The sequence below is a fragment of the Canis lupus genome, chromosome X (genome assembly GCF_003254725.2).
Source record: "Canis lupus dingo isolate Sandy chromosome X, ASM325472v2, whole genome shotgun sequence".
In the NCBI taxonomy this organism is placed as follows: domain Eukaryota; kingdom Metazoa; phylum Chordata; class Mammalia; order Carnivora; family Canidae; genus Canis; species Canis lupus.
Window position 1 is genome coordinate 111,826,422 of NC_064281.1, and position 72,089 is coordinate 111,898,510.

Sequence of the window (72,089 nt, forward strand, 5' to 3'; positions counted from 1 at the left end):
AAAAAAAAATCTCATGGGTTTTATCTCCTTAATGGTGGTTCATCACTCCCTTCCATTATCATGTTGTTTTAGAAAAGACTTAAGATTCTTACTCAGTTAATATCTTCAAACAAGGTCATCTCTATCTTCATTTTTATTTAATTCAGCACATCATTACTTCTCAACTTGATATTTGCAGTATTATCTTTCCTGGTTTTCTTGCCTTCCTCATATAAGCCATAGTCCACATTTGTGCGATGTAATTCATCATTCTAAAATGCCTAAAATTACACTGGGGATTATATTCAATTTGAAGAGAAGAGCCTTGGATAGAGCCATGAAAACGGAGGAAGAAATCATTTCTTCCTTATGTCTGTGTAAGATCAGTTGTGTTTGTTTTGTTTAGGCCATTTGTTTCTCTTGCACTTCCTCATATTATTGTTCCCAGACAGGATAAGTTATTTTGCTTAGAATTGCAACAGTACAGAGCACAGGAAGGTGGATGGTCTTCGCATCTGGCAGCCATGTGAGCACATCTCTAGTTCTTGTTCTTACTTACTACAAGTCATTGCAGCGCAAGTGGGAGATTACTTTTCACACTCCCTGATAAGAAACTATTAATAGGCAGCTGTTGGTGCCTACTTGGAAGGAAAATTGCATTTGGTAACCTTCTGGGAACTTTTTACTCTAGTTGGGGAAGGCCAATGAAGAAACAATGATTATTCATTTGTTATTTCAAACTACAAGCAAATGCAAAGAAACACCTACCCCAACTGATTCCGAGGTTCTAGTGTTCTATGTTTGAATTGTTCATTTGGCATTATAGGATGAAGACTAGACTTGAAATTCTAAATTCCAAGGATGAATTCAATTTTGAATCCTCATTGCAGGTATGGCCTCCAAATAAGCTACATACCCAGCAGATTTCAGTTTGCTCATCCAGAAAAATGAAAGTGGAAAGGAAACTAACATGAGTGGCGTATCAGGCTACACACATACATACATACATCATCTCACCTAATCTCCAGGAAAAAGCAAGGGAGTTCACAGATCTGTCTTTTCACTCTTCTATCTAAAAGCCAAAAGCAGGGGGAATCCCTGGGTGGCACAGCGGTTTGGCGCCTGCCTTTGGCCCAGGGCGCGATCCTGGAGACCCTGGGATCGAATCCCACGTCGGGCTCCCGGTGCATGGAGCCTGCTTCTCTCTCTGCCTGTGTCTCTGCCTCTCTCTCTCTCTCTCTCTCTCTCTCTCTCTCTGACTATCATAAGTAAATAAAATTAAAAAAAAAAAGCCAAAAGCATTGTGATATAGGCTGAAATATGAACTCTAGAGAACTGTGGACCTTAGTTATAATTCTTGGAGGCAGGATCCATTTCTCTCAAAGGACATCAAGAAACCTGGTTTCCAGTAACTATTTTGCTACTGATAAGCTGTGTGACTCTGGGCAAACCATGTACTCCCTCTAGGCCTCAGTTTTTTTCCCTTCCATAAAATAAGAAGATTGGATTATTTGTACAATCCGTTCCCTTTGATAGTCTATGCCAGGAGTTGGCAATCATTTTCTGCAAAGGGCCAGATAGCAAATAGATTTTGCAGGGCACGATTTTCCTGTCACAACTACTCAACTCTGCCTTTACAGCACAAAAACAGCTGTAGACAATATGTAAATGAACAGGCATGACTGCATTCCAATAAAACTCTATTTACAAAACAGATGATGGCTTGGTTTTGGCCCCTGGGACTTAGTTTGCTGACCCCCGGTCTAGCCGCAATAAAGGATTTTGTGTCAACTCTTCCCTTTCCTGTTTGAACCAATATATCAAGAACTATATTTGATACATGCCTAGCCTAAAGATGTCTCTCTAGTGAAGCAGTTTATTTATGTGCTTCAGCTTTTAAAAAATCTGGATAAAGCTGAGAATTTGGAGAACCATCGGCCAGGTTTTGGGTACAGCTGACTAAGAACAGCACTGACTTGCATGAACTATGATAGAAACAGGGAGAATCTTAAGTGAACAAAAGTTATAGAACAATTAATATAGCCACAAAATGTTATTCTTGTCTATTCCAACTTCAATACATCTCATGTGAATCAATTATATATACACTCATACCAACCCAGCTAATTTATTGACATGCATCAAAATCTACTTTGGATTAATTTTTAAGTTATCAAAAACATTGCTATTTTGAAATGAACGACAAGACTTCTTGACTACCAGAGAGTATTTTACAAAGGATGGGACAGAGAGGGAAAGGAAGGGTTCTCATGAGTTTCTGCAGATAGTATATGGCCAACTGGCCTGTTAGATATATTTGATTAAATTCTGCAACTGAAAAGTCGGAAAACGTGAAAACTGGAAAGTGTCCTGGAAATCACTGTCAGAGTCAGCGTTTGAACTAAGATTTAACGCTAGGTCTGTGTACTGTAAGCTTTCCTTATGGATGGCTTGGCCAACTCCAGGCATGCACGCGCAGGAGCATTCCCTAGGACTTTTTTGATTTGTTTGTTTGTTTGTTGTTGTTTAATTCTAGTAGCTCTTAGTGCTGGAGATGAATCTGATACCACTGTGTCACCAAAGATATTCATCACAGCAAGAAGTTCAGAAAGCAAGAGGAAGCTCTTTGGGCATACTGACAAATTTCCCCAAAGCAAGTTTGCAGTGTGGGCTTCTAAACTAGCAAGAGTTTTGATGTTTGTGTGTTCACTTTATTTTATATTCTCATTGTTCCTTTCTGCTCAGCAATGCCTTCAACTTCACTTGTTTAAGGAGTTCAGTCATAGAAAATATTCAGAGGGCATGGGCAGATGGTGAATTCACCAGGGAGTTTATGCAATTCTCTGATTCATTCCATCAGTCAAGAATTATACAGAAACAATCCCAGTATGAGCTTAAGCATATTCTGCCTTGAAGAAAGACAGAAACAACAAAATGATTAAAAAATAAATTTGAGTAGCCCTCCGTTTTCCCCATAGAATCGTTCTAATTAGATTTTGGCTGAACTCTTCCGGTTCCTCACCCTTGATAGTTGCATTTTTCACTTCTATATTGCATTTTTATCAGTGTCATTTTTGTTATACTGACATTTCTTATGATTTTTTTTTATCTGATCAGCCTTTCATGAATTTTAGAAATAAATGTGTACTTATTGTGTGAGCTTTGGCTTTTCGGGTGCTTACTTTTGACATGATCCGCTTTGGTTATTTCACAAATCAGAAACAAAGTTTCTCATGATACAAAAAATTACATATATATATAATATATACAGATACATATAGATGTACGTATGTATGTGTATATATAGTCTTCACCCTCCCTGAAAAGAGCTGTTTCAGCTACTGTGGTTCTCAGTGAGGTGCAATTCTGATCCCTATTGCACTTTAGGCAATGTTTGAACATATTTTTCTAAAGATTTTATTTATTCATTCATGACAGACACACAGAGAGAGGCAGAGACACAGGCAGAGGGAGAAGCAGGCCCCATGCAGGAAGCCCGACACGGGACTCGATCCCGGGTCTCCAGGATCACCCCTGGGCTGAAGGCGGCACTAAACCGATGAGCCACCCGGGCTGCCCTTGAACATATTTTTGGTTGTTACAACCTGGGGTGTCAGGGGATGGGTAGGGAGAGTGGGAAGTCCTACTGGCGTTTAATTGCTAGAAGCCAGAAATGCTACTAACAATTCAACAGTGCATAGGAGAGCTTTCCCATCTCCAACAAGGAAAAGGAATCATCCAACCCAATTGGTCCATAGTGCCAAAGTTAAAAAGTTCTGGTCTAATTTAAAAGCACGTAAAGGGGCAGCCCTGATGGCTCAGCGGTTTAGCGTCACCTTCAGCCCAGGGTGTGATCCTAGAGACCCAGGATCGAGTCCCATGTTGGGCTCCCTGCATGGAGCCCGCTTCTCTCTCTGCCTGTGTCTCTGCCTCCCTCTCTCTGTATGTCTCTCATGAATAAATAAATAAATTTTTTTTGAAAAAAGCACATAAAGAATGTCCACCTATCATTCAAGCAATTACATATGAACTTACAGATCTTTAACATAACAGGAATCTTTATGGTGCGCACAGGGAAGGCTCACAGGAAAGTTCTAGAAACTTTTTTCTTTTTTTTAAGATTTATTTATTTATTCATGAGAGAGACACACACACACAGAGAAGCAGAGACCCAGGCAGAGGGAGAAGCAGGCTCCATGCAGGGAGCCCGATGTGGGACTCGATCCCGGGTCTCCAGGATCACACCCTGGGCTGCAGGCGGCGCTAAACCCCTGCGCCACCAAGGCTGCCCTAGAAACTTTTTTTCTAATGCTAGAGAATGAATTCTTATACTAAGAATATTGTAAAACGGGAAACCTTGCAATGCACACAAATTAACCCATTTATCTTAGAAAATAACCAAGGAGCTTTAAGAATATATATTTATCTTTGTAGTTATCTTTATAGTTTTATCTGCCCAGGGCCTTTTTTCTATGAATTTTCTTCCCCTCCCCTGCCCTATCCCCTTTATCTCCTCTACCTGAGTAATAGGGGAGCTGTCATTTTAATTCAGTGCAAGCCCTGTTCCTGATAATTTGGGGAAAGACACTGGGAAAAAGAATCTACAGTCTCTCTCTCTCTTTCTCTCTCTCCCTGGCTGTGGTTGTTAAACCAGTAACATGCACCAGAGGTTTCTAAAGCTGTACTTCCAATTACAGGAATTGAAGCATTGAAGACCTAGAGGAAGACAGAGACAAAGAGAAGGAGAGAGTGTCTAATAAGGTTTGCTGTGCATTATGAATGCATTCTCTACTCTGGCACTTCTCAAGAATAGGAAGCAAAGAGTAAAGTTGCTTTTCAAATATTTCAGGAGATAGACCATTGTTTGACTGAGACACCCTATGGAAACAGGCTTTAGCGGGAGAACAAGAGGCCAAGACTTTTCAAGTCTTATATTTGTATATGTGTACATGTAAGCACACACATCTGCATACACTTTTGCACAAATAAGGCCGTACCATGCATGCTGTCTCGTGTCTTGCTTTTTTTCACTCACCAGTGTATTGTGGATCCCCTTCCATGCCCATTCACATCCCCATTTTCATGGCTGCTGAGCATTCTCTTTCATGGCTTTATAGCTCAAAAACAGTGCTGCAGAGATCATGCTTGGGCACGCACCTTTATGCACTTTTTTTGAAAGATTTTATTTATTTATTCATGAGAGACACAGAGAGAGAGAGAGGCAGAGACACAGGCAGAGGGAGAAGCAGGCCCCATGCAGGGAGCCCAACGTGGGACTCGATCCCGGGATTCCGGGATCACGCCCTGTGCCGAAGGCAGACGCTCAACCACTGAGCCACCCAGGCTTCCCCTTTATGCACTTTTTGACCATCATCTTAGGAAATATTAATAGAAGATATACTGAGCCAAAGAATATTTAACTAAAATAAATGTTAGGCACACAATTAATTGTACTTCCAAAAAAGACTGGAATAAATTGCTCTCACACCATCAGTGCCCTAATACACCCATATCCTACACCTTTCCAAACAGGGGATTTCCTCATGTTCTTTCATCTTTGTTAATATTTTTTTCTCATTACCAATCTGAAGGAGGAAAATATTTTCATTTACATTTTTGATAACTAGTGAAGGTGAGCTTGTTATTTTTAATAAACCTTTTTTGTTCTTATTTTTCTACTGGCTTTTCATGTTCCTTGCCCATTTTTAAATAATGTCGCTCATCTTTTTAGTTTTGATTTATACAAGCTCTGTGAATATTAAGGAAATTAGTCTGTCAAATGTATTACAAATGCTTCCTCCCAGATTGTCTTTTAACTTTCATCATAGTATTTTTAGCTAAAAAGAAGCTTTACATTTTTATATGATCGTATTTATCAAAATTTTGTGGCTTTTACATATACCAGTGCGGCTTAGAAAGCCATTTCCTGCATCAGGAACACAAAAAGCATTTATAAATATATTTTTCTACTGTGGTTTGATTTTTAACATTTAGATGTTTATCTACCTGGAATTTATTTGAGGGCTTTGGAGTGAGGTAGTAATCAAGCTAGTAATCAGCTAGTGCTTAGACTCTAAGATAAGAAAGACTTGTGTCTGGCCTCTACCACCTGGTAGCTGAGTGACCTTGAGAGAAATCACTTAACCTCTTGGAATCTGTTTCTTCATCTGTAAAAAAGGGAGTGATCATACTCACTGACTCATCAGCTTGTGATGAAAATGAAGGAATCCATCCAAAGAATTCGGAACAAAACTTGGTACATAGTAAGTATATGATTGATATTATCTTGAATTAGTCTTATTACTATTGCTATTTTCAGTAGATAATCTGTTTCCCCCAAATAATTTATTGATTAGTCCATTTGTGGAGGCCGAGAAAAATTAAGGCCATCCCACCTAAAGTTTAGCATTAGCACAAGTACAGCCATCTCAGGCCCCTGTGAATAAGAGCTGAACTTTATGGGAAAAACTGCAGAATGTCCTCAATGTCCTCGGCAGGGAATCCCATATCAGAGAGACAACAGAGCCCACGCCCTGGTAGAAAGTCCCATATTAGAATGAGAGCAGAGCTCAATGCCCTTAAGCCCCACATCAGAATGTAGACAGAACTTGAGAAATTCCTCCACCCCTTCTGAAAATCCCCTAGACCAGCCTATAAAAAACCCAGCTGTAACCCACCTTGGGGTCCAAGTCCCTGCTCCGCTGTGTCGGGTATACTTGGACCCAAGCTCGAGCTTGCTAATAAACCCTCATGCGCTTGCATCGGTGTTGGCTCCTTGGTGGTTTCTTGGATTCGCAATCTTGGGCACAACACATTTCCCCCCTCGAAGATTTAGAATGCTACTTGTATTATATTCCCAATTACAGTATATGATTATATATATGTCTACACTCTCTAGTTTACTGCATTGTTCTATCCGTACTTTTCCATAACATAAGTACCTCATACTTTCAAGATAATTTTATAATAATAAGCATTCTTCTCCTGTTCCTGGCATTAATTTTGATGTTGAAAATTTTTTATGATTAAACACGGGGCTTTTAATTTGAGTCACACATCTAATTTGTTAAGAAAGCACAATGCTAATTGCCTTTCCAAAAAGCTGGAACAATTTGAGTTTTCAATATTATTCATGAATGTGCCCACTCCCACACCTTCCCTAACAACAGGTTTCTTCATATTCATCCCTCTTTGCTAATATATTTTTTTTTGTTATGAATCCAAAGGGTGAAAAATATCTCATTTTAATCAGCGTTTTATGACACATGGAGAATTGACATTTCTAAAATACTGCCTTTTCTACATTGCTCTACTTTTATTCAGGTCTTTTTCTTTTAATTTCCCTCAGTAAAGTTTTATATGGTAGTTTTCTTCGTTTAGTATGTATGCATTGCTTGTGAAATTTATTCCTTGGTATTTAATTTTCATTTTATTTTTGACTGCTTATGTAAATGGGCTTTTTCCATTACACTTTAATTTGTTTTGTTGGTATAAATGGAAGATATTAATCATTGGATATTAATTTTGCATTTATCTTCATATCAAATATGTAATATCTGAGTTTTTTTTCTCTTATCTAAATACATTATCTAGCGCTTTTAAAACAACTTTAAATAATAGTGGTGAAAGCAGCATCTTAATTTTGTTCCTGGAATTAAATTCAGTCTTTTCATTTATTCTTTTTACAATAAAATATAAGGCTTTTAATTTGAGTCATATATTATAGTTTTTCAGGAAGTATTTGTATTTTAATGGTTTAATTTTATAAATTCCTTTATTGGCATCTACCAGGATGTCCATATTTTTTCCTCTTTTGACTTATTAACATGGTAAACTATATTTAGGCAATTCTTATGGGATTCCTGTTATTGAACTCTGCATTCCTAGAATGCCTCCCACTTCATCATTATATATTATTCTGTTGCTCTGCTGTTGGATTATATTAGCAAATGTTTCTTTTGCGATTTTTGCATCAATACTTGAAAATACATACTTTTCAGTATTTTCTTCTCATTTGCTATCTTCATCAGGTTTGGGTTGGGTAAGACTATTATGCTGCCTTAAAAAAATAATTGGAGAAGCTTCCCTGTCATTCACTGTTCAAAAATAGTTTAAAATGCATGGACGTTATAGGGTGTTAAAAATCGAAGTTCAACTGAGTAAATTTGAATCTCTAATTGGTTTTATCAAATGATTCTTGAATTGGGCAGCATCCCATCTAACAAGTAGAAAATGGAAGGTTTTTAAATAGAAGAAGGGGTGAGGGCAGGGCAGGAAAGTTATTAGCGAAAGAAAAGGATTGTTCTAGGCAGGGTTGCTTTCCCTTAGGGACAAGAGTAGAGGGCTGTATTGCGAAGATTACTTCATCTTCCTTTAGGTGATGGAGGGGGCTAAGGTGGCAGAACAAGGCGCCCATCAGAAAATTCCTGACTGTGTAGACTACATCCCTGAGGAAAGTTGAAACTGCAATTAGATTATGTAGTAAGCCCCAGTTCTGGGACTTAGCCTAAGTGAAGCCATTTTGGGCGTGTGGTTTTCTTTTATCAGAGGATATGAATTCTAAAGGAATGATCTCTGTAGCCCAAGAAATGGATTTAAAATCTGGCCCTGCTACTTTTCTTTTGTTTTGAAATTTATAAAATGGGTATAATAAAATTAATCAAATAGGTCTCTTCAGAAGACATCATAAAATAATAAATGTAGAACACTTCGCATATGCCTTCCAAAGACATTAAATAAATGAAAATTGTATTATCAACTTCTTAAAAATATGAAAGATTTTGTCTGTGAAACCATCTACTTCTGACAATTTGAGGAAGGAGGAAATGTAGTTCTTTGATATCTTTATCAATTTATATCATAAATGGATTAATGATTATTAGTCCATTTCTGCTTTTTGTCTATTAGAGTCATTCGGAGAATTTATTTTTCTAGGAAACACCCATTCCAGCCAGGTTTCATAAAACAATAGAACTGTACAATGTATCCTCTTATAATTATTTTAATGATCTCTATGCTAGAGGTTTGTTTGCCTTTTTTTCCCTAATATATTCTCTTTCTTCTTAAGTATGATAACCAGCTGTTAATTTTTTTTATTTTCTTCTCATATGTTCAGTCTTATTTAGTAGTTCCATTACATAAATAATTATGTAAAATGATAAACACGTACCTATGTACTTAGGTACCATTCACTTTATTTTTTTATTATTTTTTATTTTTTTATTTTTTTGTAAATTTATTTTTTATTGGTGTTCAATTTGCCAACATATAGAATAACACCCAGTGCTCATCCCGTCAAGTGCCCCCCATCAGTGCCCGCCACCCAGTCACCCCCACCCCCCGCCCTCCTCCCCTTCCACCCCCTCTAGTTCGTTTCCCAGAGTTAGGAGTCTTTCTTTCATGTTCCCTTTCTGATATTTCCCACTCATTTTCTCTCCTTTCCCCTTTATTCCCTTTCACTATTTTTTATATTCCCCAAATGAATGAGACCATATAATATTTGTCCTTCTCCGACTGACTTATTTCACTCAGCATAACACCCTCCAGTTCCATCCACGTTGAAGCAAATGGTGGGTATTTGTCTTTTCTAATGGCTGAGGAATATTCCATTGTATACATAGACCACAGCTTCTTTATCCATTCATCTTTCGATGGACACCGAGGCTCCTTCCACAGTGTGGCTATTGTGGACATTGCTGCTAGAAACATCGGGGTGCAGGTATCCTGGTGTTTCATTGCATCTGTATCTTTGGGGTAAATCCCCAGCAGTGCAATTGCAGGGTCGTAAAAAAAAATTAATTTAAATTTAATTTGCCAACATATAGTGTAACACCCAGTGCTCATCACTCAGTTGCCCCATCCCTCCACCACCTCCCCTTCCACAACCCTTTGTTTGTTTCCCAGAGTTAGGAGTCTTTTATGCTTTGTCTTCCTCTCTAATTTTTCCCACTCAGTTCCTCTCCTTTCCCTTATAATCCCTTTCACTATTTCTTATATTCCACGTATGAGTGAAACCATATGATGATGTCCTTCTCCGATTGACTTACTTCACTCAGCATAGTACCCTCCAGGTCCATCCACATCGAAGCAAATGGTGGGTATTAGTCGTTTCTAATGGCTGAGGAATATTCCATTGTATGTATAAATATATATAGACCATATCTTCTTTATCCATTCATCTGTTGAAGTGTACCATTCACTTTTGAAAAACCTCAATATTTTGCTACATTTCATTCAGGCTTCCCTTTACTTTTTCAAAAAGTAAAACATTAGGGCAACCTGGGTGGCTCAGGGGTTTACCACCGCCTTCAGCCCAGGGCGTGATCCTGGAGACCCAGGATCGAGTCCCACGTTGGGTTCCCTGCATGGAGCCTGCTTCTCCCTCTGCCTGTGTCTCTGCCTCTCTCTCTCTCTCTCTCTCTCTCTCTCTCTCTCTCTGTCTCTCATGAATAAATAAACAAAATCTGTAAAAAAAAAGTAAAACATTAAAGATAGAATGAATCTCTGTTTGTATCCATCCTTTATTCACTTCTTGTTCCATGTTGCCTAGTAGGATCCTGAATTCTTTGTCAACACATGCCAAACTTTGTAGTTGATTCTATTCACTGAATGTTTTCAGCTCCTAGTACCCTGAGCAAATAAGAGGATGACACTTCCCACCCCCTTTGTGGTTGAAGGGGACCAACCCACCAATCCCCTAGAAGTAGGGGATTACTTCTAGCCAATAAGCAATGATTTGAGTTCACATGTTATTTTGAGGCCAGATCATTTAATTGTTCATCTGAGACCCTCAAATACTCTATCTTTCATGACAGCGAACAGTTTTCCAGATAGTGGGTGTTTTATCTGCCTGAGTCCCAGAATAAGGATGATGTGAAGGAGAACCCTTTAGCAACCGCCAATTGATATGTGACACGAGTGAGAAATAAATCTTTGGTGCTTGAGACTTCTGAGATTATTTTGTCACCTTGGTTGTTTTTATCACAGTACAGCCCAGACGGTCCTAATACATCCATAAACAACACGTGGTATGTTTTATATGTTTTAAATCTTTACATCTAGGCTGTTAAGCTTTTTAAGCCCTCTCACAACTTGCCTGTTTTTCATCTAATGTTATGTTCTTGAGATTAATTCATGTGATACGTGCACCTAGAGTTCTTTCAGCTTAAAGGCTGTTTATTATTCTGCTGCCTGAATGAACCATGATGCACTTACCCATTCTTCTATTAATGAGTTGTTTCCAATTTTACATTGTTAATAACAATGCCAGATTATTGCACATTTCATACAATACTAGGACAATTTTTTTTTCATACAATACTAGGACAATCCCAGGAATGGGATTATTAGGTTATTGAGTGCATGCATCTTCAATATTAGATCTTGTCAAAAATTTCTCCTCTCTGATTATAGACGTTTATACTCCTACCAGCACTACATGAGAACTCCTGCTTCTACATCCTGCCAACACTAGGTATTGTCAGACACTCTCATTTTTGTCAGTCTTATGGTGTTAATTGCACTTTCCTGATGTCCGGTGTAATAAAACACCACTTCGTATGCCTATTTTTCGTACAGAAATGAAATTTACATATACTTTGCCTTTTTTCCTCGTGTTTTCATTGAAATTTGGGAGTACTATTGTTATTTATATGCACTGTAAATACCTTCTCTGAGTCTGTTGCTTGTCCTTTCACTTTGTTTATATTTTGTTTTTTTCTACACAACTTTTTAAATTGCAGTTCCTGTCAAGGACTGTGTCTCAACCTATTCATTTATCATTTGACCTTATATTTTTACTGCTTTTAGATAAAATTCACACACCATATGATTCACCCATTTAACATGTAAAATTCAGTGGTTTTCAGTATATTCATACTTGTGTGCAACCATCACGGCAGTCCCTTTTGGAACATTTTTAGTACCTTAAAAAAGACCTCCAAACAGATCCTCCAAATGCTCATCCCTCCAGCCAGAAGCAATCAACTCTCTATCTCTATAGATTTCCCTGTTCACGCATTGCATATGAATGGAATCATATCTGTCATATTTTGTGACTGGTTTCCTTCAGTATGCATGGTATTTTCAGGGTCCACCCTCATCGTAGCATGGTTTGAACTTTTGTATGCCTCTTTAAAGAGGTCCTTCCCTAACCTGAGCCCATAATGCCCATCTCATCTTGTTTGTTTACTTCATTAAATTACATAATTTGATTTTTACATGTAAGTTTTCAATTTGTTTAGACTTGACATTTGTGTATGATTTGAGGTAGGGAATTATTTTTTTCCATGTAAACAACCAGTGGTACTAGCACCATTTATTAAAATTCTCCATCATTTCCCCTCAGATTTATAATACTACATCTATTACATATCAAGGGTCCATACAGTATAAGTTTGTTTCTAATCTCCATAATAGAATCCTTTTGTCCATTTGTCTGTAATTCCATGTACCATCCTGTCTTAGGTGCTATAGCTTTAGTTTTATCATAATTCTTGCTCTCCAATACAGGAAGCCCCTTACAATACTTTAATTGCTTTACTTATTCTGAGCACTTTACAAGTCCATTTAATTTTTAGGATCAACTTCTCAAGTTCCATGAAAAATTTCTTATTGTAATTTTGTTTAGGATTGCACTGAATTTGTACATTCATGGAAAACCGGTATATTTATTATTCATATTATTTCCAGACAAATGCATGCCATATATTTCTTTTATCTAGATTTATTTTATTATTTCATATAACATTTTATAGTTTTCTCCACAAAGAACTTGCATACTTTCTATTAATATTTTCCTCGGTATCTTATAGTTAGTTTTAAACCATATGCAAATAGCAGTCTTCATAAAAATACATTGTCTAATCATTAGGGTTGTGTAACAATGTGATTTATATTTTCTTGTCTCTCATTTTTTCAGTAGAATTTCCTTATTTGTTCTAATGGTTTTATAGCATAGGTTTTTTTGGCCTTTAATATAAACAAGCATATTACTTGGGAATACTGAACTTCTGTCTGTCTGTCTGTCTCTCTTTTTTCTTACTTTACAAGTTCTTACATATTTTTTTCACCTTACAATTCTGGCTATGACCTACTGTGCAGCGTTGAATATAAAAATGACAGCACATGCCCTTTCCTTATTCTTGACTTTAAATATTTCATCATTAAGTATGATGTTTGCTGAAGGTTTTTCAAAGTTACACTTCATCATATTAAAAAGATTGCCTTCGGGCAGCCCCAGTGGCACAGCGGTTTAGCGCTGCCTGCATCCTAGGGCATGATCCTGGAGACCCTGGATGGAGTCCCACATCAGGCTCTCTGCATGGTGCCTGCTTCTCCCTCTGCCTGTGTCTCTGCCTCTCTCTCTCTGTGTCTCTATGAATAAATAAATAAATAATCTTAAAAAAACAAAAATAAAAAATAAAAAGATTGCCTTCTATTCCTAGTTTTCTCAGCATTTTAAAAAATCAAGAATAGCTGAAATTTACAAAATGCTTTATCACTACTTACTGAGATGATTTTGTGATTACCTTCCTTTAACATATTAACATGATGAGTTACGTTAAATAGTTGACTCAATTTAAACCATTGTTACATTCCTGAGTAAAGCCTTCTAGTGGTATAATATAAGTACACACATGGACACACACACACAAACTCACATATAAATTTTACATATACACATTATTTTTGTATGCACATATATCTTACTGTATTTATTTTTTAATATTTTATTTATTCATGAAAGACACAGAAAGAGAGAGAAGCAGAAACATAGGCAGAGGGAGAAGTAGGCTCCATGCAGGGAACTCAGTGTGGGACTCCATCCCGGGACTTTGGGATCATGCCCTGAGCCAAAGGTAAATGCTCTCAACCGCTGAACCACCCAGGCATCCCTATTTTATTGAATTTATTTATTTATTTACTTACTTTTGAAATATTATTTATTTATTCATGAGAGACACAGAGAGAGGCAGAGACATAGACAGAGAGAGAAGCAGGCTCTATGCAGGGAGCCTAATGCAGGACTCGATCCTAGGACTCCAGGATCACACCCTGGGCTGAAGGCAGATGCTCAACTGCTGAGCCACCTAGGTGTCCCTATTTTACTGAATTTAGTTGGGTTTTAATATATTCAGCATTTTTCTGACTATAATCAAATGAGATTGACCTAAAGTTCTAATTTTCTTATATTACTTTTATCTTACCAAGGTCTCAATACAAACTTGGTAAGCATTCTATCATTTAAGATTTTCTAGACTAGTTTGTAAAAGATGGAAAGAAAGATTATTTGGTCCTTGAATATTTTGAAATGTAAACTTTTAAAATTCTAAATGCTTTTGTTTGGAGAAGAAGATAGTTGTTTTCTAACTACTGATTCAATTCCTGTTGTCCTCTCTCCTTCAAAGTTCTTCTAGGTGGACTAAGAATGAAATTGATACAAGACAAATTAGCAGGAGAAAATCAGATTTAATAGAGTACATATGGAGAACCCACACAGACGTGGAGATTCCAAACACAGTTAAACAAAATGAGGTATATATGTCATTCTGAACCAAGGAGAAGGGGTTGGGGTATGGGACTTTAAGGGGAAAGAATGCACTTCACAGGAAGATGAAAAAGAGTAAATGTTTGGTAAACAGATGTTTGCTGGGCCACTAGGAAACAATGAGACACAGAGGACTTGGATCAAACAGGTCTTATTAGGTTCCTCATTGTCTACCATATTAGTTTATGTCATAACATACCTACCTATAGTGCTAGCTCTCTTCCTGGAGCAAGTTCTCTACATAAATTATCTTTAGGCAACTGAAGGGGGAGGTAAAGAGCCTTTATTGAATCTCCTGAGTTTTGATTGCTTTTTAGCTAAAAATAATCTTCATGCCAAAGTGACCCATCTCGCAGCAGCCTGCTCTCTGCCCTTATGCTGTTATAAATTTTAGCCTATTCAGGTTTTTAAACTTTTCTACATTTTAAATTCAGTTTTGAAACTTCTTTATTCCCCAAATAATCATTACAGATATTGTTATTTCAAATAATTGATTCTTGTTCTGAATTACCAATGCATATTTGAATGGCTTTGTTCACAATTACTTCTGGCTTCTCATTCCCTCTATCTCAGTTAACCTTCCCTCTTTCTGAATTACATCTTTTATTATTTCCTTTAGTAAAGATGTGTTCATTGTAATGTTTCTCAGGACTTTCGTGGTCCCAAATCCTTATTTTGCCTCCTCTTTTGAATGATAATCTACCTAGGTATAGAATTTTAGGTTTACAGTTTTTTTCTCTCAAAATTTGGTAATTTTCATCCTATAATATCCTCGTTTCAATCTTGCTGTGAAATAGTATATTGTCAATTTACTTGCTATTAAGTAGTCTATGTCAAATTTTAGGTAATTGTGTTTTTTCTTTGTTTTCATCATCTTCAGTGTTATGAAGTTTCCCTGGGATATCTCTGGATATAATTTATGAATAAAATCTTTTCTGGCAACCTTTCCTTTTCCCTACTATTCAATACTTTTAGAGTTTATATTCAATAGTCTGTATTAACAATGACTGCCATTTGTAATAGGTGTTTTTAAAACTACACATTCTTCCCAACCATTCACTTCTGGATATTCCAATAATTTCCCTATGGGCTCTAACTGAGAATTGATTTCATTGATGGTAATTGCATTTTATTTCATCAAGTCCATTGGAGTGGATGAGTTTGCTCAGAGCGCTGTGAGAAGTGGCCATGGGTCAGAAGACTGAGAAATAGGAAAATATTGTCAGTGAGCTTATGAGGGTGATTTCAAAAGATGGGTAGGAACAGAATGCTAATTATAGAAGAGTGATTTGTAGGGAAGGCAGATAACAGATATAGGGTAGTGACTGGTGGGAAATGGAGGGGGCAAACGTTAAGATGGAAATGTCAAATTTAAATGTGGGTGTGACAAGTCAATGATGTAACTGGAGATAACACAAAACGGTTATTTTAAAAGTTAATTCCCTTACGAGATGGAAGGGGAAAGGATTGAAAACACACTTTAGAGCATCAGATACTCCATTATAACCAGAAGAAATGTGGAATTTGTCCCTACTTTAGAGAGAAAAGAGACAGAAGGACTGAGAGGTGGACAACTGCCCAGAGTTATAAAGTTACTTACTCAGGTTTAGAAGCCAAGCTCCATAGCTCTTTAACTCATAGCTTTAACAATTATGACTGTGTGTGACCTCATGTGATCCACAGCAGCAGTGTGAAGTAAGCCAGACTTATTATCTAGATTCTCCAGAAGAGGAACCTAAAATTCAGAGAGGTGAGGGACTTGTGTGAAAAAATAGCAAAAATGACAAAGTTGGGAATAAAACTCCATTCTCCTTAAAAGCTCATAGTTCTTCACATTTAATTATACTGCCTATGCCTATGTCCTGCCTTTTCATACATCTAAAGATTAGTGTTCTGTGACGGAAAGTTGTTCTCCAAGTGGGGATATTGCAGATACATTATACCAGTACTTCCCTCATAGGCTCATTGTGAGTCTTAAATTAGATAATAACTATAGATGCCTCCCATAATCCCTTACATCGAACAAGTACTCCATAAATGGAGTACAGTTCCTTCAACATTCTTTTACTGACTGCTTATCTTCTTTTCCTGATTCTCAGGTCTTTCTTCTACTTTTCTTTACCTCAGAGCAACTAGCATCTTTTTTGACCTTCTTTCCTTTGGTCTCAGTCCTTGATCATGGCTGCTTTCCTTAGCTTTCTCTCTTCATTGACTGCTGAGCTCAATCTCCTTCATGAAGCCTGCCAGGCTTTGGAGAAAAAAGGCTGGAATAAAACAGTGATAAAGAGACAAAGCTTAGAAGCCTGGAGGAAATAGGACATCAGTGACAGGAAGTATGAGGAAGTCTTGCGAGTAACAGTGAGCAGAGTTCAGAGACGAGGTGAATGCTAAGCAGGCATCTAACATTTGTGTGATAAATGGTACAATAAGACTAAAATGATCGTCTTCTCAAAAGTAATACATTCTACAAAGCACCCACACAGTAAAGACAGCAATTCCACTTTTCAGGTTTAAGCCTGAAGCTTAGACGGGGCCTATGTCTTTTTAATTTATTTGCAGATAACTTTATCATCAGGAACTGTAATTGCAGATTGAGTGTACCATCCGTGTATATATAATATCAATTACAAATACATTTACTCCAAGCCTGCTCCTACATACATTATCTCATTTAAACTTCATAACAGCCCAGTGAAGCAGCAAAGCTATTTTAATCTCCATTTCAACACAGGGAATAACCAAGGTTCAGAGAGTTCAGATAAATAGCTCCGGGTCAGACAGAGTAAGTGGAGGTACAGGATTTGCATACACTCATCAGACTCCGGATTCCTTCTTTTCCCCTTTTCTCACTCTGCTTCACTAAAGAAAACCCATGAAGGCTTGTTGATGAGTAAATTAACAAATAGTTGATAACAGGAAAACTCAAGGGTGTTTGCTTTCTGTGTTAATGACTTTTGTTTGATGTTCCTCTGATTTGTATGATGCAAGATTCAGGCTGGCGCCACCCTAATGATTTGTCCTGGCATTAAAAGTCTGCTTGCCCCTCTTAAAAAAAAAAAAAAAAAAAAACCTAGGTGGCTCTGGTTGAACATCTGGTTTTGGCTCAAATTGTGATCCCGGGATCCCCGGAGGGAGCCTGCTTCTCCCTCTGCCTATGTCTCTGCCTCTCCCTGTATGTCTCTCATAAATAAATAAATAAATAAATAAATAAATAAATAAATAAATAATTTTAAAAGTTTGCTTGCCCCTGCATCTGCACTATACTCAGCACAGGGTCTAGCAAGCTTGTGGTTTGTTGTGGTTGCTCTTTAGAGCAGCCTTGCAGATAGTCAGATAGGTAGCTTGAAAAAGGCTACCAATGTAAAAACATTGCTCTTGTTGCCTTTTCAACTTTATGTACATTGTCCTCTAACCCTTTCAAAAAGGATACTTCTAGGGTGCCTGGGTGGCTCAGTGAGTTAGGCATCTGCCTTCGGCTCAGGTCATGATCCCAGGGTGCCGGGATTGAGCTCCATGTTGGGCTCCCTGCTCAGCAGGGAGTCTGCTCCCTCTGCCTCCCCTGCTTGTACTCTCTCTCTCTCTCTCAAATACATAAATAAAATCTTTAAAAAAAGAAGATACTTCTAAATGGGTCTGTTGGTTTTTTTCTGGCCAACTCTGTCAATCTGCTGGAAAATGCACCTTTATAGGATTTTCAGGGTGTTAGGCAGATTATGGGACTGTACAAGTAGAAAGTATATTCACTATTTAATTTCTCTAAAGGAAACAGCAAGGATTTGAATGCATTATTTTGTACCAAATTGCTTTTTTGATGTGGTTCTTGTTTTCCTTCAACACGATGTAGAGAAGGAAGGACAGTAACTCAAAGAAAAGTATTTTCTTGGTCTAGAATAATGGTGGAAGCAGGTTACTCTTGATCTGCATGTCTGGATGTGTGTGCCTAGCGGTAGATACATTTATATCACAGGGCTCCTTCCCATTTAGCCACTGAGAGTCCTCTTGTGGAGGGGAGCTAGATAAAACCTCAATTCTCTCATTAGAGTCATGTGCTAGCTTGAAAAAGGGTGTCCGATTCTCTCTCAACCCCTATGCAGACCTCTTTTCAGGAAGTGTGAGCACCTCAAGGGCATGGCCTATGCCTCATCGTATTCCTGGTGTCCTGGTATTTAACAGAGTGGATCCTCAATAAGTATATCTAAAATAAATGAATGAATGGGTACATGTAAAGAATGAAGGGATAGGTGGATAAGTGGATGAAGAAATTAATGAATTATTCATTAAGAATACGAGCTGGGATGTCTGAGAAAGCAGTGAGGGCTAGACTGGGCAAAGCCTATAATTTATAAGGAGTCTGGGAAATGAAGCCCTTTCACCATCTTTCAGAGGATACTCAGATAATCTAATTTAGACATCTTAAAATAAGTTACACTTACTCACATGATGGATTAAATTCTCATGTTTACCATCTTTCTCTTCAGAAACAGTGCTGAAATGAGAATAAAGTGGCAAAAATGGCATAAAAATTAAGGACAAAGTAAATAAGGCAAGTTCCACTGTCAAAAAAGGAAACAATTTCAGCATTAATTCGACAAATACATATTGAATACCTGCTATGTGCCAGGCACTGTTCTTGGCACTGGGGACAAATCCGTGAGCAGAACAGGCAAAAATCCCTGCCACCCTATAGCTTATATTCTAGTGGAGGAGGTGTGTTTTCCAAAGAAACCTGGAAGTGGATGCAAGAGTGGTGATTGATTTAACAAAGTGGAGGAAGTTATAACATAAAAATGCCAACAGGGGGCAGACATAAATAGAGGCAAGGTGATTTTCCACACAAAAATCAGAATGGCTCATGTTGAAGTATCAGACACTGCAGTAAACAGGAGTGGGGAGTTGAAATGAAACCAGAAGGAAGTGTTGAAAGTCTGTGTGTAGAGCTGATGGACATCCAGATCTCCACCCTCACCCTCCACAGTAGTGACCCACTTTCTTTTCCTCCCAAATAAGAGATCAAAGGTTTTGTTTCTGAAAGCTGAACTTGGAAAGCTCCAGACTTTGGGAAACCTATCACAAAGGAGGCCAGGGGTGAGATACCGAGTTGAAAACAAAAGGATTAGGTGAAAGTGTGCACACTGAGACTCCCAGCCTTCCTTGCCTTTCCTCCTCACAGAGCAGGTTATGTCAACGTGGCATAATATTGGTAGATCATTCTCCTGGGAAACTGACTTCATAAATAAAAAAAAAAAAAAAAAAAAAAAAAAAAAACTTTGAAAGACGGATATTCCAGTGGTTCCTCAGTAAGGAGACCAGTTTACCACCTGATCCTCATGTACTTCCACCTTTGCAAAGTGACGTCTCCATCAGTGTGTACTTGGTTTTACTCTTAACTGTGAACAAGCAATGTAAAGATCATCTAATGTTTCAGAAATCCAGAGACAATGTAGGAAACATATTCAAAGAGAAAACATAAAATGGTGAATCAGGAATTATCAAAGAAATAATAATATAAGAGCTGAAGGACTCAAAACTCCAGATCTGAAAAGATTCCCCAGAGCCTCAACTCTGGAATTTCTGATTTATTGGTAAGGAATGGGGCCCCTGCTTTGGAAGCTTTATATAGCCCTAAAAATGATTGTAATGCTTACCTAGGACTGAAAACAAACAACTCTTCCAGCTATAACATGCATTTTCCTTTCTTTTTTTTTTTTTTTTTTAGTAGGTTTAGGTCATGTAGGCCAGCAAACACACTGACATATAAATATTTTTCCTGTGAAATTATAATAGTGTGTCTATCATGGTGTAACATGAAAAACCAAGGGCAGAGGGATAGGGCTTCTTTTTCCCAGTCTGGGATTCAAACAATGCCTTTTTTCCCCTCTGACTGTGTGTAAAATATATTTAAAAAAAGTAACAATAAACTTCTGTTTGACGATTAGCCAGTAAAATAGTTACAAAGCCTTTTTTTGTATAAGCTTGTATATTTCCTCTTAAAAACACTTTTATTTTTTTAAAAAACAATGCCCATATATGGGCAGCCCTGGTGGCCCAGCGGTTTAGCGCTGCCTTCAGCCCGGGGTGTGATCCTGGAGACCCCGGATCGAGTCCCACATCAGGCTTCCTGCGTGGAACCTGCTTCTCCCTCTGCCTGTGTCTCTGCCTCTCTCTCTCTCTGTGTGTGTGTCTGTCATGAATAAATAAATAAAATCTTAAAAAAAAACAATGCCCATATCTTTATGTAGATTACTTTGTAAAATGTTGGACCACCAAGGCCATGCCAAACTTGACTACAAGTAGAAAGACAGAACCCAAGGGCAAGAAGGATGAGCTTCTAGATACCTGTTCTAAAGAGCTATTTTTGTAAAATCATATAAACTGTCTAATTCCTGGAGCAAGTGGGAAAGCCTGACAAGGTAGGAAAAAGCTCTTGGTGCTGAAGGTACTCACATCATCTGACGGCTTCCTCTGCTGTCCTAAAGCTATATTTGTTCTGACCATAGCAGGTGAAAGGGAACCCCTGTCAATGCTGTTTGTTTGCCCTCTCCAATAATTTTCTGTCCTCTTAAGAACTGGATTCTCAGGGTAGATGGTAATAAAATGTTAAAGTGACCAACTTTGAAATTGGTTATGAGAATCTTTTATCCTTAAAAGCATCACCTACCAATCAAATATATAAGAACTGGGACCAAGGCAGATGTGCCAACAGAACCAAAAGGAAGTCATCCCTTGACCAGAAGTATCGATGGTTCTCTCCTTAGATATGAACTGTTCCACCTTGTCTCTGCTGAGACAATTTTCCAAAATATATTCATTCATTCACCACATTTACATTTATATTTTATTGCCAATACTTGAGGTCGGTATTCATTAGTTCAATCTGCCAACCCCCCTCCACCGAGCGCCAACTAGTTGCATAGCATGGAGCTAGGTGTTGTGAGGCTGCAAAAATGAGTTGCATGAAGGTTCTATCCTTCCTGTAGCTGAAGGTTTCATGGGTATAAATATGCGTACATTACTAAAATAAAATATAGCAGGGCACACAATTCCTCACAGGAAAAGAACATTAATTTTTGGAGTAATGTGGACTCAAGTCTACAACTTTGTGGTCTCATAATCTTGGAAGTTATTTTAACTTAATGTCTAAATTTCCCACCTCAGTAGCTGCATATTTGCATATGCATATGTAGTGTGCCGGATAAATTAAATAATATCCACATCAATCTGGCATATAGTATGACTTCAGCATATTTTTACTTAGCCACTCCCCCTCAGCCAATCATCCCAGCACCCTAAATATTTAAAGTTGCCTTGAAGTTCAGAGGAACATGAAATATTTGGTGGTGTTTTGCTTCTTTCTTGAATGATCCAATGTAAGACAGATTTACGTGGCAACCCACATATAGTTCTCTCAAAACTCAAAATAATACCTTTACTAAGACAATTTGGAGTGGTGACTTACTGTGTGGCCTTGGATCCTGCTTCAGAGACATCTGGCATATATTATCAAGAATACCATTTTATTTAAAAAGCTCGTAAAGCTTCATCCTCAGCTATTACTGATTTAGGAGTAGCAGATATATGGAAACTTTCACACTCTACTGAACGGGATTATATATTCTTCTCTTACCCACATAACTCATATTTCCAGACTGACTTCTAAGTTCCTCACTTTCTGATTAATGATGTGAATAGCATGGCTCTAGGCAGTGTTCTCTTATCTGACCATGCCACAGACTCACTTTCAGGTGACCTTCAGGAAGCATTAGGCAGCATTTCTGCAAAACTTTCTTTAGTAATGAACATTGGAAAAGAAAGTCATGATTGTGATTTTAAAATGATATAGAGAGTACAGAACACACATACACGAGGACTCTGAATTGCTTCTCTCTCTCTCTCTCTCTCCACACACACACACACACACACACATATATACATATAAAATAAAAGACAGCCAATATATATATTAGTTTATATATATATATAAAACTGATTGACATCAGTTTTTTTTTCTGGAGCAAAGTATCATTAATTACAAAAATAAACTAACTGGCAAAGTCCTCATTAAAGATAAACGCGAACTGGGAAGAACATGTGGATAAATCATTCCCTGCCTCATTCAGATAGAGAGGAAACATTTTGACTCCGGAGGGAACAGTGAGAAATGTGTATATTATAAAGTTATATGTTTTAATAACTTCACCTCATTCTATTAAGCCTCTAACCCCACTGGAATCATAAAAGGTTAATATTGAGATGAACCCTAAGAACATAAATTAGGCATTGGCCATTACATCCCCCCAAATGAGCCTTAAGCTATGTAACACTTGATCAGCAGGAATTTCCTTTTTTATTAAAGAAATGAAGATACACTGCATTGAATGATATTATTGAGAATGCCTAAATTTTCTCATTATCCTACAAGTGCTTAAAATTGCTATTACCGATTTCTGCAGGCCAAATTCCAGGTCCCAATGGACCCCTGCTGAGTTTATGGAGTACTCGCAGGGAATGTGTTTCAATAGCCCGCAAATACATACTTATACAGTCATATTGGGTATTTTCAGGAGGAAATGAGATCTTTTATTTTTATTCTATCTACAAAGAAGGGTCAATCTGAAATGGTATGCTGGAGCTACAGGCCACACATCAAAACTGAGGCATCACCAAAACTATTCTTCATTTATGAACCTTTTATGATATTGAAACACCACCAAGTTATCTATCATTTCTTGCTCCTTAGGTGGCTTCATTTTTCAACATTAGATATTACTACTTCACATTTGCTATTCAGCAATTTTAAAAGTGACACTTGTCCAATAAAAATGGTTGGATATCCTTTGCAGAGACATGGCACTTCTGGATTGCCATCTATTGCATCAACTTATAAGAAGAAATCCCCAGGTGGTAAATAAGGAAAGTGTGAGTCTATCATGGGAAAAACAATTGTATGCAATTTGAGTTTTTTTTTTTTTTTTTTTTTTTGGCTTCTTCTGTTTTCAAAACCAGTTAAATTTAATTCATAGGTCTCAAAATCCCTTTTTCTTTAGTATTTGTGATGAAAAGTTCTCAAGATTCAAAATACACACAAACATTAGCTGTTTTAGTTTGTGGCACAAATTGCTTAATAAATATCTTATTGTATATTATAATCATTAATAATAAGCATTAATTAATGACACATTAATAATCATTCATTATAGCATAATGAATGGTGTGATACATATATTTCTAAAATAGTGCCATTTATCCAATCTAAAATTGATTTTTCTTTCAAAGCTTCTTTTAGTATTTCATTAATTATCTTGAAAAGATTCTAATTTAATCGTCATATCCAAATCCAGAAACACTAGTCAGTGGTTCTCATGATTCAGATATCTCATCAAAACACTGGAAGAAAAAATAGGCAAGAATTTAATTACTGAAATGATGTACTTTGTCAAAACAAGTATATTGAATTTAAAGTAATACAGTGTTTGGGAAGTTTAATGTTCTCTTTTAGAAAATATTCACATTTTCATGCATTTGATCTTCTTAACCAGGGAGATAGACAGGCAAAGCCTCAATGTTTTTTGGCTACAAAATAAGGATAATCGCTCTTATTACATAGCACTGCTATACAAATGAATGACATAATATATATAAGTCATCTACTAAAGACACCAGCAGATAGTAGTAGCTCAAATATTTTTGAAATGAATTAAATCTTCCCATTTTATCATGTGTGAAAATTCCAATTGAATTTGTTTTAATGATATGCCCAAACTTATAGATATTAATGATAGTCATGTTACCAGAATTTATGCCTTACTGATTCTTCTGAATTATTTCTAAAGAGGAATTTTGAATGTCCAGTATAAGTTCAATTCTTCCGATACTGTTTTAATCAGTATGACTTGAACCTATTAATTTCTTTTTAGGAAATATTTTTGGTAATGTATTCCAGAGAACAAATAGATTAGAGCATGTTTCAAAATTGCTGTAACCTAACCATGCAATACGTTCAAATCACAAATTTGACCTATATCACCTAGCACCGTAGCATGGAGATAGTAGAAAGGATAGATTATTAATAGCTACAATTGATTCATCACTTATTTTGTACTAGGTACATAAGTGCTTTACACGGATCATCTCATTTAATCCTTGAAACACCTTAAAAAGTCTACTCTCATTATCATTACTTTATGAACAGGCAAAAATAAAGCACAAAAAGAGGTTAAGTAACTTTGCCCAAGGTCATAGAAGTAAGAAGTGGGAGAGGAAACTATTTTAACCCAAGCAGAATGGCTCTAGTCTAGGGTCTATACTCTTAATCTCCATGCTCCACAGCTTCTATGGATGATATGTAACTAAGAATAGATCAGTTGAAAAAAAAAAAAGAATAGCTCAGTTGAAATGCAAAACAATACAGTGTATTAGCCAAGGATATCAAAATTTGACTGTTGGAGAGACTTTAAAGAGAGGAAAATGAGGGTTTGGAAAAGCAAAAGGAATGTGAATGGATGCAGAGCAGAGGGAACAGTTATTCCAAAGCAGCTTTAAGTGAGAGTGAAAAAGCAGATGGAAATGGAATCTGTAACGTGGAGACTGCACTCCTATCTCTTATCTTTGTAAGGGACTGAAGTGTGTAGAGAGGCTAATAGGACCAGGAAAGAACATTCTGGAATGTTCTGGTGTGGTCTAATGTAGATAAAGTCATCATGTGCTATGTTAGGGAAGGTGTGCAGCCATAATCCAGTAGGCTGGGATGGGGAATTGAGACTGCATCAATGCGCAGCTATGGCATGGAGAGAACACCACTAATGCATGAATAAAGAATGGCTTTTTCAGCTCACGCGTCTAAATTGATTACATTTCTGAAACCGGATCAATAAGACTCTCAAGGCCTGAGGTAACAAGGAAGAGTTCATACAAGTGAGAATTGGAAGGAATGGGAAGGCTGCCAAAACATGATGAAACTGGGTTTGTGTGGCTCAAACACAAACTGGGTTTGTGTACCTCAAATTCACACACATACGCATATATACACAGTAATCGACAATTTCCACTCTACATTTTCCTTAAGACTGCTTTTTAAAAATATATTATTATATTTTATTCAAGGTGTTAATTATTATCTAATATTATGTGTGATTTCTTCCTTTATAAAATTTAGTTATTTTTGACAATACTTGTAAATAGCTTATATCATATAGTGTGAGGAGAATAATCTTTTGCTCCAAATGTATAGATGACATCTTAATCACCTCGGGCTGCTCTAAAAAGTACCATAGACTGAGGGGCTTAAACAACAGAATTTTATTTCTCATAGTTCTGGAGGCTGGAAGTCCAAGATCAAGGTGCCAGCAGGATTAGTTTCAGTCAGAAGCCTCTTGGCTTGGCTTGTAGGCAGCTGCCATTTCTCTTGTGTGCTCATATGGCCTCTTCTTTGCATACTTGAACAGAATGAGAGAGAGAGAGAGAGAGAGAGAGCGAGAGAGAGAGAGAGAGAGAGAGAGAGAGAGAGGAAAAGGGAGAGGAGAGGGAGAGGGAGATAAACACCTTCTGGCGTCTCTTCTCATAAGGGAACTAATCCCATCATGAGGTCTCCACCCTCATGACCTCATCTAAACCTAGTTACCTCCAAATGCCCCATTTCCAAATATCACTGTGGGGGGATTGGAGTTTCACCATATGAATTTGTGGGGGACACAATCATTCAGTCTATAACATATGAAAATTATATATATTGTAAACTTTTATGCTACATGCTGGTGAAACAAGTTTCAAACATTTGCACATAATGGTGGAACAAGAAATTACTTGTAGCGGTTTATTCCAACTTTAAATCTATAAAGACAGTCAGAAATATCTTCTTCAGATCTCAATTGCTTGCCTATATATTGCCATTATTTTTTAACTTTTCTAATACATTTTGGTCAGTCAGATTCTAATCAATGAAAATCGGATGTTCTACTAGAAAGACCTTTATTTTTTTTCTTTTTGTTTTGTTTTTATTGAAGTTCGATTTGCCAACATATAGTATAACACCTAAGTTAGAAAGATCTTTAAATTGGAGGTCAGGAATAGAGGGTGAGGGGTGTTAAACTTGGCACTGATTTGCTAGGTAAATTTGACCTGCTCTTTCTTAGCCTCACTTTCTTTCTGGAAGAAAAAATGTGGTTGAACTGAATGATGTTTTAATGTGTCACTTGAGGGACCAAATGACGCTTTTCCCCCATATCTGTGATAGTTTTAGTCCTTAAAGTCCTGCCTACCAGGAAACTTCCACCCTATCATGTGAAAAGTTCTGATTTCTCATTATTGATGGGGACAGATGGAGAAAAGCACAGGGGTTGATCTCAGGACCCTGACGTCACAACCTGAGCAGAAACCAAGAGTCAGAGGCTCAACTGCCTACACCACTCAGACGCCCCTCAAACTGTTGTTGTTGTTGCTTTATTTCTAAGATTTTTGAGGGGCATCAGTCAGTTAAATGTCTGCCTATGGCTTGGATCATGATCCCAGAGCTCTGGGATCAAGCCCTGAATTGGGTTCCCTGCTCACTGGGGAGTCTGCTTCTCTCTCTGCCCTTCCCCCTACTCATGTGCAGGCTCTCTCTCAAATAAATAAATAAATTATTTTTTTAAAAAGGAGATTTTGATTAAAACTATAAGAAACATAGAGCAAAAGATACAAATTAGACTTTGCTTATCTATATTTAGCAGATACTGCAAAGGTAAACTATGGCAAATTCCTTTCAGTTTATAAACTTTTTACGGAAGAAAATTAAAAGATCTTTTCTGGTAAATGTTCTATAGACCTTGTCCACAATCCTGCTAGAAAGGAATGTGTTTTGCTTACCTAAGGCATTGAGGCTTTCATAGTGAAAGTGTTTGGATGCTCCATCACACAGAAAACATTTGATGAGATTTTTACTTTATAGAAATCGAAGGAGATAGCCTCCTTAGAACTGTGCAGAGAAGATGGCTCTCACTGCTATTGGCCATAGGAAACATGTTAAAGTGGTGGCCTGCCATAAAATCATATTTTCAAAGTGTGGTTAAAGAAAAATGTTTTTCTGTACTTAGTAAATGCATCGAGGATGAAAATGTGGGAAAAAAATGATAGTAAAACAAAGTATATCCTGCTTCTCCAAAACTGTTTGATGATCTTCAAAGAGGCCGTAAGTTGCCTAGAAAAGGATAAACTGACCGCACTTGAGCTCTTCAGTGTAATGTATAGATTTCAACAAACACTCATACAGAAAAAGAAAAAAAAAAAAAAAACTTACTTTTTGGAAAAAAAAAAAAAAAAGACTGCTTCAAAACTCAGGGAAAAAAATGTCACCATTTAAAACCATGGGAACATTGCCAAACAAATAAATAAAAGAAACATTGTTTGAAAATAGAATTTTAAAATTTTAAAATAGCCATATTTCATGTATTTTCCACAATGTATAGCATCTCATTGCAGGGCTGTAGCACAGTTGTTTTGTCCATGAATCTTTTCGTTGGTTCCAGCTTTTCACTGGCACAAACAATGCTGCTGTGAGTATTTTTGTACATATCTCATGGTTAGGGCTGCCAGATAACATGCAAAATACCCAGTTAAATTTGAATTTCAGACAAACAACAGATTTTTTTTAGTATAAATATGTCACTAACAATACATAAGAGATATATAGAGATATATGCTATTTTTTATTATTTATCTGAAATTCAAATTTAATTGGATGCTCTGTATTATTATTTGCTAGATCTGGCAACTCTTCTTATGGTCCAAATTTTCAAGAAGTTATCTAGGATATATACCTAAGAGTATGATTGTTATGTTACAGGAAATAAACATGTGCAACTTACTTCCAAATTGGTCATATTTATTTACATATCCGCTTGAAGTTGTATGAGAACTCTCATCACCTCACATCTTCACTAATATATAATATTGCCAGACTTTTTAACTTCACCAATTTGGTGAGTGTGAAATTATGTATTACTGTGGTTTTTATTTGAATTTCTGTCATTACTAACGAATTTCAGTATCTTTTTAAATGACTGTGGACCATTTGTCTTTGTTTTTGGTTTTTCTGTGAAACGCCCATTCATGATTTGTGCCTCTTTGTTTTTTCTGTTGATTTGTTTGTCATTTTGAAGATTTTGAAAATTTCTTCATGTATTCTGGACACTAAACCATTGTTGCTTTTATATGCTGCTTCCAGTTTGAGGCTTATCTTTTCAAATTAAGGTTAGTCTTTGTTGATCATCATGTGTATAGGTTGGCTTCCAGAATCTCTGTTTAGTTCCATTGTACTTATCGTCTATCCCTGAGCTCTAAACACATTATCTTAATAACTATAGCTGTATAAAAATACTGGATTATCTGATAGGGCATGTCTCCTAATTTTTTTGAGAATTGGTTTAAGGTCTAGTACACTGTCAGCTTATATTAATATTCGGTATGTGTGTAAGAATGTACATTATCCAGTTGTTGAGTGCCATGTTCTATATATTTTCATTAGATTAAGCATGCATTTATGTTTCTCAAGTCTTCCAGATACTTAATATTTTTCTGCTTAATCCATCAACTGTTTAGAGAGGTATGTAGAAGACTTTCAATATAATGGTGGATTTGGTCATTTAGTTTTTCTTGTAGTTATGTCAAATTTTACATAATAAAATTCCAAGCTATTTTAAAAGCTATTTTTAGTAGATTCTATCAGGCTTGGAATTGCCTAATTTCTATGATGAATTGATTCTTCTATAAATTATAATAACGATTTTTGCCGACAATCTATTTTGTCTGATATTAATGTAGCTAAGCCATATTTTTTGTTTACATTTATTTTGCGTAGTTTCCTATTCTTTTACTTAAATATTTTTCTGCCTTTGTATTTGTGTGACTCTTGTAAATAATGTAAAATAAATTTTTCAAAAAAGATTTTATTTATTCATGAGAGACAGAGAGAGAGGCAGAGGGAGAAGCAGGCTCCATGCGGAGAGCCCGACATTGGACTCGATCCCGAGTCTTCAGGATCACGCTCTGGGCCGAAGGCAGGTGCTAAACCGCTGAGCCACCCAGGGATCCCTGGTTCTACTTTTCATAACACTGTTTAGAAGGTATATGCACAATCCATTTTAAATATTTTCTAGTTCATCTAAAAAATTAATATGTATGTGTAATGTAACGAATTTGGCATTTTTCTTTTCTCAAACTATACAAAACCATAGAATGCTTGATTTCCAGTTACACTGCCTCAAGTTATACACTTTTCAGCACATGTTTTTCAGTACTTTTAGTTATATCTTGATTTTCTGTGAATATGTAGTGATTCCTATTGTTAGAAAACGAAGCAAAATATTTTGTTATTTTATATTTTCCCTTACATGAGCTTAATTACCACATAGTATTCAATTATTTAGAACAATCATAATTTAACTAAATCACTTTCGTTGGGCATTCAGCTTGCTTCCAAACTTTCACTTTTACCAACAGTAGGCTTGGTTGACAGAAAATTATTTAGAGGTAAACCCAAATAGCTCATAATAATGGTTAACATTTATTTGTTGCTTATATGAAGCAGTAATTGTGGAAAGTGCTTTCTGTAAATTATTTCATTAGTCTTCACAATGACACTGATGTAGGCCCTATTATTAGTGCTATTTTGGAAATCAGGGAACTGAGACTCTGAATTTATGTTACTTGGTTAAAGTCACACGGCTAGTATATGATAAAAGTGAGCTTTGGCCTCAGGAAGTTTACTCTTTGAGATGGAGAGCAAAACAGTGACAAATTTTTAATACATATTTTTTAGATTCTATTTAAGGAATCAAAAATGGTGTCATACTACTCCAACACACGCTTTAAACTATCAATTAATGATAAAATGCATGATTGGGAGCATCCATTATTGACATATTGTTTTGACTAACTAGTTATTTTAACAAAACTGTTATCTCGACCTTTCAAGCTTCTTTTCCCTCCAAGGCAACATAAGCCATTGCTTAATTTTTTAAATTTCTGGTGTGCAGGTATGTGGGCTGTGACCTTCAGGCTTTCCTAACAAAGAGATTTCCTAAATAACAAAATAGGTACTCATTATAAAAAGATAGGTACTTTAAAAAAAATATGCCTCACTTCCTAGCTTTCATTGAAATAGGATTAAATGAACATGAATACGTTTTATACCACTATTCAGAAACATTCCTCTAATATAATGATAAGAATAGCTGTAATATAATTTAATTGTAGATGTAAGTCATGAAATAAAGGTGGTTACAATCTTGACTACTTTAATCTAACCCAAAGACCTAGAATTGATTGATTTAGTGAGCAATTATAGATTTTAATTTAAACTTACTAAGACTGACATAATCTTATTGATTTTTCTATTTCATGTCACAGACCACTCAGTATGATTTCAGACTTGCATGAATAGCCATTTAAATGTTTGAAAATACAGTATGCATTTTGCAAAATTAAATGTCATTATATTCCACTTACCTAAAATAAGAGATACTTATAGCCAGAACACCAAAAAAAGCAAGTTGCATGAGGGCAGAGATTTCTGCATATTTGTTCACTACTATTGTCTTATTTCTTTGGACATAAACTTGGTAGAGAATAGGCACTTGTTAAATAGTTGTTAGAATGAATACACAACTGAATATTTCTCAGCAGTCACCAATGGGTGCATATCAATTATATGTTATCTGGGCAAAAAAGAGACTCAGAGTGCCTTGCTTCACAGCAGCAGTTGTCAACAGGTGGCCTGGCTGCATTTAGAATATATCTGGAGCAGAAATTGTGGTTTGAAAGGGTTCCCTCGATGATTCAGAATTACACTCATTCTTTGTAACAAGGTTTCCTAGTACGGTAAGTGCCAGCTACTTAACATGTTTCTTCCTGGGTAGATTTTTTTCTATTAAGCAATGACCCTCAAAGTTATGAATATGGCCTAGCATAAGAGTATTTTCTCATTGTGAATCATCCTTTGTCCTTTGTTCAATAGAATATATGTCTGTCTTGTATACAATCAGATGGGATGAGGAGTTGGGAGGCAGTTGTATAGGGTTAGCTGGAATGAAATGAGGTAGCAGACGGAATGTTAACACATGGTGGATACAATTACCAATATCGGAAGAGCCATTTTAAATATTCCATTTGTGTGTTCACTGATTTGCAGATGTTCTGGAAAACATCCTGTGATTTCATTTTTAGCATCTGAATCAAGAGACCATTCTAATCATTTTAAAAGCTTTTTATTATAAAAAGATTTAAAGGAAGCTGTGCGTTATTAACAGCTATTGAATATACACATTCTGGAGAAAAATATTTTTGAATGATTTCTCTTGCAGTTCTCATGGAAAACTGGGCAGTATTGTGTTTTCTTTCTCAAAGAGGAATGCAGATTTAAATGAATATAAGTCTGCCCCAGTCTATGAAGGCCCAATTTATGAAACTGAATTTAAAAACTCTATTGGTTTGTTATATTTTCTGTCTAGAGGCAGTCTTCATGCTCAGAAAATCCAGCAAGATCTATTAGAGAACACAAAGATAGTAGTTTCAAATTCTTACCCTGGTTTTGCCTTCTAAGATGACTCACTCTGTCACTCCGGCTTGTAAAATAAGATCACTTAAAAAAAATTCCTCTAATACGTAAGCTTCTATACAGTAACTAACAATCAACCAAATTTTGTCCTAAATCATGATTTCCAAATGTCCAAATGCCAGGTTGACTACATAAGTATCTTGTGTAGAGCCAGTTAAAATTATAGATGCCATGGTCTCACCTCTAGGTCTTACGGAAATGTGCAGTTTTGTAAAATATTTTGTTAAGTATGCTTTCTAGGTGAATCTCATGTACTCCTCCTCCCAAATCCTGAATTTTGGAACTCCTTTTTAAAGCACTTTCTGAGATTGTTTAATCTGTCACAGGCATATATTGGTCAGATTTTAAAATACACCTTTTATTACATGTCATTTCATGTAGCTGATTTAATTATTCTTTTGTATTCCTTTATGTGAAGCACTGCAATTAAAATCTATTATGTAAATTTTTCCCGTTTTCTCTCCTTATTTCACATTTACTAGTTAGGTTCACTTTTAGTAGGTGGAATTAGTAGACCAAAGGCTATGAACATTGCCACACAGGCCAGTAGAAGTACAAGGATGAGGTGAATGAGGCCCTCATCTTGGACACCAAATTTACATATTTTAATTCAGAATTTGAGAACAACAAAATTTATTGCAAAAATTCATAGTGAACAAAATAGCATTTTAAATAAAGACAGGATGAGATTTTTTTTTTCCTTTTGCCTCAGGCTCCAATATGGCTCAGGATGACACTGCTGCCAGCATCAATTGAGAATTATTCATTTCTGAAGACATTTACAAATTTGAAAGGTGGAAGATAATAGTATAATTTATCTCATATGTATTTACTTATACACATTTTTAAGACACAATGCCACAATAAAATAAAGTGACTTCCAAATCATATCTAATTTGGCAAAGCAGTGAATTATAAGCAGATAAGAAATTATAGGAAGTGCTACTTTTTCTCCTTGTTTCTTTCTGGCTTTGTTTCATACTGTTCTAGCTGTGCTGTTTGGTCCATACATGATTGTCATGGTTGTCATCTTCTTGGTGGATTGTTCTTTTATCAGAGTGGAATCTCTGTCTTTGTTCCCATTAATATTTTCCACCTCCAATTCTGTTTTTCTGAATATTAACATTACTTTTCTCTCTTTTGTTAGTAGTTTACTTGAACACTTTATTTTAAACTTGTCTGTCATTTTGCTTGGATATGATTCTTGTAAATAGCATATAGCAGGAACTATTTTTGTTCGGGTTTAGATGGCTTTTAATAGGAATGCTTAATCTATTTCCATTTATTGAGATCATTGGTCTATTTTGTGTATTTACCATGTTTTTGCATTACTCCTTCTGTTCTCCTTTCCTGTTTCCTACTGGATTATTGAGCTTTATTCTGTTCCTGCTCTACTTGAGTACTTTATCACATTCTATTCTTTATTTTCCTTTCATTTTTACCATTTAAACAAAAGTCTGAAATTATTGGAACTACCAGATATCTACCTGCAAAAAGAATGATGTTGGACTCCTATCTCAAACCATATACAAAAATCAGTTCAAAATGGGTCAGAGACTTAAACAAAAGAGTTAAAACTATAAAACTTACTGAAGAAAACATAGTTGTAAACTTTTGTAACCTCAGATTAGGCGATAATTTCTTAAATATGATATCAAAAAGCTAAGCAACAAAAATAGGTAAATTGAACCTCATCAAAAACATTTGTACATAAAAATATTTATACTTCAAAGGACTCTATCAAGAGAGTGAAAGGAAAACCCTCAGAATGGTAGAAAGTATTTGCAAATCATATATCTGATAAGGTACTTGTACCCAGAATATATAAATAATTCTTAAAACTCAACAACAAAAAGACTGATAAGTAATTACAATATGGATAAAGGGCTTGAACATTTTCTCTATTAAGATATACAGATGGCCATGGCACCTGAGTGGCTCAGTCAGTTAAGCTTCTGACTCTTGATTTCACCTCAGGTCATGATCTCAGAGTCATGGGATTGAGCCTTACATTGGGCTCCATGCCCAGTCTGCTTGGAATTCTCTCCCTCTCTCTGCTTCTCTTTCTCTCTCTCAATTAAATAAATCTTTAAAAAGAAGGTATACATATGGCCAATAAGAATATGAAAAGATGCTCAACAGGAAAATGCCAATTAAAACCACAATGAAATGCCACTTCACCCCTACTAGAATGGTTAGAATGAAAAAGAGAGGCATTAACAAGTGTTGACAAGGATAGGGGGAAATTAAAACCTTCATAAATTGCAGGTGTGATTGTAAAGCAGTGTGGACACTTTGGAAAACAGTTTGACAGTTTCTGGAAATGTTAAACACAGAGTTAACACATGGCACAGAAATTCCACTCCCCGGTATATACCAAAGAAAAATGAAAACAAATCTCCACACGAAAACTCAATATACAAATACTCATAGCATCATTGTTTATAATAGCCAAAATTGGAAACAACTCAAATGCCTATCAACATGAACATGTCTATCTATGAACATAATGTTCATCACACAATAATCCACACAATGGGATATTACTTGTCAATAATAAGAAATAAAGTACTGATACATGCTACAGCATGAATGATCATTGAAGACATTATGCTAAGTGAAAATCAGACACATAAAGCCACAAATTATGATTGTATTTTATGAAATGACCAGATTTCAGAAATGAAACAGTAAGTAGATTAGTGATTGTCTAGGGCTAGAGGAATGGGGTAAATGGAGAATGATTGTTAATGGGTAAAGGTTTCCTTTTAAGGTGATGAAAGTGTTCTAAACGTAGTGTTGATGGTTAGGGCATGTGGGTGGCTCAGTTGGTTAAGCATCCAACTCTTGGTTTTGGCTCAGGTCATGATCTTCAGGTCATTTTGGGCTCCATGCTCATCATGGAATCTGCCTGAGATTTGCTCCCTCTGCCCTTACCTCTGCTCTGTGCACTCTCTCTCTCTCAAATAAATAAATAAATACATAAATAAATAAAATATCAAAAAAATTAAAATAAAAGTGTTGATGGTTGCATAACTCTGTAAGTATACTAAAAACACTAAGTTGTATAGTCTAAAAGTGTAAATTTTATGGTGTTTTAATGATATTTAAATAACAATTTTTATTAAATATCTAAAATCAGATGTGCCTTGGCGGCTCAGTTGGCCTAAGCAGCTGACCCTTGATATCAGCTCAGGTCATGATCTCAGGGTGGTGAGATTGAATCCATGTTGGGCTCTACACTCAGTGGTGAATCTGTCTGGGATTCTCTCTTTCCTTTTCCCTATGCCCCTCCCCCTCCCAAATAATAAATAAATCTTAAAAAAAATCTAAAATTAATGAGTATATCTTTCTAAGACAACTTCTCTGATGTCCCTGTATTCTTTTTTAATAATAAATTTATTTTTTTATTGGTGTTCAATTTGCCAACATACAGAATAACACCCAGTGCTCATCCTGTCAAGTGCTCCCCTCAGTGCCCGTCACCCATTCACCCCCACCCCCCGCCCTCCTCCCCTTCCACCACCCCTAGTTCGTTTCCCGGAGTTAGGAGTCTTCATGTTCTGTCTCCCTTTCTGATATTTCCTACCCATTTCTTCTCCCTTCCCCTCTATTCCCTTTCACTATTATTTATATTCCCCAAATGAATGAGACCATATAATGTTTGTCCTTCTCCGATTGACTTATTTCACTCAGCATAATACCCTCCAGTTCCATCCACGTCGAAGCAAATGGTGGGTATTTGTCGTTTCTAAGGGCTGAGGAATATTCCATTGTATACAGAGACCACATCTTCTTTATCCATTCATCTTTCGATGGACACCGAGGCTCCTTCCACAGTTTGGCTATTGTGGACATTGCTGCTAGAAACATCGGGGTGCAGGTGTCCCCGCGTTTCACTGCATCTGTATCTTTGGGGTAAATCCCCAGCAGTGCAATTGCTCGGTCGTAGGGCAGGTCTATTTTTAACTGTTTGAGGAACCTCCACACAGTTTTCCAGAGTGGCTGCACCAGTTCACATTCCCACCAACAGTGTAAGAGGGTTCCCCTTTCTCCGCATCCTCTCCAACATGTGTTGTTTCCTGCCTTGTTAATTTTCCCCATTCTCACTGGGGTGAGGTGGTATCTCATTGTGGTTTTGATTTGTATTTCCCTGATGGCAAGTGATGCAGAGCATTTTCTCATGTGCGTGTTGGCCATGTCTATGTCTTCCTCTGTGAGATTTCTGTTCATGTCTTTTGCTCATTTTATGATTGGATTGTTTGTTTTTTTGGTGTTGAGTTTAATAAGTTCTTTATAGATCTTGGAAACTAGCCCTTTATCTGATAGGTCATTTGCAAATATCTTCTCCCATTCTGTAGGTTGTCTTTGAGTTTTGTTGACTGTATCCTTTGCTGTGCAAAAGCTTCTTATCTTGATGAAGTCCCAATAGTTCATTTATCTAAATGTGAGACAAGATTCCATCGAAATCCTAAGGAGAACACAGGCAACACCCATTTTGAACTGGGCCACAGTAACTTCTTGCAAGATACATCCACGAAGGCAAAAGAAACAAAAGCAAAAATGGGAAGTTGTTTTAAATTATACATGTCTCTCCATGTTGGGCAACGTCATCGTTGCCTCTGACAGACAGTTTGGGGTTTCAAGACTCCAGAGAGTCTTTGTGAGCAGCTTGGAGCTCTTTATTTCAATGCCACAATTCTAGTCACCATGTCTTCAAGTGGCACAGGCTGAGTTCCCAATCTTATGGTGGCATTTAATGTCCTTTGGTAGGACAGGCAACCTTGCAGGGTACAGTTATATCTGCCCCTGAATATGGGCCGAGAGTTCTACTCTAGGCTTGGCTTCATGAGGGAAGACTAGTTTTGCTATCTAACCACGTGAGTAATCAGTTCAGTCTCTGCTATCACAGGACATTAAAATCCTGGCCCCCAGTGCTTGTTTCTGATCATGGCTTCCTATAATCTTTCAGCTTTCGCCAGTGTTCTGGCCCATGGATAGTCTACCCTTGTATTTAATGCAGTTAGGCATTCTTTAAAAAGAAAACAAGCATTTTTCTATATCTTCAGTGAAGGAGGAGGTTTAATATGTGTTCAGTCTCCCATCCTGCCTGGGAAACTAACCAAAGGTAGGAACACAGAGCTAGAATTTATCTAATATAAAATAGTTACTATAAAATAGTGCGCATGTGCTAATATTGTTTAGGTCTGGCTACTGCTAGTGAAGCTGAACGTTTTCATTTATCTTTGCTAACATTTTACACTTCATTTTAATGAGTTAGCTTTATATAAACCTTTTACTCATTCATCTATTTGCAAGTTGGTTCTTTCCTCATGAAGTCTTAGGAGCTGCACATGTGGTTCACTTTGTTTTTTTGCCATTTACTTTTTTAATTTAGTTTTTTTTTTAATGTTCAAAGTAATTTAGTTGTTATTTAATGAAATCTGTTAGTCTGCTTTGTGATTTCTCCTTTTAATATTGATTCTTTAAATACACATACACACACACACACAAGAAGAGATTAGCAAATGATTCCCATGTGTTTGGTACAGGTCAAAAAAGCAAAGAAATTTTCAAATCAGGATCATGCGCTGGGCATCACTTACAGTGTTTAACAACTTGTCCTTTGCTAGAATGAAAACTGATTAATGTTGATAATCACCCTTGTGCAGATGCACTTGTGATCAAATTTGGTATTTATTATGGTCACAGTGAAATAGGAATACATTTCCTGAGGTCTCTTAAAGTTGCTATGGACTCTTGATTTTGAATTTGACTGTCAATCATCAATTTTTTTCTCTCATCATATTTCCATTTTCATACCTCAAAGGAACTACCATGGATGCACGAAGAACGAAATTTCACTGGCATGTTGCAAAAGTTGGCATCCACACAGACTGCAACTGAGCAACAAAGAAATGGGACTTGAGCGACAGCTGAGATGTGTTCTATTAATATTTAAATTGAGTTTCTCATTGGAGACATGTCTAGACTGGTTGACTTTTTAAAGAAACAGACTAAAACTAATTTTACTTCATTGCTGAGCATTTCTTCAGCAAAGCTATATGATTTTCTTTCTCTTTCTTTTGTCAGTTTTTATTTATCTTGCTTCACTCCTCAAAATAGTCCATAGCTCCTTATTGTACAAAATAGAAGTGAGATTATTTATCATAGTATTCAGAGTCATTTGTAATTAGGCTCAAATAATTTTCCTTATATTATCCTTCTAAATAATAATAATGATGATAATAATAGCTCATTTTGGATTATTTACTTATAATATGTTGTGAATTTGTATAAGCCCATTATATAAATTATCTAATTTAATTTTCACAACAACCTTTCTATAAGCTTCCATTTTTAAGATGAGGAACTTGAGGCTCAAAAGGGATAGGCAATGTGCTCAAGATTGGATAGCCAGTTTGTCTTGTGGCCAGGCATTAACTCATATTTCTGATAGCCAGGCCACACTGGCCTATGTATCGTGACTTGAATACCTCTATTTCAGAAGTCCATATGTCTCCATGTCTTTTTTTCTCTAGCTCTTCTATGTTTTGACATTCCCTCCCTACAGATCAAAATAGTTCTCATTTTCTTTTTTTTAACTTCAGTGCTCTTTTCAGATGCTGAAAATTTCTGTACTATAACCCTCGAATCCAAATAAATATTTACTCTTATATGTGCCCTTGGAATTTTGCTTGTCTTCACACTTAGTGCATTTTCTTTCTGTTTCTTATTACTATTATTACTGCTGCTTATTGCTAAGTTCATCTCCCTTATTAGTCATTACCTTCTAAGCTCAAAAAGTGCACACATAGGAAAACCTCAGAACCACACCAGGTTAGGGCTTGAAAGAAAGGATCTTAGAGGATCATCTTTTCAACTGCCTCCCACTTCACAGATGGAGAAAATTGACACCATCAGATTATATATCTTATCAACTACAGAACTAGCGATAGAAGCCAGGTCTCCTGAAACACAGAACACATTTTTTTTTCTACATGCCAGGCCAAGTCATTTATTCTCTTAAGACATTATCGAGAGTACACAGCACCTGCATGTGAGCATCATGAAGGCTGCCGAGCTAGCAGCATGGCCTAGCCATATCAGTCTACTTCTATACCCACATGATCCGGACTTGACACATTCTGACTCCAATTTCAAATTGTTTTCCAATTCATTTGCAGTATCTTCCCATGCCGCTTACCATTCATGTCACTGTTTTTCCTCTCAAGTCAAATGAAAATGAATCCACAGGCTTGACATAGGATCTGAGTGGGACACAGGCAAGTATTAGTATCAGAGGGACCTTGTGTTGGACAATGGCTAGTCAATGACAGCTTTTCCAAACTCTTCTCTCCAGAGGAATTTGTGCTAAGAATTCTGTAGCTTCTCATTTAATTCCCGTGGCCTGTGGCCAATAGATAACTGAAAGTTGTAAGTTAAACAAAGTTTTAATATATGCCAATCTTGATGTATTTATCGCACTCAGCCCACATTTGCATTGGTCTTCTTAAGGTATAAATTAACCATGTTGCCTGAATTACCTTTTTCCAGATCTCTGAATCTAGTGATTTTCAAACATTTTGATGTGTAATTTTCGTAGGTAAATATTCCTTTTTCATTAAAACACTGCCCACCACTCCTGTAAGTGCTACCAGTTCTGGCCAACGATGATATTTCCTTTGTGTAGACAGGTTCAAAAGAGAATGATCCAGATATAGTAAATAAATCCCTCCCCCCAAAAAGGAATCCCATTATTCACAAATGATTATTAACACACTCTGAAGAGTCCAGTTATAATATTTGTATTAATCTGCTTACTAAGACCTCTAAAAAGCATTGATTAGAGATTTAATGCAAATCAAATTGCATAATGAACATAATGTCCAATTTTTCATTTTGTCATTCTTATCCTTGTTGACTTAGAATACAATATATAGGAGAATTTGGAAGTAGAGCCAATAACCTTGACAGTACTGTGTTTTTTGTAAGATAATGTCCCATTTATAGATTGAGTCACCCATGAGAAATGTTTCTAAACAATTCATAAAAATATAGTAACAAGAAAAAAAAAAAGCCCTCAAACTAGGCCAAATACAATAGTCATCTTTACCTATGTATGTCTCTCTTTACAAAACAAGACAGATGTACACAGATATACATACAAGGTAGAAAATATTTAATCTAAAATCTTCTGAGAAATTCTTGGCCTTTTATTCACAAAATAATAGAACAATCTGTAGGGAAATATTTAGACAATATACGACTGTGTATAATTAACTTATTGAACATTTCTGTGGATCAGTCTCCTATAATTTTGTAGCAAATATTTTTTTTCTTAAAGTTAATGAGTTACAGCAATTTTATGAAATTGGCATATAAAGGAAATCTAAACTTTTTACATACTCAAGTGACGGAGTACTTGCGTTGTGTTTGGAGCTATGCTAGGCACCGAAGGGGCTACAAGGCTATAGCATGCAATGAAACTTGTCTTCAAAGAATTTATGATCAAATTAGAAAGATTCTCAGTGTGGTTATTCTGGATGACTTTCTTGTGAGATGCCGCTAGTGGACACCTCTGAGCTCCTTCATTCCAACGTAGTCATTGAAGTGAAGAGGGAGCTAAATTAATTTCTGCAACAGGTTTCCATTAGGCAGCTATTTGGCTTCATCAAAATAAAATTTCCATATTTTTCTTTAATTTCAATTACCTCATAAACTTACATTGCTTAAGGGCACAAGCAAAAGGGAAATTAACATTCTTTATCACTTCCTTTCATCAAAGCTTGCATAGAACCAATCTTATACATAGTTCATCAAAATAAACATTCTTGATACAATAAGAGAAAGGTGCGTTTGATTTTGAATATGGTAATCAGTTATTCAATAAATATTGAAATATTAATAATTTTCTAGTCATTGCAGCTTCCCCATTTGTGGCAAGTGAACCATATCTAGTTGTTCTATCTTCTGACCAGACTTCTCCAATTTCAATAGCCAGTTAGGCTTCAGTAATTGATGTGCTGTTTGATTATTTTCTTGCTTAAAAAATCATACAAGTTACATATGATATCAATGAAAAATAAGCTTAGAGGTAATTACCCTATTTTAAGTAATGCCATAATAGTAAAAATGATATGCAGCAACTTTGTAGAACAAAAAGTACATAAAAATAAAGACCCAAAGGATAAGAAGTTGTCACTTATTAGCTAATTCATTTCTCAAAATGATGTTTCTCAGATTTTATTTTATTTCAAGCTGAAAAATATATTTTTGGAAAAGACTAGAAAATAGAAGAAAAGTCTTTCATGACAAAATAAGCTTGCAAAAACAGAGTAGGACTTTTCTGAGCTGTAATGGTAATATGTGCAGAAAAGCTATAAGTGGTAAATAAAGCATTTGTCTAAAAGACCCTCATTCCTTTTAAAGCAAACATTATCAAGTACTATCTAAGGCAGAGGATGACAAGCTTTTCCTGTAAAAGGCCAGATACACTTGGTAGGCTTTATGTTTTTTTCATAACTACTAAACTCTTGTAACACAAAAGTAGCTGTACACAATATGTACAAGAATTGACATTGTGTTCTAATAAAACTTAATTTATAAACAATGGCAAGGTTTTTAAAAAAGATTTATTTATTTATTTTAGAAAGACAGAGTGTTGGGGGAGGAGTAGAGATAGAGGGAGAGAAAGAATTTCGAGCAGACTCCCTGCTGAGTGCAGAGCCAACCTGGGGCTGGATCTCACGACCCTGAGATCATGACCTGCGCTGAAATGAAGAGTTGGACGTTTAACCGACTGAGCCACCCAGGTGTCCCTATGGCAGGTTAAAAAAAAAAAAAACTGAAAAAGACACCCTCCATTTTCAAGTGGTTGTTCATATGGGCCTTGGAGTCAAAGAAATCTGGATTCAGATCCAGCTTCTATCATATACGAGGTATAAGCCCTTAAATAAATCACTTTACCACCCTGAGCTTCTGTTCTCAGTGCTAAAAGCAAGTATCTACCATATAAGATTGTGGTGAGAATTAAATAAACACTTAGCACAGTGCCTGAGACACTCAGTAAATGTTCAATAAATTGTCATCCATATGTGTATGTGTGAGTGTGTGAGACACATGGTAAGTTTTTATTAAGTATAATGATTTATTAAGAAGTCTCAACTCAATGGAGAATAGACAAGCAAGGGTTTTGTTTTTTTCAAACACTGCTTTGGTTCTCATTCATAGATGCTATTTTAGGTAGATTCCATAACTTTCTGGTTACTTTCAGTCCAATCGAGTTTACAATTTCGATCTCTACCTCAATTCAAATCTAGTTTCATCTCTGTTTGTCCTATAGCAGGTCATATTCTGGAGGTGGAGTTTGAAGTCATATATCCCTGGAGGTAGAGAGGAGAGAGTAATCTACTGTATTGCTCTTTCCTTCACCCTACCTTTAGACTGGTCCAGAGACCTCTTCCTCTGTTTCCTAGCCTGGCATGGAAAGCGTTCCTGGTCTTGCTCTGGTTTAGTCTACTTTCATCTAAGGGTCGCCTAACCTAGTATTATAGTCTTCCCAGCGTTAATGTGTATAGTTTTCCTTGGATTTTCCTCAGCCTTACCTGAGCTCCTTCATCATGTAGAATCTCCTGAGAGGGATATCCATGTCTCCCTTTAAACCCTGTCAAAATATACTGTCAGCAATATACACGCCAACCCTCTTTCTGTCATCTCTTCGATTGATGTCTGTCTGGGTCACCCAACCATTCTTCCTCCACCTCTATCCATCATTTTTTTGTACCTACAGCCATGAGAACCTTCAGTGCCTGGTTATTTTTAATTGAATAACTTACTTTTATGTTAAGAATTGTGGAAATATATTGAGGCCTAGCTTTATGACATATTTGAAAGAGACAATTTGTTATCAGTGAGGGTGACAAAATATGAGAGACACCTAACTCTGGGAAACAAAAAAGTGGTAGTGGAAAGGGAGGTGGGTGGGGGCTTGGGGTGACTGGGTGATGGGCACTGAGGGGGGCACTTGGCAGGATGAGCACTGGGTGTTTTGCTATATGTTGGCAAATTGAACTCCAATAAAAAAAAAGAAAGAGACAATTTGTTTGCTTATGGCAAGTAAACTAGCAGGGATTGTGATGATTGGAAGCTGGGCAGCACTTCTCTCTCCCTCCTAAATTACAGCTTTTATTTAGAGTGTGTACATATATACTAAATATAGTATTTGTGTGTATTTTCTAGTTGTTCTTAGAGGGAGGTTTGTTCCAAATCACTTGGTACACTATTGTCAGAAGTAGAATTCTCTTAATAGCTATCCTATTTTAACTATATGTTATTGCTTAGTAAAGCAAATTCCTTACCCTTTTTATTTTACAACCTCTTGCCTAATCTCATCATTTTTCCACATGAAATTAAGGATCATTTTGTCAAATTATAAAATGAAATTAAATTGCATTTATTGATTTATTTAGGGAGAACTGACAGTGTTTACTAGGATTTTATTAGGGTATGACTTGAAAAAATATTAATTTTGGCCCCCCCTCTTTTCAATTTTTATCACTTATTTTTATCCTCTTCATGACCCTTTAAATACAAATATGCCTAATTTATTGCGTTCTGCATGAAGCTAATGGATAGAGCTTTTTTAAAAGAACATATGATAAATGTTTTTCTCTATTCCTTATTTTATGTCTTTTAAATCAGGAACTAATGTTGAATTTTATGCATTACCTTCTGTCTTTTAATTTCTTTTAACTAATGTTTATTTTATGTCTATTAGGTGCCAGACAGTCATGTATTGTACAAATCACAATGAACAAAGAGAGAGAAACAATTTCCAGGCCTTCAAGAAACTTATACCCTGTGTTACTCAAGGTTCTAGCAAGAAACAAATGACACAATGACACACTCAAAGGGAGTAATTCAAGAGATTATGCTGAACAAAGATACAAAGATATGGGCAGGGTCAAGGAAAACAAAAAGAAAGCATACCTGGGTCATCAAGATTTTAAAGTTACAGGTATCCTTTATTCTGAAGGGACAAAGGAAGATGATGCTTTCTGGAACCCAGAAAGAAGGTTGTGTGTCTTGGGAAGTTTTGAACACAGAACTATTGACTTAAATAGAGAAATGCAGCCTGGAACACCTGCAGCCCAGAAGAGGGAAGCAGAAGAGTTAATACTTTTATTACCTTTCTCCTTCCACCCTCAGATATCTTTTTTTATTTGAATTTTATTTTTATTTATTTTTTATATAAATTTATTTTTTATTGGTGTTCAATTTGCCACCCTCAGATATCTTGCTGGCATCTTCCTTTGATTACATCTAGTTGACGCCAGAGGCAAGGGATCCTAACCAAGCCAGGTTTCTGGAACACAGTAAGATGGAAAGGGATAGAGAGTTGATCTACAGAGACAAATGGACAATAACTAACATATAACGTATGCAAAGTGGCAATTGAGTAGGCAAGTATTACATAGAGTGATAAGTGCTATGACAGAAGAAACACTGCATTTTGTGAAACTTTTTGAAGAGGTATCTGTGATTTGTATCTCTGTAGCATCTCTTGGACACAGTTTCCGCTTGTTCTGGTTTAGTTAGATCCATCTCTGCATCTTTAGTCATATTCAGTATTTAAAAAAAATATGGGAAATTTCAAATGTACACAAAAGTAAAAAGAACAGTATAATTAAGTACCATGTACGTATCACATACCTCTAGCAATCATCACTACTTTTGAATCTTGATTCTTTGATTCCTCACTACTCTTTCTTATTTTCAAGAAAAGTTTAAAAGAAATCCCAGGATTATGTATTACACAAAGACATTTAAATAAACCTCTCTAGATGACAAGAACATTTAGAGTAGTTTTTGCATAATCACCATGCCGCTATCACACCTAACAACTATCACACCTAACAACATTGATAAATTAACCAAGAAGATTAACTAAATTTCTTAATATCATTAATACCACTTATACTCAAATTTTGCTGATTCTCTCAGATATATTTTTTGAGGTAGGTTTATTTTAATCTATATCTAAACAAGATCTGTGTATTGTTTTTGATTTGTTTCCTGAGTATCTTTTCTTCTATAATTGCCCCCCCCCCCCCCCCATCGCCGATGATAACTCACATCATGCAATTGATTGAGGGAGAAACCACATCATTTGTCCTATAGAATGCCCCACATTCTGGATTTGTCAGATTGCTTCCTCATGTGCCATTTAATGTATTCCTCTAATCCTGGTGATTCCTGTAAACTTGTAGGTAGACCTAGAGGCTTAAGCATATTTTTGGCAAGAATATTTGTGGGTGTTGTTGTTTACTTCCTGTTTTGTCACATCTGGAGGCACATGATATTTGATTGTCCTACTTTCAGTAATGTAAACTATCGATGGGGGTTCAAGTGATGTTGTTTAATTCTTTTATCATTAAGTTTTTCAACATTTCATCTAATGAATTTACCATTAATTGATCATGGCAAGATATATCATTCCTTTAGATGTCACAAAATGGAGATTTTTTTCATTCTGTATTGCTCTTGAATTTATCAGTGTATGTGCTCTTCTATAAAGAAGCACTCTCCCTTATTCATTATTTGGTTGTCCTGAAATATAATTGATCTGGAAAAAGAGGGTAAGTGGTTCATTTTTCCTGTCATTATTCATCAGTTTTCAGAATAATGAGTTACTGACTTAGCAACTTTAAGTGTTATCTAGTGAATTTTTTATCATTATGGATTCATGCATTTTTAAGAATATTTGATGTTTCTGTCCATTAAAGTAATTACTGCTCAATCTGTGCCATTTTTTGGCCAATGAGAGTGCCCTTGAGTTCTATATTCAGATTTTACTGGACTTCAAATTGGATTCCCTCTGAATTATACTAAGTCTTAATTTCTACCCCTTTTCAGATACTGTATTTTTCTACTAGATTGCTGGGATACTACATAACACACTTGAATGTTCTAGTCACCAGCCACACATTTGATAATGTTCATTGACTAACATTTTAAGTTATCACCAGTTGACTCTGATTCAATTCTATGTTGTATATGTCACTTAACTGAGATTTGGTTTTCAGTAGTTCTCCATTGTCTATAAATTCTGTCTACACTCATTGGTATGGAACTTAGAGCCCTCCATGATTTATCCTCAAAGTCATTTCCCATTTCTACTTTTCCCCCACCTCATTGATGCTCATTTGCCTTTCTCAGCCTCTGAAAAGACAATTCTATGTTGGATCCCACCTGTAAGTCTAGGTTCATGGCAGTTTCTGAGCTAATTTTGGGAAGGCTAAATGGAGTTTGAGATCAAAACAGTAGGAGATGTGCTTGAATTTTTTGTCAATTTATCTAACTCCCTTTGTTCTTGTTCTAAGCTCTCATGGTGGGAATACTGACAATTATTGGGTTTCCTAGGTGAGTCTTGCTTTCAAGAAGAGACTGCTCTCACCAGAATAATTCATGTCCTATTCCCTTTAAAGTTATATTTCTCACTATAATGAAGTTCCTGGCATTCTCCTTATAGGTGGCTTTCCATATTACAACTGTTATAGGTTATAGGGAAAATCTATGGGGAATAGATACCTCAACTACAGTGTCCAGTTACTATCATAGTCCAATTTCTCCCTGTAAATGAACATTTCTCTTTCTGATTAATATTTTGAGCCAAGGCATTGTGAATTTACCTCTTAAGTAGCAAGTTCACTGTAGATGTGCTGACAACTCAAATCCCTGAGTCAACAAGGTTGAGAGCTAGATCCCAGACCTTGGCAACACCATAATTAATGTGTCACTGTGAGGCAGTCAGCAGCTTTTCCCCTGGTGACACAAGTCTTTGTGTTGGCTTCATCACCATTTGTCTTGTTTGGACTTCTGCAGGTATAATTTGCAAGGCCCCACAGATTAATTATGATGTAATGCAATCATTTTACTTTACAGATGAAAAAAACTGAAGCCATAAAAGGGAAGAATGTGTCCCAAGATCACAAAGAGACATGGAAAATTCCTGATTCATTTCAGGTCTCTTGGTGTTCAGTTCAATATTCTTTTTTTATTTATTTAAATGATTCCAGATGGATAAAAAAGCACTTTCCTATTCTCATTGGGACTTAGTATATATTTAGGGATTAAAAAACTCAGTAATGGGATCCCTGGGTGGCGCAGCGGTTTGGCGCCTGCCTTTGGCCCAGGGCGGGATCCTGGAGACCCGGGATCGAATCCCACATCGGGCTCCCGGTGCATGGAGCCTGCTTCTCCCTCTGCCTGAGTCTCTGCCTCTCTCTCTCTCTCTCTCTCTCTCTCTCTCTCTCTCTGACTATCATAAATAAATTAAAAAAAATTAAAAAAAATAAAAAAAATAAAAAAATAAATAAATAAAAAATAAAAAACTCAGTAATGCCTGAGACCCTAATCATCTTGTCTACTATTTCTTAATAGGGATCTATGGACTGGATCCATTAGAATGACCCCTGGGGATTTCCATTCTATTGGACTAGGACTGAGATAAAAGACTGTATTTACATAAATTTCCCAGGAGATTCTCCTGCACAGAAAGACTTGGAAAATTTTGATCTAATACAATGTACTTTTATAGATAAATTAACAGAAGCCTAGAAAAGAGAAGGAATCTTGTCTTCGTATTTAATTGCTTACTTAGGGCCTGGTGTCCTATCATACTTCACTCTTGGTCAGTTATTTACAACTCAAGCATTATGGACTGTGTGTATAGACTGGTCAGTTATTTACAACTCAAGCACTATGGATTGTGTGTACCGACTTTTACCTTTCAATGTAAAAGATCAATGCTCAGGAAGTCAAAAAAGCAGCACAGCATCCTAGAGTAAACCCTAGAGCAGATAGATATTCATTCCCAAATAGCATTTGGACAGAAATATTTTCTGCTTCTGTTATTGCTACCTACATAATTTATGCTGTTGGACATATTAAAAAAGAAAGCTCCAATTAGAAGAAGGCAATAGCAAACATCGTTGTCACTGAATTTAGAGAAATAACAATAGATGAGGTTATTATATCAAAGTTGGATGTGCTTTTGAAATATAATCAGGTTCTGAAGGGCTCCCCTGCAGAATATTTAAGTCTCTGTGGATTGTTTTCAGCTACATATCAGGATTAGGAATGTAGATGTACTTTGATATGGGCAGTTCTAGAGCTGTAACTCTAACCCATCTTGGGGGTTCATATACCTGTTTCAATCATCTATGCCAATAATTCCTTAGGTATATATCTATGCATTATTTTCCTTAATGATATCAAGCTCTCATATATGCCAGTCACAACCATAGAACGTTTCCTAGTCAGATAAGGGAATAAAGCAACTCATAGATCTGAAATAAGAGATAAAGTTCACTAAAGATAAAGTATGTGTTCAGGGACAGAAATATCATACTCAGTTTGTGGGAAATAATGGGAAATGTTGATGGCATATGAGGTGGGCCTTGGAGAGTCAGTAGTGGAGGGGAAAGGGAAGGAGAAAGAGACAGTGGGGAGAGAGAGAGAGAGAGACGGAGAAAGGAGAGAGAGATCAAATAGAGAATATAAGTGTTCATTCCAGGCATAGGGAACTATATGAACAAAGCCATAGATACATTGGTGTGCAAAATATATTAGGTCAGACTAACTCAGAGATTTATACTTTGCATATATTCTCTTGAAAGGATATTTCTACCCTCTCAGTTCCCTTAAGACACTTTCAAATTAAAACTCCTGTATTCTGTTTATTAATAATTACTAGATTGGTGGTAAACAGACAGATGTACATGAACATTACCTATTGGCCAAATATAGTATTGATAGAAGCCTAGAACTCTGATAATGACATTGTTAAGAAAAAAGGAGCAGAGGATTTAGAATCAGAGGGACAGGATTTGAGCCTCTTCCCTGCTACTAATTAATGGTATGATCTTGGGTTTTTATCCAATGTCTTTTGGACCTCAACTTCTTTATAAAGAGCATGAAAATGCCTCTCCTTTCTAGCTCTACACGTTGCTGTGAGGATCAAATAAGATAAATGAAAAATTAGGTGTCTATATGGAATATGATTATTACTAACGGTAATAATGATAGATTTAAAAGTTTGTATCATTTAAAGATTTTCATATATATGCCAAATGAGAACTTTTTTCATTCTTTTTCAAAGCATTAATCTTGTAATGTCAGAAATAGATTTCTAAGATGAGTCACTGGTATAAAGATTGCATTCTGATTTATAAATCCTTCCTGGATGGCTTAGAGACATTTAACTGTTAATATGGATATGAAAGGCCAGAAGGCTGAATAATTGATGGGAAAGAGTTTTTGTGCATCGATCAGACTTTAGTAGCCAATATCAGCTGCCTATAGGGGCTGGACACAGTGACCTTCTTTGCCTCCTTTGGGTTCACTTATATTCCTATTATCATTTAACCCCTAAAGCTGATTTTGGAAAGGTGAATTTTGTTATTCAAGATCACTGCAAACAAAATCCCATTTCTAAGGCAACAAGCTGGAAGTGTTGTCATGAGACCATCATAGTATATTATCTGCCAAATGTGCTAAAAACATTTTTTTTCTCAGTAATTTGCTTTTGGTTTTGTTGATGGTATTGTTTTTTAGAGAGAGAAGCTACTGTCCTTAATAAAAAAGAGAACATTCTCAAGCAACCAACAAAGAAAGAAATGGAACTAGTCAACAAATATTGGGAAGCACGTTCACTCTCACTAATAGTCAAAGAAATAAAATGTATATCACTGAGATATTGTTTCAATTTGTAAAACTGGAAAATATTTAAAAGTAACTGGGAAAAGGGGCACCTGGGTGGTTTGGTGGGTTAAGCATCTGCCTTTGGTTCAGGTATGATCCTGGGGTCTCAGGATAGAGCCATCCCAGGGTTCTGGGATCAAGCCCCGTGTCAGATTGCTTGTCCCTCTCCCGCTGCCCAACCCCTCATGATTTCTCTCTCTAAAATACTTAAATAAAACAATTTTTAAAAAGTAACTGGGCAAATTCATAACATTCTACAATGTAGGAACACTTAAATGAAATATGGTAGAATTAAAATATGTTTGAAAGAATAGATGAAAAAAAAGAAAGAACAGATGGCAATGAAGGGATAATCACTACAAAATACATGAGAAATATCAAACATAATCAATGATCTGAAGGGAAATGCAGTGAAAAGTTTATAGCAGTCATTTCTGAATGGTGGTATTACAATTTTTTAATTTCCAAATTTTCTCCAATGAATATTATTGTGATTATTAGTAAAAATTTAAAAGACAAATATGTGCATATATACTCATACACTCATGCACACTTAGAAATTATCTTCTAGAATTGCTTGTTTCTTTTATATTAAATGTATAACCTACCCCACATGACAACCACATTCTTTTTTAAAAAATATTTATTTTTTTAATAAATTTATTTTGTATTGGTGTTCAATTTGTCAGCATACAGAATAACACCCAGTGCTCATCCCGTCAAGTGCCCACCTCAGTGCTCGCCCCCCAGTCACCTCCACCCCCTGCCCACCTGCCCTTCCACCACCCATAGTTCATTTCCCAGTTAGGAGTCTTTCATGTTCTGTCTCCCTCTCTGATATTTCCCACTTAATTTTCTCCTTTCCCCTTTATTCCCTTTCACTATTTTTTATATTCCCCAAATGAATGAGACCATATAATTTTTGTCCTTCTCCGATTGACTTATTTCACTCAGCATAATACCCTCCAGTTCCATCCATGTCGAAGCAAATGATGGGTATTTGTCATTTCTAATGGCTGAGGAATATTCCATTGTATACATAGACCACAGCTTCTTTATCCATTCATCTTTCGATGGACACCGAGGCTCCTTCCACAGTTTGGCTATTGTGGACATTGCTGCTAGAAACATCGGGGTGCAGGTGTTTCGGCGTTTCCCTGCATCTGTATCTTTGGGGTAAATCCCCAGCAGTGCAATTGCTGGGTCGTAGGGCAGGTATATTTTTAACTGTTTGAGGAACCTCCACACAGTTTTCCAGAGTGGCTGCACCAGTTCACATTCCCACCAGCAGTGTAAGAAGGTTCCCTTTTCTCCGCATCCTCTCCAACATTTGTGGTTTCCTGCCTTGTTAATTTTCCCCATTCTCACTGGGGTGAGGTGGTATCTCATTGTGTTTTTTTTTTTTTCATTGTGGTTTTGATTTGTATTTCCCTGATGGCAAGTGATGCGGAGCATTCTCTCATGTGCTTGTTGGCCATGTCTATGTCTTCCTCTGTGAGATTTCTCTTCATGTCTTTTGCCCATTTCATGATTGGATTATTTGATTTATTATGGTAATGAACACTTCACATGAGATTAGCCTTTTAACAAATTTTAAGTATACAGTATATTATTGTTGACATAGATACAATGCCTTACAGCAGGTCTCCAGAGCTTATTCATCTTATTTAACTGAAAGTTTATGCTTGTTGATTAATAAATGCCCATTTTCCCTTCCCTCACCCTCGGGTAATCACCATTCCAGTCTCTATTTTATGAATTTGACTGTTTTAGATACTTGCTATAAGTGGAATCACACAGTACTTGTCTTTTTGTGTCTCACTTGTTTCTCTTAATGTAATTAATGTCCTCAAAGTTTATCCATGCTGTGTGTCATATTGAATAATTTCCTTCTCTTTTAGGACTGAATAGTATTCCCCATTGTGTGTATATACTACATTTCCTCTATCCATTCATCTGTCAGTGGACGTTTGGGTTGTTTCTAGAGCTTAGCTGTATCATAAGCACAAGTATAGTGCTATAATGAACATGGGAGTGGTAATATCACTTTGAGGTCCTGATTTCAATTCTTTTGTATATAGACCCAGAATTGGAATTACTGGATAATATGGTAGATCCATTTTTAATTTTTTGAGAACTCTTCATACTGTTTTTCATAGTGGCTTTACCATTTTGCTTTCTTACCAACAGTGGCAAGTATTCCAATTTCTCAACATCCTTGCCAACATGTTATTATTTTTTTTGTTTAGTTTTTTTGGTTTTGTTTTTTTTTTCTTTTTTAAAAATAATGACTGTCCTTTCATGTCTTCTGACCATTTTTAACTGGATTATTTGGGGGTTTTTTGGTATTGAGTTTTAGAAATTTCTTATATATTTTGGATACTAACCTTTTATCAAATAGGTCATTTGCAAATATCTTCTCCCATTCTGTAGATTGTCTTTTAGCTTTGTTTATTGTTTCCTTTACTGTGCAGACACTTTAATTTGATGAAGTCCCAATGGTTTATTTTTGCTTTTGTTTCCCTTACCTCAAGAGACTTATCTAGTAAGAGGTTGCTTCCTGTGTTCTTCTCCAAAATTTTTATGGTTTCCTATCTCATATTTAGGTCTTTCATCCAGTTTGAATTTTTTTGTGTGTGTGTATGGTGTAAGAAAGTGGTCTAGTTTCATTCTTTTGCATGAAAGAAGGTCCAGTTTTTCCCAACACCATTTGTTGAAGAGACTTTTTTCTATTGGACATTCTTTCTTGCTTTGTCAAAGATTAATTGACCATATAGTTATGGGTTCATTTCTAGGTTTTCTGTTCCAAAGAAGACATACAGATGGCTAACAGACATGTGAAAAGATGCTCAATGTCATCATCATTAGGGAAATAGAAATCAAAACTGCAATGAGATGCCACCTCACACCAGTCAGAATGGCTAAAATTAACAGGATAGGAAACAACAGGTGTTGGCAAGGATTCAGAGAAAGGGCAACCCTCTTGCACTATTGATGGGAATGCAAGCTGGAGCAGCCACTCTGAAAAACAGTGTGGAGGTTCCTTAAAAAGTTAAAAATAGAAATTTTTTATGACTCAGCAATTGTTACTACTATGTATTTATTCAAAGGATACAAAAATATTGATTCAAAGGGGCACATGCACCCCAATGTTTACAGTAGCATTAACAATAGCCAAATTGTGGAAAGAGCCTAAATGTCCATCGACTAATGAATAAAGAAGAGGCATATATATATATCTCCCATGTTCTAATATATATATATATGTATATATACATCCCTGTGGTTCTTTTATATATATAAATCTGTTATTTCTATATATATATATATATACATATATATGGCAAGATTTCATTCTTTCTGATGGCTGAGTATCAGAAAGAATGAAATCTTGCCATTTACAATGGCATGGATGGAACTAGAGAGTATTACGCTAAGTGATATAAGTCAGAGAAAGATAATACCATATGATTTCACTCATATGTAGAATTTAAGAAATAAAACAAATGAACACTGCATGGAGGGGAGGGAAAGAGAGGCAAACCAAAGCAGACTCTTAACTATAGAGAACAAACTAAGGGTTGCTAGAAGGGAAGGGATGGAGGACATGGGTTAAATAGGTGATGGGGATTAAAGACACTTTTTAAATAGGGTTAAATAGGTGATGGGGATTAAAGACACTTTTTGTAATGAGCACTGGGTCTTGTATATAAGTGATGAATCACTAATTTCTACACCTGAAACTAATATTACACTGTATATTAAACTAAGTGGAATTTAAATAAAAATTTGGAGAAAGAAAAAAACAAAATAAAATAAAATAATGGCCGTCCTAACAAATGTGAGGTGATACTTCATTATGGTTTTTTATTTGTTTTCTCCTATGATTAGTGCCAATAAGCATTTTTTCATATGACTGTTGGCAATTTGCAGGTCTTGATTTGGAGAGATGTCTGTTCAAGTCTTTAGCTCATTTTTAAAATTGAAGTGTTAAGCTATTTACTTCATTGTGTGAGTTCCTTTGATATTTTGGAGATTAACCCCTCATCAAATATATGATCTGCAAATATTTCCTCCCATTTCGTAGGTTGCCTTTTCACTCTGCTAATTATATTCTTTGTGGTGCAGATGTTTTTAAGTTTGATGTAGTCCAACTGTTTTAATTTTTGTTGCTTATGCTTTTGCTGTCAGACTCATGAAATCACTGCCAAGACCGATGTCATGAAGCAGAATTCTTCAATGAGACGCTACTACGCCTGTGGTTCTTCTTTCTTTGCTATAAATCTATTATTTCTAGTTTCTTCTTCTGTATTATAGATATTTGATACTATAGACATTATACATATTTTCAGACCAGATATTTTCAGTTACCTATTCTCAAATTTCAATGGGGATCTATGCAAATTGAATTTCTACTACATTCGTTTGGAGCATAAACTTACATAATAAAAATGCTACAGTTTTTGTTATTGAAATATACAGGGTTTTTTTTTTCTATAGTAGCAAGCAGAAAAAAAAGAAGATTCAAACTGACATTTACTCTGCAGACCTGAAAGTAGAATTTTATCCAAGAAAGCATCACTTCATTATTATCTAGTGAATAATATCTCTGCCAAGCATGTATTGCATGATTACCCACTGAATCATGACTAATACCAAGTAAGTATCTCATTTATGAATTTTAATGCAATTTTGGTTTGAATTGAATGAATATAATCTTATAATGTCTTTGATAGAATACACCTATAAGGCTTAAAGTACACAGAAATAACCAGTTTACTTTTTATATAATGTTGCCAAGTATATGCATAGTCGGCTGAGAGAGCAAAGTTCTTGGCCAGAAGACTTGTACTTTGAACTTTGGAATAACTCTTATTACATATTTTGACCTTAAATGGAGTCTTGTTGTCCTTATCTGTGAAATGGGACTAACAGCATCTGCTTTGCTCACTTTAGAGATTTGTCTACAGACTAGAAAAGCAATAATGCATGTGCCCATGCACCTGTGTGCCCAGCTTGACCATATATGCAGCTATTTGGTAATTAAATCAATTAAAGTAAACCAAAGGGACACAAGTTGCTGATTTAATTTCTAGTTAAAGTAATTGTCTTCACACTGTGCCATAGCCTAATTTAGTCTAGTCACTCAGTAACTATGTGTGTCTATGGAAGAGATTAGCTGAGGGTGGGTGGTAGTTCAATAGTGATGTATTTCAGCTGTAGGAAAACAATCCCTGTGTGTACCCCATTTGTGCTTATGAGTCCAAGAGCAAGCAAGGTTTTTATAAAGAACAGCATGTTGGTGTTTACAAGGTTGAAAATACAGGTATACTTCATAAGTACTTCAAATAGTATTTCCTTCCTGAAAGCTTCCCTCCTCCCTTGGCTTACTCCTAATATTCAATTTAACACTACTCTCCTTAAATGGCAAACTCCATGATGGCCAAGTATATGTCAGTTTGTCAGTTTTGCTCACCACTGAATCTGTTGTGTCTCTTGCAATGCTTGACACATGGCAGATGCTCAGTAATTATTATATTATATTGAGTTCAATATATTATATTTATTATATTTATAGAATGTATACATAATACATATGTACATAAAACTTGTCTTATAGGGTTATTAATCCCACCATCCATCTCTCAGCTCCTATCAGCATCAGATACTTTTTTAGGTCCACAGTAAATGGTCATTGTATATTCTTCATACATTTAGGATAAGACAGTAGGAATGTAGTAACCTATTATTTTACATTAAACTCAAACGTTAATCCTCATATAACACTCAAATGCATACTGTATTGTACCTAAATAGGATACTGTCCTCAATAATTTGCAAATACATGCACCAAAATTTATTTTCTATTCACTGAAAACTACCAGTCCAAAGATGAATAGGAAGGCAGTGATTAAAGTTTTGAAGCAACCCAGTCTAACCTAGGGTTGGAGGCTCATTTGAATTCCCTAATTAGCCCTGGTCCAGATCTTCAGGCTTGTAGTTCTCCCTGAGGCTCCTGGTTATTTTGCCTAATAGATGTCCTAGTCTTGTTAATCAAACAAGTCCTCAGTATTAAATATAAAACTCATAAAATTGAAGTTGCATTGAATTTATTTTAGCAGAGGTCTGAAGCTACTTTCCACTAATGACCAGCTTCAGGAAATAATTTGTCTAGGCTTTAGCAATGTGCTAGGCCCACACCTTCTGAGTTATAATGGATTTACATACCATATTTAGTGGTAAAAGGTAAAAAGCACGGATCCTCCCTTTTGGACTAAGACAGCATTAAGAATAAATTCTATAATTTAGTTAAGTTTGTATAAAAAGTAGGTATGTGAATACATATGTACACACATGAATATAGTATTTATTCATATTTTCTAATTTAGAACATCTATAAATTATATTTCATCTCTGATTTATCCATTCTTGTAAAATAACAGGATGGTGAAAATTCCCAGTCCACAGACATGAAAACCAGCATACAAATCTGTAATGCCTAAGGGCCATACCTTGTGTAATTTCCAGGATTTATGCTCATAACTTTATTCCAAATGTTAGATGATTGACATTTCATTTTTAATCCCTTTCAGACCTGACAATTTGGATTATAAATTGTAAGCCAATATCCCCAAACTTATTTTTGGTTTTAAGTGTTTTAAACTTGCCCCCTTTTGATAGAGAGAGACAGAGAGAAAGAAAGAATGAGTAGAAGAAAGAAAAACAGAAATTGAGATCAACCATTTTTTTTTCTTTTTTCAACAAACCTTGTAAAAGGAAAGTTATGCTTTACTAGTGTAATTTTTTTCCTTTCTGGTATAGTTCCTTCATAATATTTTTAATTTAGTATTTGGCAAAGAAAATTAAACACACCCACTACTGTACCATTCCTGGTGAGATTAATGCTTAATATGTATAAAACAAGAATACTTGAACATTTTCTTCTTTATCAACCACAAAAGTACCCCTGAGCATTAAAATAGTTCTGTCCTAAGTTTTGGGAAAATGAGTAGTATAATTGAAGTGCTTTAGAAGCACCATGCTGTCAAATTACCTGTGTGGCAGTCAACTGGATCTCAGATGAATTAACTTTTACCCCCTCCAGAAGCAGGACAATTGGGAGAATTTTCACGGCAGGCTTCACAACATGCAACAGAACTGTCGCTCCAGAGTGGATTTGAAGATCAGTCAAACTAAAGTTAAATTGCTTTACCTTCGACTTGCTCCATTAACTTGGGAAAATATTCCCATATTTGTGTTTTGAATCATAACTCCTCTTCAGCAAGCAATCCTGAGGGGAAACCGTTCCTTAATCTGCTTTCCCTAAGGGTGTGCTTACTTCATGACAGCCCCATGTCTGAACAGTATTTTCATCCCATGTGACTGTATGGGAAAATTTAAAAAAAATTAAAGATTTTATTTATTTATTTATTTGAGAGAGCGAGAGAGCACAATCAGGGGAAGAAGCAGAGGGAGAGGGACAAGCAGACTCCATGCTCAGTGCAGAGTGCCACACAGAGGCTCAATTCTACAACCCCAAGATCATGACCCCATCCAAAATCAAGAGTCAGATGCTTAATCGACTGAGGCACCCAGGCACCCCCAAATGGCAACCTTTAACCAATGGAAAATTTTGAGATTTTTACCTCTGATACTTGGGTTCACTTAATCCATCATTCACTCACTAATTCCTTTCTTCAAAACACATTTATCAATTATAATCTAGATTCTAAGCAAGATAGGGCAGATATAACAAAGAATACAAAATACTCTCCCTCTGCCTCTGTCTCTGTGTCTCTCATGAATAATTAAATACAATTTTTAAAAAGGGGGGGGCACCTAGGTGGTTCAGTGGTTGAACATCTGCCTTTGGCTCAGGTCATGATGCCAGGGTCCTGGGATCAAGTCCCATATCAGGCTCCCTGCAGGGAGCCTGCTTCCCCCTCTGCCTGTGTCTCTGCCTCTCTCTCTGTGTCTCTCATAAATAAATAAATAAAATCTTTAAAAAAAAAAGAATACAAAATACATCCTGTCAGTGAGCTCAGAATCTAGGGAAGGAAATGAAACATAATTAACACATAAAATTTTAACTATAGCATTATTGTATTTTTTTCTTTTTCTAAATTTAAATCCAAATTAGTTAACATATGGTGTATTATCAGTTTCAGGGGTAGAATTTAGTGATTCATCAGTTGCATAGAGCACCCAGTGCTCATTACGTCAACTGCCTCCCTAATGCCCATTACCCAATTACCTCATCCTCCTACCCACCTTACCTCCAGCAACTCTCAGTTTGTTCCCTCTTTACCATACCTCTTTATTCATCCACAAGTGGACATCTGGGTTCTTTCCATATTTTGGTTATTGTGGACATTGATGCTATAAACATTGGGGTTCATGTGCCCCTTTGAATCACTATTTTAATATCGTTTGGATAAATACCTAGTAGTGCAATTGCTGTGTCGTAGGGTAGCTCTATTTTTAACTTTTTGAGGAACCCCCATAATATTTTCCAGAGTGGCTGCACCAGTTTGCATTCCCACCAACAATGTAAGAGATCTCCTCTCTCTCTGCATCCCTCCAACATATGTTGTTTCCTAAGTTGTTAATTCTAGCCATTCTGACCTGTGTAAGGTGATATCTCATTGTGGTTTTGATTTGTATTTCCTTTATGATGAGTAATGCTGACCATTTTTTTCATGTGTCTGTTAGCCTATTTGTACGTCTTCTTTGGAGAAATGTCTGTTTATGTCTTCTGCCCATTTCCGGACTGTATTCTTTGTTTTTTTGGGTGTTAAGTTGGTAAGTTCTTAATAGAATTGGAATACTAACGCTTTATCTGATGTCATTTGCTATCTTCTCCCATTCCGTAGGCTGCCTTTTAGTTTTGTTGATTGTTTCCTTTGCTGTGCAAAAGCTTTTTATCCTGATGAAGTCCCACTAGTTCATTTTTGCTTTTGTTTCCCTTACCTTTGAAGACATGTCTAGCAAGAAGTTGAGGGGGCTGAGGTCAAAGAGGTTGCTGCCTGTGTTCTCCTCCAAGATTTTGATGGATTCCTATATCACATTTAGGTCTTTCATCCATTTTGAATTTATTTTTGTGTATGGTGTAAGAAAGTGGTCCAGTTTCATTCTTCTGCATGTTACTCTCCAGTTTTCCTAGCACCATTCATTGAAGAGACTGCCCTTTTTCCACTGGAGAGTCTTTTCCACTTTGTCGAAGATTAGTTGACCATAGAATTTTTGGGTTCTCTATTCTGTTCCACTAATCAGTGTGTCTGTTTTTGTGCCAGTACCATACTGTCTTGGTGATTATAGCTTTTTTATATAGCTTGAAGTCCAGAATTGTGATGCCTCCAGCTTTGGTGTTTCTTTTTCAGGACTGCTTTGGCTATTGAGGGTCTTTTTTCTGGAACCATACAAATGTCAGAATTATTTGTTCTAGTTTTGTGAAAAATGTTGGTGTTCGTTTGATAGGGATTGCATTGAATGTGTAGATTGCTTTAGGTAGTATAGACATTATAATATTTATTCTTCCAATCCATGAGTGTGGAATCCATTTCTTTGTGTCTTCCTCAATTTCTTTCATAAATGTTATATAGTTTTCAGAGTAGAGATCTTTTACCTCTTTGGTTAGGTTTATTGCTAGATATGGTTTTTGGTGCTATTGTAAATAAGATGGATTCCTTGATTTCTCTTTCTGCTGCTTCATTATTGGTGTATAGAAATGCAACAGACTTCTGTGTGTTGATTTTCTATTTGTTACTTTACTGAATTCCTGTATCAGTTCTAGCAATTTTTTTGGTGGGGTCTTTGGGGTTTTTTTTTTTTTGAGAGAGAGAGAGAAAAAATGTGAGTGGAGAGAGGGGCAGATGGAGAAGGAAAGAATCTTAAGCAGACCTCACACTGAGTGTGAAGCCTGACTCAGGACTTGATCTTGCTACCCTGAGATCATGATCTGAGCCAAAACCAAGAGTCAGATGCCTAACTGAGACACCCAGGCCCCCCTATAGTATTTCAAAAAACAACTTAACAAACAAATAGCCAGTCTTCCACAGATGAATAAACTAAGGCCTGCAAAGGTTTTTTTTTTTTTTTTTTTTTTTTTTTTTTTTTTTTTTTTTTTTTTTTTTTTTTTTTTAATTTATTTATGATAGTCACAGAGAGAGAGAGAGAGGCAGAGACACAGGCAGAGGGAGAAGCAGGCTCCATGCACTGGGAGCCTGATGTGGGATTCGATCCCGGGTCTCCAGGATCACGCCCTGGGCCAAAGGCAGGCGCCAAACCGCTGCGCCACCCAGGGATCCCTGGCCTGCAAAGGTTTAAAGTACCCCCTAGAGGTGCAGCCTCAGTGCTATGGAAGTTCATATAAGGGAATGGTTAATCCTACCTGGGCATTGAAGCAGAGCCTCAAGCAGCTGGATCTCCTATGAGGAGAAAGTTTTACACAAATGGAAAGGTGGGGAAGGAATTCTGAGTGAAGAGAGGATAAAAAAGGCATAGAGGTAGGAAGATCAGATTTGTTTTAACTGAGATAAAGGTTTACCCTCTAAAACACAATGTGAGTCATCCTTCCCTTCTTTTTTTTTCATCCTTCCCTTAATGAGTATAGACAGTAAAGCATTACCTTGATCTCTTTCATAGATAAACAGGATACTTTACAGAGTGACTGTCATCAGCATATGCTGAGTCAATATTACCACCCAGATTTGTAGAGATGTCAAGGCCAAGGTCCCTGGTTAGGTTAGATGTTTTTATTCTGTTCTGTGGTCACAGGCAGTACCACTAACACTACCCAGGAGCCTCTCCAAATTATCCCTATGGTCACAGAGGAGCCCATGAAAAGAAGGAGTCATCAAACCTCCTACTAAAAAAAAAAATCAAATTCCCCAAACATGTCACCAGTGTACATGAAGTGTAGTACCATTCTCACATATAAAGGATATGACATTTAATCCTAGGCTGAGACACAGGCCAATGAATTGACTGTCTATAGGTCAGTTTATTTACATTTATCCTTCTGCAGTGAAAAAAGAGCAGTGGCAGTTTAATTCATCAGGAGATTGTTGTGTAAATGTATTGTCTACTGTCATTAGGATTTGGTTCGCAGATAAATGCACATGTACAAGCATGCTACTCCCCAGCTACTTATGACAGAGTACAAGAAATTTATATAACTTTTTTCCCTATCTTCTTCAAGTGTCATTACTTCTTGTCTATTCCTCATAGACTTTGGAATTTTTTAATCAAGAAAATATTTTAGTACAGTGTTTTTTCAAAGTATAGTCTGAGAATACCTGTCTCAGATGTCCTCTTTTCATGATCCACTTTGTAAAATCACAGTCCAGTCCAATTGGATCAGTCTCTAGGGATGGGACCCAAGCACCTACATGTTTAATGAGCTTCCTGGGTGATCTCATGTGAATTAAAATTTGCCAATTACTCTACCTTCAAAGATAATCTAACTCCATCATTTCTCAAATCAGTAATCTTTAATTCAGAGAGAGGAAGTGATTTGTCAGGGTTAACAAAGGAAATACCCACAAAACTCAGCCTTTCCTCTGTGTTCTACATCCAGGGTTCTTTCTACCACTCTGCCCCACCCTGCAATGTTTATACTCCCTACCCCCCAATCATATGCCTATTGTGCAAAATTCTGAGGAGGAATTTTTAGTGATCAGATACTATCAATACTCAAAGTCTTTTTGACTCTAATGACATATTTTAATGTAATTGTTTAGAATATATTTGTGGCAATCCTTTCATGTTCCAGAGAACTGTTTGATTGAGAACGTAGTCTCAAATCAGAATCTTTGTATACAGAAAATGAGCAAAGATAATTGGCAAGTTTGTAATGTAGTCTCAAGAGAGGCTTTAGATTTGTGCCAAAACTTTGTGCCAGCAGGATAGAATTGCAGGAAATGATGCTGAGAAACTAAACACCACAAGTTGACTGGTCCATACTGAAGATTGAAACTCCTACCCACTTTGTATGTTCTCTTTCTTAGAGTCACCATACCTTGTACCTTTGTTCTTTTCAGTTACAGTTGTATTGGTGAAAGTGAGAATATTCTGGACCCCGTCCACAAGGAATGACTCCAGAAGTCAGTTTAATTACTTTGAAAATCAATTTTAAAATATTTCATTTGGCTTAAGTAATAGCTATCAGGTGAAACGGGGCATCCTTTTGTGAGCCAGAATAACAGGCTTTCTTCATGCTCTACCAAGACTATGAGAGACAAGGCCCAGTTGTTGAAAACTCTTAAAATAATTGCACCTGTGACCAAAGGTGTGCTTTGGGTACTGAAAAATTGGAGCTTTTATTCATGCCAACATGTAGTGTAGTTTTATAGAAAAAAATACCCCTCATGGGTAGATTGTTTAATTTTCAAGAAAGTGGCCCTACGAAATAACAATTTCCTGCTAGGTTGATTCGGTTTAGACTAAGATCTTTTTTTTTTCTCTTAAGATGACAAAGGTTTTGAATCTGAAAACTATCAACCTGCTTTTATTGGTACTGCCAGCTCCTATCGTCCCTTCTGTGTGTTCTACATCTCATCTGATGTGATAAAGTGATTTCACAGAACCTAAGATTTCTCAGGGATTTTGGAAATCTTGTTTAGTAGCTCTGCAGATTAAGCTTTTGTATTTTGAGTTTTCAGACTTCACTTCTGGCTATGTTTTAGCTTCTTATTGGATTGGAGAGGAGGAAATAAAAAACGTTTCACTTCAGATAAAATATTCTCAACATGTGCTAATCTTCTCAGCTCATAGTTGAGAAGGGGCTTTGGTAATCATTAAAAATATTGATTATTGGAGCTAGTTGTTTTGTAGGACTTCTAAGCAACACCTCGTGGATAAGGATCCACCCCATCATCTTTGCTATCCTACCTGTGTATCTCTCAGGGCCTCCTTATTTTTATGGGCTTTTTCTCAGTTTCCTGTTTTGTATCATTAACATGATTTAAATGTGAAGTAAGCACGAAGTGTGCATGACTTGATCATTACTCTCTTTATGTTACTCTCTTTTTTGAAGTAATGTAACTGTTTGCCTGTAGGCTCAGTCATAGGTAGTGGCCCTTTTCCTATCAGTAAAAATAACTATGCAGGATTCAATGATCTGTAGGTTCTCTTTCCACTTCAATATCATGTGGTTAGACCTAGGGCACATTTTAATCTATCTTGTCTGTCATTTTTTGGTATGTATTTGTAAAAGGGAGATAGCTAATATTTGTGAGTTTAGAAAAGAGCAGTGTCCCTGCATTCTCAAGTGAAGATATAGTTGATTCCAAGTTAGAGCATGTTACAATAAAAAAAGCTACTGTAAAAAGCCTTTTTGACAATAGGCACCACTAAATGTAATGCATTAGGAGGTATATTGTATCTTTGTTTTAATATCCCTATATGAACAGTGTGTAAAAACCACATAAGTGTTTCCCATTTGCAACTTCAATTTGAATATCATTTTATTTTTAAGAGAGAATTTTAGAAATATAGGTAAAATCAAACTATACACTGTTACTATGGTTATCGTCTGTTTAATGGAAGCATTTGAAGAATATTTATCCTTGACATTTTCCAAATGAAGTTCAGTGAATTGTGCACAGGGGAATACAAATGGATGCATTCATCGTGACTTGAAAAAAATACTCTGGCTTTGTTAAACAGTCTTTTAAAACTTTATATTCTCAGTGAGGCATTAAAATCCAGTTTTGTGATAAAAAATAAGTTCTATATATAGATGTTAGGCCTAAATATGAAATTTATCATAAAAAGAAATTGGAGACATTAGGAATGTATGTAATATATCCATTTTTGGGGGAAAGCAATGGTAAATTAAGAAGCTAGATAATGAATGCTAGCATTAGGTTGGAGTTTTAATTTGCTATGTAATATGAGGGTCATTTATCTCTTCCCCTACCATTTTCTTAATTAACAAATCATATTAGAAACATATGAGCAGTTTACCCCATATTCAATGCTCTGAATTGTTGTGTAATAAATTGAGGACACATCCATTTTCTACTTTTCTTTATTAAGATATCATCCTTTGGGTGCTTTCCAGTATACTAGTGAACACTAAACACTGCTAGCTCCAGACGGTGAGAAACTGAATACCTTGTAGGTGCCACACACATAAGACAGCAGAAAAAAAGAATTGGAACTATAGGGTGACAGGCAATAGGAATGTCAGTGGAGATAACCTTTGACTCCCTTTTAGTGGACTGAGTGTTGAGTCCTAATTCGACGTGGTTAAAACTCTAATACCATGCATCTAAGTTGCTGTCTTTGTAGTTTTATTGCTTATGCAAGTGGATAAAATGTTGACAGTTGAGTCTACTTCAGGAAGTCCAAATGTGTATTCTTTGAGTGTGTTATATTAATATAATAGCTTTCTTTTGAAATAGCTTTAGAGAAGTATAATTGATTGCACATATTTAATGTATACAATTTGATAAGTTTGGACATATGCAAATACGATACCATCACCACAATCAATAATATAAACTATATCCATCACCTCCAAAAGTTTCTTTGTGTTCTTCTCTTTTTTGTGTTTGGTTAAGAACACTTAATGCGAGATCGATCGTCTTAACAAATCTTTAAAGGTGAGATCCATTCTTGCCAACTAGAGTCCATAAAGTGCGATGTGGCAGTCACAAAGAATGGCTGACTTACCAAAGGATGTCCAGGAATTAAAAAAAAAAGACAAGAGGATGGAGATAGTGATGTAGTATGACAAGGGACAGCCATAAGCAAAAGCCAACACCAAACAGAAGATAGCGTTAAACCCAGTCTTTTAAAGACATGGTCTGGGGGTAATATCTTCTAAGCCACTGTTGTTTCTGTTGACTGTATGGCTGATTGATTGGTTGGCTGGCTTTAACCAAATTTATTAATGAAAAAGTTCTAAAATAGTTTTGCAGCCTTGAAGAATCAGTTAAATGATAGCATTTGTAAACTGTAAGTAGGGATGTATATTCTTTAGGTATTTAAGCATGCTACTATATTTGGTCCAATAAAACAAAGAAAAACTATTTTTAAAGTCAAATTTATTGAGGTAACATTTGCATCCAGTAAAATTCACCTTTTTAAGGTATACAGTTCTATGATCCTTAAGAATCATGCTACTGACTTTCAGAATTATTCCCATTACATGAAAAACTACTCTCATGTCTCTTCCCTGTCAATCCTCTCTTTCTACACCCAGTCCCTGGCAGTCAGTCCCTGGTAGTCACTGATTGCTGGTCTATAATCCTGTAAGTTCACCTTTTACAGAATGTTTTATAACTGGAATCATGCAATAAAGAGTCTTTTGTATCTGGATTTTTAAATTTAGCAGTATGCCTTTTACATTCATCCCTGTTGCATGCAACAATTGGTTTTTAGAACAAAATAATATACATACCTTTTGAGTTTTAAAATACAGGAAAAAATATGAAGAAAAATCACCAGTAATCCTACAGTAAAGATAACCACCATATTCGTTGCTTTTGAAACATTTACTTCTAGGTTTTTCTTTATGCAAATATCATTATACACACATCATTTGATCTTTTGCTTCATATATAAACAGTTTATAGTTTTTCAAGTAACATTATGTTAATATAAATTATTTCTTGTGTCATTAGTCTTCATGAGTCTAATTATACGGGCTGCAAATGCTATATTGTATGTCAGTTATTTAGCTATACCTATATTTTTAGATATTTTTTGGTTGGTTGTTTCCAATTTCTTACTATCATAACAACAGTGGACATTTTGTGGTATAATGCTTAGATGTTGGCTGGTCAGAGTTTGCAGTCTGAATATGAGAGAGGGAATCTGGTGTGTGATGAATGCAAAACAAGTACTGTGCTATTCAGAAAAAGGAGTCTTACAGGAATGGATGCATATAAGAAAAGCAATATTATAGTATAATACACAGATTCCCAAAACTGCAAAGTACAAAAAGAAACACAAATAAAAACAATGCATAGGAATACCTCCCCTTCATTGAATATATTAAGCACCCAATATATCTTATCTCATTTAACTCTTACAATAATCTTATCAGGTAGTGTGGTAGGCAGAATGACACCCTAACCTCTAGAACCTGTGAATATGTTATCATACATGGCAAAAAAGGATTTTACAGATTTAATTAAGGTAAGAGACCTTAAAGTAGGGAGGTTATTCTGGATAATTGTTGTGCATCCAGCCTAATCAACATTAGCCCTTAAAAGAAGAGAACTTTCTCTGGCTAGAGTAAGAAGTATGGCAGATAGATAAATCAGACGGATCTGATGTGTGAGGTGAGGACTCAATGCCCTTTTGCTGGCTTTGAGGATGGAAGGGACAAAGTTACAAGGAATGCAAGTAGTGATGAGCTGAGAGAGGATTCCAGCTGACAGCCAACAAAGAAGCAGGGAAGGGACCTCAGTCCTATAATCACAAAGAACTGAATCCTGTCAATGGCTTACAGGAAGGGAAGAGTAGATTCATGTCCAGAGCCTCAAAATAAGAGTCCAGGTTAGGATAAACTTTATCTGATAGGATGGCTACCCCTGCTTTCTTTTGAGGACAATTTGAATGGTAAATGGTTTTCCAACCTTTTATTTTCAGGCTGTAAGTGTCCTTATGTCTAAAATGAGTCTCTTGTAGACAGCAAATAGAAAAGGAGCCTCGGTGTCCATCGAAAGATGAATGGATAAAGAAGATGTGGTCTATATATACAATGGAATATTCCTCAGCCATTAGAAAGAAACGACAAATACCCACCATTTGCTTTGATGTGGAGCGACCTGGAGGGTATTATGCTGAGTGAAATAAGTCAATCGGAGAAGGACAAACATTATATGGTCTCATTCATTTGAGGGATATAAAAAATAGTGAGAGGGAATAAAGGGGAAAGGAGAGAAAATGAGTGGGAAATATCAGAGAGGGAGACAGAACATGAGAGACTCCTAACTCTGGGAAAGGAACAGGCAGTGGAAGGGGGGTGGGTGGGGGGATGGGGTGACTGGGTGATGGGCACTGAGGGGGGCACTTGATGGGATGATCACTGGGTATTATACTATATGTTGGCAAATTGAACTCCAATAAAAAGAAATTAAAAAATAAAATAAAATCTTTAACAACAACAACAACAACAACAGCAAAGAGTCCAGGTTGGCAGATACCTTGATATTGGCTTTGTGAGACCTAGAGCAGAGAAACCAACCAAACCCACTTAGACCTCCAACTCCCAGAACTGTGAGGTAGTAAATTTGTATTGTTCTAATATGCTAAGTGTGTGGTAATTTGTTACAACAGCAATAAAAAACTAATACCATTGGCCTTATATTACCTCCACTTAATAATTAGAACCAAAAGTTTGGAGGGGTGTATTGATTTCCTCAAGGTCACTTCATGGTAGAGTCAGGATTTAATATTAAGACAAACTGCCTTTTTGAGACAATTTTAATATGTATATTATCATATATGTATCTTTAGTACATATTTATTCTAGGCGATCATTTATTTTGTTGCTTTAAAGATGGACATAGTATTTTTAATGACTAAAATTTTTCACATCACCTTTGTATCATTAGTTTTTTAAGACTTATTAAAGATAATCTTTTATGTCCCTAATGCTATTTATTTATGCTTTCTCTGTTTTCTAGTTCTAGATGTGACTATTTTATTGGTTACTTTTAAGAAACACCCTTTAATTATATTAACTGACTCTAATGTTTTCTTCCTGTATTGTTTATTAATCTCTTATACTCTCTTTAGATTTATTTTAAATATTTTATTGTAGTAAAATACACGTAAAATGTACCATCTTAACCATGTTTATGTGCACAGTTCATTGGTATTAAATATATTTACAATTCTGTGTAACCATCACCACTATCTGTCTCCAGAATTCTTTTAATCTGGTAAAACTGAAACTCTATACCCATTAAATGGTAAGCACCATTCCTCACTCTTCCCAGCCTCTGGCAACCACCATTTTACTTTCTGACTCTATAATTTTGACAATTCTAAGTACCCCATATAAGTGAAATCATACAGTATTTGTCTTTTTGTGACTAGCTTATTTCATTGAGCAAACTGTCCTTGAGTTTCACCCATGTTGTAGCATATGTCATATTTTCCTTTCCTTTAAAGGCTGAATAAGAATCAGTATAATAATATTCCTTTGCATTTATATACCACATTTTGCTTATCCATTTATCTGTTAATGGTCTTTTGGGTTGCTTCCACGTTTTACTTACCTGTTATAAATAATACTGTTATGAACATGGGTATAGAAATATGTCAAGACCTTGCTGTCAATTTGGGGGTATATAGCCAGTAGTGAAATTGCTGGATCATATGGTAATTCTATTTTTAACTTTTTGAGGAACTGCCATACTATTTTCCACAGATACTGTACCATTTTACATGCCCAACAACAGTGCACAAGGGTTCTCATTTCTCTACAACCTCATCATTTGATATATATATATATATATATATTTTTTTTTTTTTTGTTTTTTTTTGGATACTAGTCATCCCGATGGGTTTGACCTGGTATTACCTATAGAATCAATGGTGATGTCCCCACTCTTTTTTAATTTTAGTAGTTTGAGTATTTTGTCTTTTTTCTTGTTCTTCTAAGCTTAAAGATTTGTCCATCTTGCTGATCTTTTCAAAGGACCAACTTTTGGTTTCAACTATTTTTTCTATGTTTTATTATTCTCTATTTCATTTATATCTGCAGTAATCTTTATTATTTCCTGCCTTCTGCTAGCTTTGGGTTTAGTTTTTTCTCTTATTTCTAGTTCCTTAAGTTATAAACTTAAGTTGTTGATTCGAGGGATTTTTTTTTAATCTACTTGGCACACAATGTTACATTAGTTTCAGGTGTACAACTTAGTGATTTGACAAATGTATACATTATGCGGTGCTCACCACAAGTATAACTACCGTCTGTCTCATTACCTTGTTACTACAATATCATTGACTGTATTCCTTATGCTCTGCTTTTTATTCCTGTGACTTATTCCGTAACTGGAGGCCTGTATTTCCCTCTTCCTTTGATGCATTTTGCCCAAACCTCCCCTCCTGTCTGGCAACCATTAGTTTGTTCTTTATATTTGTAGTTCTGATCCTGCTTTTTGTTTGTTTCTTCTTTTAAGATTGTACTTATGAGTGAAATCATATAGTATTTGTTTTTCTCAGTCTGACTTATTCCATTTAGCATAATACTCTCCAGGTCCATCCGTGTTGTCTCAAATGGCACAAACTTATCCTTTTTATGGTTGTGTGATATTCCAATGTCTGTGTGTGTGGTGTGTGTGTTTGTGTGTCTGTGTGTATCTATGTGTCTGTGTATATCACACCTTCCTTATCCCTTTGTCTATTGGTGGACAAATGGCTATTGTAAATAATGCTGCAATAAACATAGGGATGCGTATATCTTTTAAAATTAGTGTTTTTGTTTTCCCTAGGTAAAGACCCAATAGTGGAATTATTGGATCATATGGTATTTCTGTTTTAAATATTTTGAGGAACCTCAATACCATTTTCCACAGTGACTGTACCAGTTTTCATTCCCAAGAACAGTGCATAAGAGTTCCTTTTTCTCCACATCCTCCCCAATATTTGTTGTGTTTTTTTATTTTATTTTAGCCATTCTTAAAGGTTTGAAGTGATATCTCATTGTGATTTTGATTTGTATTTCCCTCACTAACCCCTGATGGTTAGTGAGGTTGAGCATCTTTTTATCTGTCTCTTAACCATCTGCTAACCATTCTTTGGAAAAATGTCTATTCAGTTCCTCTGCCCAGCCTTTAATCCAATTGTTTGTTCTGATGGTGTTGAGTTGCATAAATTTTTTAATATATTTTAGATGTTTACCCCTTATGGGATATATCATATGCAAATATATTCTTCCATTTAGTAGGTTGTCTTTTTGTTTTATTGATGGTTTCTTTTCTTGTGAAAAAGCATTTTATTTTGATGTCCCAATAGATCATTTTTGCTTTTGTTTTCCTTGTCTCAGGAGACAAATCTAGAAAAAAATGTTACTATAGCTGATGTCAGAGAAATTACTGCCTATGTTCTTTTCCAGGATTGTTATGGTTTCAGATCTCATATTTAGGTCTTTAACCATTTTGAGCTTATTTTTGTGTATGGTATTAGAAAGCAATCCAGTTTCAGTCTTTCACGTGTAGTTCTCCAGTTTCCCCAGCACCATTAACTGAAAAGACTCTCTTTTCCCCCATTGTATATGCTTGCCTTTTTGTCATAGATTAATGGATCATATAATTGTGAGTTTACTTCTGGGATCTCTAGCCTACTCTATTGACCTATGTGTCTATTTTCATGCCAGGACCATACTGTTACAGCTTTGTAGTATATCCTGAAATCTGGAGTTGTGATACCTCCAACCTTTTCTTCCTTCTCAGATTTGCTTTGGCTATTTGGGGCCTTTCGGGGTTTCATATAAATTTTAGGTTTATTTTGTTCTAGTTCTGTGAAAAATGCGGTTGGTACCTTAATATGGATTGCATTGGATCTGTAGATTACTTGGGTAATATGGACATTTAGACAATATTAATTCTTCCAATCCATGAGCATGAGATATCTTTGTATTTGTTGGTGTCATCTTCAATTTATTTTATCAATGTCTTATAGTTTATAGAATAGAGGTCTTTCATCTCTTTGGTTAAGTATATTCCGAGGTATATTATTGTTTTTGGTGCGATTATAAGCAGTGTTTTTTTTATTATTATTTCTTGTTCTACAACCTCATTGTTAGTGTATAGAAACACTACCAATTTCTGGGGATTCATTTTGTATCTGGCCACTTTATTGAATCCGTTTATTACTTCTAGTAGTTTTATGATAGAGTCTTTAGGACTTTCTATATATAGTATCATGTTTTCTACAAATACTGACAGTTTAATTTCTTTACCAATATGAAGCTTCTTATTTTTCTTCTCTAATCTCTGTGGCTAGGACTTCTAGTACTATGTTGAATAAAGGTGGTGAGAATGAACATCTCTGTCTTGTTTGTGGTCTTAGAGGGAAAGTTCTCAGTTTTCACCATTGAGGATAATGTTAGTTATGGATTTTTCCTATGTGGTCTTTATTATGTTGAGTTATGTTTCCTCTAACCCCATTTTGTTGATCTTTTATTATGAATGGATGTTGTACTTCACTGAATGCTTTTTCTGATCTATTGAGATGATCATATGATTTTTATTCTTCATTTTGTTGATCTGATTAGGACCTTGACTGATTCGTGAGTATTGAACCCTCCTTCATTACTTTAAATTTTTTTAGGCATATTGCTTACTCTGTTTCATTTAGTTCTTTCTTTGAGGCTTTTGTTGTTGTTCTTTCTTTTGGAGCATATTTCTCTATCTCTGCACTTTGCTTGGTCTTCTGTGTTTGTTTCTATGGATTAGGCAAAATGTCTACTTCTCCTAAAGTTGAAGGAGTGGTCTTGTCTGCTATGCAAAGTGTGTGTGGTTGGTGACTTTTGCTTACTGGCTAGGGCTCTGGCTATATATGGCTGTTACTCTTTTAAACCATGACGTGTCTCCATCTCTTTTGCTGGTGTCTAACCATTCTCTCTATCTTTGGCTGTCCAGTACCTTTTCAGTGAGCCCTCAGTTCTTCTTCAGGAGGAATTATTCTATTAATAAGTGAAATCTGGTGTGTTTTATGGAGAAAGTGAGTTCAGTCTTACTACATTTCTATCCTTAACTAGAACTCGAGATCTTTCTTATTTTTTAATCTAAGCTCTATAACTATAAATTTCTCCCTTAACTGCTTTCACTGCATCCCATATCTTTTGGTATGCTGTGCTTTCATTTTTATTAGTATCTAAGTATTTTTTAATTTCCTTTGTGATTTCTTTGATACATTGGTTATTTTAGAGTATATTCTTTAATTTCCACAAATTTGTTAATATTCCTATTTCATTTCTGTTGTTGATTTGTAACTGCATCATGTTGTATTCAAAGAAGATACTTTGTATTACATCAGTCTTTCAAAATTTATTGAGATTTAATTTGTAGTCTAACATATGGTCTATCTTGGAAAATGTTCCATGTGCACTTGAGAAGAATGTGTGTGCTGTTATTATTAGGTACAGTGGTCTGTATACATCTGTTTCAGTTAGTGGGTTTATTGTGTTTTCTGTTTCCTTATTTATTTTCTGTCTGGTTGTTCTAGCCATCATTGAGT

General features: G+C 35.9%; 1 long non-coding RNA gene across 2 annotated transcripts; it reads right to left on the reverse strand.

Annotated features, from left to right (window-relative positions):
* Nucleotides 1-9,346: 9,346 nt before the first annotated feature.
* LOC125754633 (uncharacterized) lies at nt 9,347-57,151 on the reverse strand. Of its 2 annotated transcripts, none has more exons than XR_007409370.1 (5): nt 56,935-57,151; nt 18,965-19,013; nt 16,650-16,791; nt 16,128-16,262; nt 9,347-9,725 (listed from the first exon to the last, which is right to left on the reverse strand). It is a non-coding gene; the product is annotated as an uncharacterized LOC125754633 (long non-coding RNA). The 2 variants fall into 2 exon arrangements; XR_007409371.1 differs by lacking the exon at nt 9,347-9,725 and adding an exon at nt 10,397-10,442.
* Between the last annotated feature and the right edge of the window lie 14,938 nt (nt 57,152-72,089).